The sequence below is a fragment of the Salminus brasiliensis genome, chromosome 4, assembly GCF_030463535.1.
Source record: "Salminus brasiliensis chromosome 4, fSalBra1.hap2, whole genome shotgun sequence".
NCBI lineage: Eukaryota > Metazoa > Chordata > Actinopteri > Characiformes > Bryconidae > Salminus > Salminus brasiliensis.
In genome coordinates, this window is record NC_132881.1 from 29,531,095 (window position 1) to 29,592,042 (window position 60,948).

General features: G+C 40.3%; 3 protein-coding genes across 6 annotated transcripts; 2 read left to right on the plus strand and 1 right to left on the minus strand.

Annotated features, from left to right (window-relative positions):
- Positions 1-2,231: 2,231 nt before the first annotated feature.
- Positions 2,232-15,486, minus strand: mocos (molybdenum cofactor sulfurase). 2 transcript variants are annotated; one of them, XM_072677913.1, is made up of 16 exons: positions 15,316-15,486; positions 14,874-14,963; positions 14,329-14,395; positions 13,325-13,975; positions 13,113-13,189; positions 12,804-13,003; positions 12,329-12,445; positions 11,801-12,184; positions 10,515-10,677; positions 10,062-10,146; positions 7,794-7,918; positions 6,599-6,695; positions 6,327-6,468; positions 6,014-6,118; positions 3,901-5,587; positions 2,232-2,532 (listed from the first exon to the last, which is right to left on the minus strand). In XM_072677913.1, exons 1-15 carry the CDS (start codon positions 15,440-15,442, stop codon positions 5,471-5,473), a joined length of 2,547 nt encoding a protein of 848 aa, XP_072534014.1. In that variant the 5' UTR covers positions 15,443-15,486; the 3' UTR covers positions 2,232-2,532; positions 3,901-5,470. The 2 variants fall into 2 exon arrangements, with proteins under 2 accessions (XP_072534014.1, XP_072534015.1); XM_072677914.1 differs by lacking the exons at positions 2,232-2,532; positions 3,901-5,587; positions 6,014-6,118 and having other exon boundaries at positions 6,370-6,490.
- Positions 15,487-18,657: 3,171 nt separating this feature from the next.
- LOC140554091 (poly(rC)-binding protein 3) lies at positions 18,658-32,551 on the plus strand. 2 transcript variants are annotated; one of them, XM_072676903.1, is made up of 14 exons: positions 18,658-18,730; positions 19,827-19,899; positions 20,715-20,844; positions 22,554-22,577; positions 22,712-22,744; positions 22,978-23,094; positions 23,473-23,604; positions 24,476-24,604; positions 24,990-25,079; positions 27,602-27,643; positions 28,184-28,259; positions 29,233-29,285; positions 30,425-30,594; positions 31,613-32,551. In XM_072676903.1, exons 3-14 carry the CDS (start codon positions 20,761-20,763, stop codon positions 31,959-31,961), a joined length of 1,299 nt encoding a protein of 432 aa, XP_072533004.1. In that variant the 5' UTR covers positions 18,658-18,730; positions 19,827-19,899; positions 20,715-20,760; the 3' UTR covers positions 31,962-32,551. The 2 variants fall into 2 exon arrangements, with proteins under 2 accessions (XP_072533004.1, XP_072533003.1); XM_072676902.1 differs by lacking the exons at positions 28,184-28,259; positions 31,613-32,551 and having other exon boundaries at positions 30,425-30,476.
- A 9,191-nt stretch (positions 32,552-41,742) lies between these two features.
- On the plus strand, positions 41,743-60,712 carry vwc2 (von Willebrand factor C domain containing 2). 2 transcript variants are annotated; one of them, XM_072677916.1, is made up of 4 exons: positions 41,743-41,969; positions 43,435-44,101; positions 47,248-47,377; positions 59,677-60,712. In XM_072677916.1, the coding sequence occupies exons 2-4, from the start codon at positions 43,451-43,453 to the stop codon at positions 59,826-59,828; spliced, it is 933 nt and encodes a 310-aa protein (XP_072534017.1). In that variant the 5' UTR covers positions 41,743-41,969; positions 43,435-43,450; the 3' UTR covers positions 59,829-60,712. The 2 variants fall into 2 exon arrangements, with proteins under 2 accessions (XP_072534017.1, XP_072534016.1); XM_072677915.1 differs by having other exon boundaries at positions 41,744-41,969; positions 43,368-44,101; positions 59,677-60,711.
- The last annotated feature ends 236 nt before the right edge of the window (positions 60,713-60,948 follow it).

Here is a 60,948-nt window from a genome sequence, read left to right on the forward strand (position 1 = left end):
TAGAAATCAATCAAACAAGAACAATTCACACTTTTAATGACTACTGCAGTCTCAGAATGAACAACCCTCTGAACAGAATCCCCCCATAAGAGCACACACTGGCAAATCAGGTGGCAAATCAAGGGCCTTTTTAGATGAATCAGGTGTGCTTGAGATAAAACACATTAAATACCTGGACTGGTTAGGGGTTTGTCATAGTGTGACATTTGATTGCATGTCAGAAACAAGTCCGGAAATTGTCCACAAACGTTCAGAGAAGGGATCACTGCCCTGCACAAATCAGGAAAAAGATACAAAAAGAGAGCGTAGGCCCTGGATGTTCCTACAGATACAGCTGGAAGCAGAGTTCACAAGTTCAGAGTTAAAGGAACACCAAGGAAGCCATCACCGGCTGCCACCAGATTCCTGAGGAGGCAGGAGGTCAAAAACCCTTGAGTGACTGCAAAAGACCTGCAGCAGGATTTGGTGGCAGCAGGCACTGAGGTTTCAGTTTGCACAGTGAGGCGCATACTAAACGCTGAAGGTCTGTGGGCCCGTGCACCTCTACTGATCCAAAAGCGTGAGCAAAGTCCATACCAATCTGCTCAAAACCACATAAATAAGCCACAGAAGTTTTGGAATTGTGTTCTGTGGAGCGACGAGACAAAGCTGGAACTTTTCGGGCCTGGTGACTGGGATTTTTGCCACTTCTGGCAGACCTGTTGGACAGTATGCTTCAATACACCTGCAAATTCAGTTACTTCCTCACCCCAAATATAATCTCTCCTTTTTGCCAATTAACAACATCTGCTTTGTGGCCCGATTTTCACACATCAGAGACATTTAAACCCACTGTACCAACTCTTCGCAATCTATGAATGCTGTCGCACACCCCACAGATGTTTACAGCCTGAAAGATGAATATATAAATGATCTTATACAGTATATTCATATGTTTTGTGAGGACAGTTGCTGTTGCTGCTTTGTTTTTTAGCACAGATGTCAACAATTCTGAAGAACACAATGTATGTCCCATCTTGTTTTGCTTGTACCATTTGTCTAACAGACTTGGTTGAAACTTTACATAATCCAGTCTCCAAATAATAATTGATTCCAGGTTCCACACACAGCCAACCTATCCTTCTAAAACGGCCTGACATTGTTGCATGTTTTATTTACTATGCTGTTTTCCTTTGGGTCTGATATTCTAGAGCCAATGTACCTACTGAGTCTTATTTATCCTTTTTTAAATCTGCACTGGACTGTTTATGCAGATTCTACATAATGAAAAACCCAAATACAAACACCAGCGTTCAAACCAGACCCATTAGCCTCCTCATATGTTTTTTCTTGTATTCACCCTGTTTGAACAGGTGTGTTAACAAATGGCATCTGCATGTTTCAGGCAAATTAAGCAGCACAAATTCATTATTCATTAAAATTCTCCACAGATTTGCATAATGTCCCAAGTAGAAACTCTACTGGACAGCTAATGGCTGTTGGCTTTGGGCATTTCAGTGTCGAGGAAATGACAACGTCCATATCAGCAGAACACCTGGCACTCAGTGTGTCTGAGCTGTAACAGTCAGCGTTCTGCTGTGCCTTTGAGACACAGTTAGCTCAACTTTATGTTTATGTGCATTGTGGGTCATTACTCACACGCAAGCGAGTGCAGTTGAGAAGAAAGTAGGATACTGTAGCAGACGTCCACCTTTTTATACTCAAATAACTTCATAACCTCTCCTAAGTCCTATGGATCCTATGGATGTTTTTACTGCCATTGGAGACGGATGCGTTTACACTGCTATAACTTGGCTCAAATCTGTCTCACACCTTCTCCTGAAGTGGTCCGGGTCGGTTTTAAATGAGTCTTGGGTGTTTTTTATGTGGCTTGACCTTATCCAGATAAAATCCTGATACTCAAGGCACATGGTCATTCTTATCTTGCTGAAGATTCACTCACTCTTTCCTGCAGAAAGCTTCTACTTCTGTGATAGTCATGGGTCATCTCGCTGAGTAGCATGTGTAATATCCATCTTCATTCCACATCAGCAAAGCCGACCTAACTGATTCACCACTGGATTTTAAAAATCCTCTCAGTTTAATTGTCCACTTTAGTAAAGTGGACAATTTCTTGGCCCAACTCTGGATTAAATAGTCTAGTAGGACCAACTTAATATTTCACACTGGTTCCCTGTTGTTCATTTAGTTACTAAAGTACTTGCAAGTTTACAGAATTGGAAAAAAAAATGTTAAAATAAAACAGAACAACCGTATTTATTTCTTGGCTTCAATAAATTTCATAACCGCTTCCAGTTATCAAGAAATACCATCAAACAAGGAATACTACAACAAAATTCTGACCCTACATCACCTGATTTTATGCTGCCACAGATTGGCTGATTAGAAAACTGCATGAAGAAGTAGATGTACATGTAGGTGTAGATGCATGGCAGAGAAGCGTTTCTGGTATAGTGCCAGTGTTCCAGACGATAGGGCTTCAGGAAAAGATCGAACAATCTGCAGAAGTCGACACAGCAATAAAAGACACACCTAAAAAAAAAAAACCAAAGTACTTCACAGAGCAGAAAGTCAACATGACCAAGGGTCCATCACTTAACGTCTAACCTCTCACAACACCATGGCTAAAAACAGTCGTTTTATATCAGGTGTGCTGCCATTACATATTACAAACCAAACAGAAACGTTACTTACTCAGGATCTCTACTCAGACTAACATCACTAAGGAATCAATAGAAATGATTCAAATAGGTCAGATTCAATTAAATAAATTAATAAATAAACACAAAAAAACAAACAAACAAAATAACAAAATAAAAATCCGCTGCGTTTCTAGTATATTTCAAACAATTACATATGTGACGTTATCACACACAATGACAATCAAAGAACAGATCAAAGAACAACACCAAAAAATTATATAATGTGGGGAAAAAAAAAATCATTTGAAGTACCGATCCTTAAGTACAGTAACAAACAATATAATTCACCTACATCATATGCACTTCTTACTCACTGCATTTTCAAAACATGCTTTCCATGTTTAATGTATTTGTTTAATTACGGCATTTTATTATCCACCTTGTTAAATCAGAAGTAAAACAACCCTGCAGGGGTGTATCTAATAATGCAATGGCAGATACAGAGAAGCTAAACTCAATGTTTGTCCATACAGTAAAACTATAACAGAGCTGATGGAAACGGGTTCTGCTAAATTTGACAGGCTTAAACTGCATGGAGTAAGTAAAGAAAAATAAATAATAATTTCAGATCCAGTAGTAGACTGCAGACATTTACTTGTGCAACAATATGTTTTTTTTCTATTAAAGATGTAGAAAAAAGAACAGTTCAAAGAAATCATTAAAAACTTCATTCAATTACATTTCTGTCCATGATGAGTCTATGCCTATTTAATACCTGCAAGTACCATTATTTCATTAAACAATAAACTCTTTTTTGAATTATTTGAATGTTTCTATTGAAAAATAAAATAAAAAAAGATAAAGAAACCACATTTTTTTGTGAAACAAGTACATGAACGCAAAACAACTCAAATCCGTATGGAAAAGGACTGAACCGACTCATGAACCGACTCATGAACCGACTCATGAACCGACTCATGAACCGACTCATGAACCGACTCATGAACCGACTCATGAACCGACTCATGAACCGACCCCATACTGATTTGGTTTCTTTTACCGTTGAACATTGAACTAGCTAGCTAGCTACACTGTTTACACCAATGGAAATGAGGGCTCTTCCACCACTGAAATCTCTACGAGTTATAAAGCATAATTTTAAAATAAAAAAATGTAATGTAATGCCTTTGCACTAAAATACTCAAAGTAAAATGACAAACCTTTACTCACATCTAGCTAACAGTTCATTTAATCTTACCTTGCTGAGTGAGTGAATTATCCACGCTGAAATGATTACATTTGCCTTAGCAAGAGCCTCACATTTAGAACAGAAGACGATATTTGAGTCCGACATTGACTCGTTACACCATTATTTACAGTCTTCAGCTAGCTAACCTGCTAACTTGCTAGCGACTAACTTAGCTAACTAGCACTAGCAAAGTTCCTGGTTTTACAAGGTCATCGCTAACTAGACAGTGTCTGATATTTTCAAAATAAAAAATATTAAAACCTTGCACCTGAAGGCAACTATTCTGCTAGCTAAGTCAAACAATTCACTTACAGCGAGTTTCTCTGTGCTCCTTCATATTTCCTCTTTCGTTCACGCACCTAAAACAAACCATGTGGTTGAGACTCGTCTTCCGGTGTCGATTCTTCGACTACAACACTTCTGGGACTCGAGGTCGACTTTTCGCGAACGAGAGTCGACTCTTCATGTTACTTCTATTTGGATTGGGGGGTTTAAAGGAGGAGTGTGTAGAACCTCCGTGAACCTGAAGACCACTTTGGAGGTGGGGGCGTGGTCACCAGTGAGGGGCTGCGTGACGTCACCCAGTAAACAACTGACGACCTGGCGAAGGATTTGGCCGCTGATGGGGGGCTGCGTTACATAACAGGTGATGATCATATGAGAGGGCAGCTTCACAGAGGTGTATGTCGAGCAGTATAGAGTGGTGGGTTTGTGTAATTACCAAACTTTATGCCAACACTGCTCATCCAAATGTCTGTCTCTACACTGAACTGCTCTGCATCCAAAATCAAACCACAGAACATGAGGTTCTTCATTTTGTTTATGTTTAGGGTATCAATAAACAACGATTACAAAGAAAACTGTTTACACATTTTTGTGGGAAAGAATGGGTAAGTTTAACATTTAAGTTTTAAATTGACCAAAGTTTCAGCCCTAGCTAGGTGGATTTTTACATTGCATGGTTGTTGAGTGTTAGCAGGTTTGCAGCATCAGAGAATGCACTATGCTTCGGATTTAAAAGCAATCAAATGTGTCTGAACAAAAGTGACAACATTTTGCATTTAACATACTGACACATATACTCATTTTGTCACATACAATGCATAACTATGCAACACACTGTTAAACGTAAAACATAATTTAGGACCAACTGATTTGACAACTGCATTATCGTGAGAGATGTTTTTGTAGATTCAGTTATGAATTGGGTGCTAATCTGCCTCTGTTCTACATTATACAATTGGAAATTGCAATAGTAAAATTGAAAAACACTGGTTTCAGCCGTTTCTATTTTAAGAAGCAATGATTGGTGACATAAACTCACATATATAAAAAAAAATTAACATGCACCAGTTCTATTCATAATTCACAGTAATGTTCGAAATATCATTGCCATAGCATGTGAAGAACGAAGGGCCTTGATTGCAGGTTAAATAAGAATGAGGGTCAGCAAACTCTGCATGCTTCCATAGGTGGTAGTGGAAATGTGATGGGAGATGGGTATGTGCATAGTTTTTCAGGCACAGATCACAGCTTTAATGAACCTGCTTTAAGAACGTATTCCAGTGTTACAGTGGATTTAAAACTTGCTTGTTGATTTTTCTGCTTCTGCAATCACATTGGATCCAACAGATAAGGTAGGATATGCATTAGAGTTTCTTTGAGGTAGGTGAAGCAGGTATACTCCGAAGGCAACCTGTGAACAAATACATTAGCTAAATGAATCAAATCAGAATGTAAGTTTTTTTTTATATATATATATATATATATATATATATATATATAATTAGTGAATGAGTACAATATATAAACAATAATAAAAAATAACCAACAAATACAGTTATAGGTGCTTGTTATGAACATATGTATTTTCACTGATTAATAATAAGCAGCAAGTCATTGTTATAACCTGCTTACAGGTTTGGGAGCTATTAAACTGAGATAACTGATATTCATCATCTTAAATGAAAATCTAATTAAGATCCCTGGGCAGGTCCACAGCTCCATTCTTAATTTTCAAAATGACATAAATGAGTTGCTGGACAATATGCCTTGTATTTAATAACGGAATAGAAAGTCTAGATGTTCCGGGCGTTAAATAAAGCTATTAGCTTTCACTTACCTTCCCACTCCGGCATTCAGACAGAGATCTGAGAGGCTCCTGTGTCCTTGTGCCAGAGGCCTGATTTATTCCAATCATCTGGCAACGGCCACAACTTCCTGCCACCTTTACCAAGTACAGGAGCAGCAGTCAATTAGTGGGTACATTTAAATATGTGGTTTACCTCTGATGCTACTATTCTCAGTTCTTCTTCAGTGTCTGTAAAGGCATTTGATTGAAAGGTTGTGATAGACCTTTATACACCAATCTTTTTTTTTCTTTTCATTTTGTCTGTGCTTCAATTCCTGCAACAGTACACATCATTTAAACTCACCTGAAATAGAGCATTTCCTATTTTCACATCAGACCAGTCCTCTTCTTCAAAAGCCTTCAGGCCTGAGATAATGAGATTGGCCCGGAACCGATGAATGAGTTCTATCATGTTGAACGACGTGCCATTATTCGAGCGGTCCTGTCTGAAACAACAAAATAACAAAGCTAAACAAAGGATATTAATAAAGATATGGCCAAATTATGGATCATCTTATATGAAAACATATTCTCATTTTATCTGGGTATGTTTTAATCGTTTGAAGTGGTCATTACTTGTTGGAAATGTGGTCCAGCAGAAGGGCCACACTAGCTCTGTTAATCAACAAAAACTGGGCCTCGTTCACCAGAGAGAGGGTAGCTGGGCAGACCCCTGTAGAACATGGATCATATGATTACACTCAGTAGATTACACTTCATTTTCTCTATCACATTCACACAGTTGTTAAACACACAAAAAGTGATGAGGTTAAAAAAGTGATATGAGAAACTGCTCTTAGGAAGGTAAACAGATCTGGATTAGTCTTCCTTACATCAGCATTGATAGAGGGAAATAACAAAATTACAGCAAAGCAACAGCTTAATGAAAAAATCTATTGACATGATTAATCACTTACCCCAGATGCCGTCAACCAGTCAAACATTTGTGGTATCTGTTTGCTTCTTTTGTTTAACTTAGGAGAAGCTAAGCTTACAGGCAAACACTGAAGTTTTTTTTGTACTTGAGGTTGGTGACAGTCAAAGTCCAGTGGATTTTACCCATGTTTATGTAGCATTTCCCATTTTAAACTAAAAAAAACCAAACAGGTCAGATACCAAACATGCCTTGGCTGATTGACTGCATCTAGGATAAGTGATAAATCATAGTGTTTAGATTTTTCTGGTATTCAGTGGTCAGTACCTACCAAAAGTAGTCCTAGAAAGGGCAACCGGTGAACTGGTGACCGTGTCATGGGCACCTAAGGCTAATTGATGAGATCCATAGAGGCCCCACCTCACAACTTACAGGACTTAAAAGATCTACTATTAATGTCAGATACCACAAGACACTTTCTGAGGTTCTGTGGAGTCAATGCCTTAAAAGGTCGGATCTGTCATGGCAGCAAAAGGGGGACCTACTCAATATTAGGCAAGTGGTAATAATGTTATGGACGATCAGCGTATGTTGTGATATAGTCCATTTTGTTCAGGGTAGTTATTGTGCAAACTAAAATAAAGTGCACACAGCTGCAACCAGAGTATTTAGTTGGACAGGATTTGTTTGAGGTTAGGCCTAGGAAGTGTTTACTACCACTGGAACAAATACTGTATCATCCAGGGAAAAAAAACTTTTAAACAGAACTGTTCGATTGTCCCATGACGTCCATCCGCATGGCATTTATTCTACATTTCTTCTGAAACAGACAGGCTACTAAACACTATGTACTCTGCTGAAAATGTTACTATTGCACACTGGAACGACAGGCTGCACCTTTGTCTTGGCCCATTTTTAGATCCCGGGAGAAATCAGAACTCTGTCTAACGAGACGACAAGGTTTCCCAAGAAAAGTAGAAAGCCAAACTGACACTCTTTCCCCACAGTCCAATGCCTGTACCCTGAAAAAAAGAAAGAAGGAACCATTGATTATTTTATTTTATATCTTGGTAGCAATATTGGCTTTTTAAAGGCTTTCTAAAGTTTTTAAAGGCCGGGGGGAAACTGAAGCAGCTCTGTTATGGTCCCAAGATAAGATAAGATAAACTTCCTTAATCCAGTGTAAAGTAAGTTCCATTAACTACAAAGTTAAAATATGCACCATAAAAATACAGCTCCGGAAAAAATGAAGAGACCATCCTACATGATCAGTCTCTCTGGTTTTACTATTTATAGGCAATGTATTTAGGGACATTAACATTTGGGTTAAATTTAATAAACTATGGACAACATTTTTCTAAATTCCAAATAAAAATATTACTATTTAGAGCATATATTTGCAGAAATGACAACTGCTCAAAAACAACTGCTTAAATAATGCAAATAAATTATCATAATAATTATAGTGCAAAGTAGTTATTATTCAAATTTAAACACAGTACTAATATTTGAACTTTGAGAGCATTAAAAAATCACTATGGTGAATTAACCTTGACTGACAATCACAGCTTTCATGTCTTGGCAGGCTCTCCACTAGTTTTTCACATGGCCGTTGGGTGACTTTATGTCATTCATAGTATGCAAGGTAACTATGAATCTGGTAACTCAGCTTTGTTTAATGAAATGCCTGAAATAAAATGGCTGCTATAAACGTAGAGATGCAAATTTAAGAAAGTGGTCTCTTAAATTTCCCAGAGCTGTATGTAAGTTTTTTTTTGCATTTGCATCTCTCCTTGCCAAAATGACTGCAGCAATCCTGTCAATTAGGGATTACTTCACTCTCTTAAATTCTGTCAGTTTTTTTTTTACTAAATATGTTTATTTATACTGTATAATAATGATTTGATGATGAAAGAATTAGGACACCCCATTGAAACATTGTAATATACTGAAACATCTGGACATTTCATTTTCACAAAATTGAGAAGTGAAGGTAATATAAAATAAATAAAGCTACACAAATGTCTGTATACACTTCTCTTGTGAGTAAAGCACAGTTATTACCACAGTTATTATAACCTAAAATGCCTGAAATAAGAATTAAGTGTAGCACATCAGCTCCAAAAACAGCTCTTAAAGATAATAGGAATTCATGCCCTAATAACACAGAGGTGTGCAAAATTACACACTGCAGTATGTTTAGAAAACCCAGGGACGATACCAATAAACAATAATGACTGTTCAAAATGGCGTTTGAACTCTGCAGTATTGCACTGCTTGTTTTTAGTGATAGACCAATAGTGGTGCTTTTGAACTGCATGAACTCTCCAGTTTAATTTATCCCTCATCCTCCTTTCTCTCAAGGCCTCTGGAGAGTCCAGGCTTCGCCTCACAACAGACTCTGCTTCCCTAACAAGTTCTTTTTAGTTTGTTCAGATCTTTTTTCTTTTTTTTTAATGTTACTGCCTGGCATGAAACAGCAAAGAACTGCACAGTAGCACAGCAGGGGTTCAAACTGGTCTTTCTACAAAGTGCTCCTTTTAGAGGTTGCAGTTATGTGTCTTTTGAAAGTCTCACTTATTGCAAACCTGCCCATTACAGTGTCAATGTGGAATGTTTAAATAAGCAGAAATAAATCTCCCACATATACACCCATCAGCCATAACATTAAAACCACCTGCCTATCTGGCACCAAGACCTTAGAAGTAGATCCTTTAAATTCTATAGGTTCTGATGTGGGGCCTCCATAGATCTTATCAATGAGCCTTGTGTGCCCAATGACCCTCTCACTTGTCCTTCCTTGGTCTAATTTTGGTAGGTAGTGACCACTTCATACTGAGAACACCCCATATACGACTTGCTCTGACCCAGTCTTCTAGCCATCACAATTTGGCCCTTGTACAATTGGCTCAGATCCTTATGCATACACATTTTCCTGCTTTTAACACAGGACTAACTTCTAACTTCAAGAACTGACTGGTCACTTGCTGCCTAATATATCCCACTCCTTGACAGGTGCCATTTTAACCAGATCACCTGTAAGTGAAATGTGTCTCTATGTATGAGTCAGAGGGATCGATCAGTAGATTGAACAAGACTACATCCCAAATCAGAAAAAAACTCAACTGAAAAAGCAATTTCTGTAAAACCGTGTTTTCCACTTACCTGTCACCACAAACCTTGCTTTGACATTTTCTTAGATTGAGGTTTTCTTCAGTGGCCTCCAGGGGAAGAGTGATGGGATCCATACCTGAAAAAGCAAAAGTGCTCTTTCACTTTTCTTTCAGTTCAACACACCTGAACACACTCTGATGTGTGAAAAACATGTCTACTCTAAACAAATCCTAGCCGTCATACGTTCTGCAATTACATCTAGATTTGCTGCACATTCACTGTAAAACTAAGCAGAGCTGAAATGTGATTTCCACACACTTCACATTAAAGAAGAAGGCAGAAAATCCCACCTTATCTGGACTGTAGTTATTTGATTTGTTAGAAGAGAATGCATTGAAAACACACTCCCCTGACCTAAATGAAATGCCTGATTCTATAACCATCACTAACAGCTTTCTGTAGGTGGTAATGTTGCCTGGAAATCAAGGCTAAGACATGTCTGACCTGAGGCATGCAGACGCAGAGCGCTGGAGGCTAGACAGATGTGTGGGTGGATGAGACACAGTTTTGTCTCTCTCTTCTGGCTTAGACACACACCATTCTCATTCACTACCATCCATGTGCGGTCATACAACAGCCCCTGTGGCCCCAAGGGCCACTCAGTCACCTGTGAACACAAAAGTATAAAGCAGTAATATTCAACCGTAATCAAAAGTGATACTTTTTCCGACAAAGATATTTAATATAGGATTATTTTACTTTTCTTTAATTGGTTTCTCTTTATCTAGTCTTAGTACTTTACACACAAATAATAGAAAGTTGTAAAGGGTTACAAACTTTCTAGCAGCGTTCTAGGGCTGTGTTTCAGCAAGAACCTTGCGATACAATATGTACCACAATACAGGGTCTGCGATTCAGTATATTGTAATATATTGCAATTAGGGCTGGGTTATATGTAAAAAAAAAAATCACAATATTTAATTACATTTTCATGATATTTGTTGTGATACGCAGACATACTTGCAGGTGATTTTATTTATAGAAAACAAGGCACAACAGGTAACAAGAAACAAGAATGAGGTGATAACCAGAACATAAACTGAACAGGCAAAACCATTGACTGACATGAACACTCCAAAGTCAGGAACACAAACGTGCACTATGTGCAAGGACAGACAAAGGCAAGCTTGAAACACAGGGGTATAAATACAAGAAAGGACTAGGGCCACCTTGAGGGAACGAGAAGGTGAATGAGGTACAGGTGTAAACACTGAACAGGAGGAGCTAGGACAGATAAAAAAACAAACAAGGCCATGTGCTCGAAAGCACATAGTCAGGTAAAACTAAAATGGGCATGACAGGGATCTTGGACAGGTTAGAGTGACTCTAAAACAGACATAGCAAGACTGGAACAGACATGGCAAAACTAGAACAGATAAGACAGAAACGTGACAAAAACTGGAACAAACGTGACAAAAATAGGACAGGCATGACATAGTAGCAATTCTTAAAAACTACTATTTAAATAATATCCTTTACTAGTGCAGTGATTTTTATTTAGTGATTTTTTTATGCCAAAAATTGAGATACCAGGCTTTTGCATGACACTAATAATACACACTTTTGCACAAATATGTTGTTACTCTACACACAATACTATCAAATCATGAAACTTATTTTCATAGACCTGCTATTTTAAAGGAGCTCTTGCTCGGGAGTGTGTGGAGTGTGGGGTGACATAACTGCATGGTTTAAGTTACTAAACAAAAAAGCAGTAATTTATATTGTACCTCAAATGCAGCACAGGATTTAATGGGATATATAAAGATATTAGTCAGGGTGTGGTCCTTCCCTCTGTTCCTCTTTGTCTTTAAAACAGCCTCGGTTGTTGAGGCCTGGCTGACTGAAGCATCAGAGGCATTCAGGTATTTTCCCTCAGATACAGTTCTCCCATTGGACACTGAGGTCAGCTCATCTGAAGCCTCTGCAACTGATCTTAACTTCACCAGTCTTTCTTTGTCTAGTCGTAGCGGCTTATCCACAAAGCAGTTAATGATGAACTTTAAAAAACTCTGGCAGTCCTCGAAAGTTGACATGTATCCAAAGGATATGCGGACAGACCCAGTGGGACGCCCCTCAACCAGGTCAATGTTGTCTCCACAGACATGACCAGCCTTAAAAAACAGTACAGAGGTAAGAGGTATTTTTTTGCAAACAGCAACCACTTATTGTTTCACAACAACAATAATAATGATGATAATGATAATAGTGCTTTTCATATAATGATTAGAATTGTGAGTTTTGATGCTCCCACTGACCTGTAGGTTCTTCCTCACTTCTTGGTTGCTGATACTTAAATAGGCCTGACAGGCCCCTGTGTTACAGAAACATCCCGTGCGCATGTGGATATTGAACAGACAGGCCATTTTGTCTACCTGATGAAAAGCAAAAGTGGATATTTGCAAAATCACAGCACTGTCTAGTGGAAGAAAATCTAGAAAATAGTATTTTCTAACCCCTTAAACTCTGTGCATAAGCCCATGCTTCAGTTTTTTTTACTCTCATAACTACATTACTGCCACAATTAGCATTAACTTCATAAACTCTAAAACAGAGCCCTGCGGGACACCACAACATAAGCTAAAATAAACAGCAACCAAATATTCCATAATGGTATCTGGATTACAACTGATAACTGGGGGTTCAGTGTGTTAATATACAAAAACACCCAGAACATCCCTAGAAAGCTAAAAGAATGCACAGGGGACACACCATTTCCTACTAATACATTACCTGCGAATATCCCACCACTTGTCCATGACAGTCCAGCAGGTTGAAGTTGAGGACAGCTCCTTGCTCAGCTGCATCCTTAAACTCATTATCACAGTAGATCTGCGCCACAGGCTGTCCATTGTTATGGCGCAGGCAAGAAAGCATTATGTAGCTGTAACGAGCTAAACCAAATGTATGCAGCTGAATGTTTACCATGTTACCTGAGGACAGAATAGAGCTACTGTTTATGGAGTTTGCTGCAATCAGAAAGAATAGTTAACATAAAAATGTTTAGAAAATCAGAGTAAAGGGAAATGATGACTTTCACACCAGTAAGTTTGTGAAGAACGTCAAAGCCATGATGGAGGGAAATAATGTCAAGGAATGATATGGTGCCATCTTCAAATCTAATGATTTATGGTAGTACAAAAAAGGAAAAGAACAAAAACATTATTTAACACAGAGGATTTGTGGGATTTATTCAATAACAATTTTATATTGTAGAAATAGAGAAATATGGTTTGCATTGTACAGTCCTTTACCTGCTAACTACGTTTGACTTTGGTACAAAATAGTCCTCTTCCACCAGATATGCCGCTGCCGTCCCTCCCCCAAAATAGCTCTTTCTTAGCAGCTCAGCTGCATTATTTCTGACCAGCAGGGCCCCAAGTCCAGTGGGGAAGCCAAACATTTTATAGAAAGAGATGGGCACAAAGTCAGCAGGGTGCTGCTTCAGGTCCAGTGGCGAGCAGCCAACGAAAGAGGCAGCATCCAGCAGAACAAACCATTGGCCCCTGTGCTCACATGCTGGGTAAAGCAGCTGAGACTGGACCCCTCTCACATAGCTCAGTGGATACTTCCGCCCAGAGAAGTTGCTCTGGGCAGGGTAACAGAAAAGATGGGGCACTGAGCATTCATGCCCTGAATGGACAGCCGCATGATTTTTACTGGCCCTCGCTTCTACTTCCTGAGGTGAGACAGGCACTGTTTGGACTCCTTTAGGGCCAGTCACCCCACGGATACCCACCACGGAGGTGTGGTTGTCAGTGAGGTAGCAGAACTGACTTCCTGAGCGTTCACCAGAGGCAGACACCCAGGGGAAGGAATCAGCCACCAGTTTAAGTGCAGCAGTGCAACTAGCGGTGAAGATTACAGAGTACTCCTCAGGGGTGGTGTTAAAGTGCTCCAGTATCCTACAGGGCAAAAGAACTCAGTGTTGAAGAACAAGAATCTTAAAAGGAGGACATTATGAGCAGTCAACTCAAGTTCTAAAGGGTCTCGACACAGCGTAGCTTATTGCTTTCTCTGCTTTAACATTTCAGTTTATTAGAATTCACATTAGATCACTAAATAAAATAGAGCTGTGCCTCCAGGAGTAGACTTTTTGGTTTCAGAGTTTTAAAGGGTGGTTAGGCGTGACCACTCTTACTGCAGAGACAAATGCTTTTAAATAACATACTTAGGTGCAAAAACTCTATCACAGTGCTGTACTTTACCAAAATACAGGACCTAGATACAGTAATATGCAGCAGTGTAAAATCCATACCTGTACCGGACACTTTCCACTGTGTCATGCGTCAGCCTGCTGCTGGGATTGTGACTGTGAGGGTTGCCTAAGAAAAAGACACAGTTAGAAACACATGTAGCTCGACTGAAATGAACAACAGATATTACTGCTGGTATCAGGGGTGCAGTAGCCTACATACATCAATTTACACTTAACACACAAGCAATAATGACCATATTCCCATGATATATGATGCTTTATATGTTTGTAATTATAACAGTAAACCACAACAACAACCAATATTACTATCAGGACTAATAACATAATGAGTCAATATGTTCTCATATTTATTCAGTATAGGGATTACATTAGAGATGTTATATGCTTAATGGTAGTTTCTCCATCATGTCACTGGAACTCATGGTATAACCTGCACATTTGTTCCCAACATTTTAACAAAATATCTCAATACCAATACCATCTTTTTTTCTTTTCTTTTCTTTTTTTTTTTACATGAAACTACAGATGATGTACTACAGAGGCCTAATGATCATACAGTCTACTACTATATGCCAGCGACTAACCATACACATTCCTGGATATGTCCTCGTAAAATCTCTTGATTTGGGATTCAGGGAACAGCGTCGTACCCGCATGATCAAGGTATGTAATATCTGCAAAAAAAAAAAAAAAAAAAAAAAAGATTAAAAAAAAATAACATTACATAAAATATTAAATCTGACACCGTCTCTCTAACAGCGTGTGATAGCCAGCAGAGGGCGCCTCACACCACACAAACTGCCTGAACACAACCCAGGGAGTCCGCAGTCAGCAGGCTGTTAGGACGTACGTTAGCCTACAGGCTAGTGAGCTAAATCAGGCATAGTGTTACAAGTAAGTTAGGCAGTACTCGTGATTTTCGCGTAAGTAGCCTATGCAGACTAGCTGCTATATCTACGATGCGCTTTCAAAAGCATTACTAAGAAATCGTTTGTAGCCTGACACCAGAGAAGGCCAGAAGTTTACCTTTTATCCTGCTAAACTCGCGCTGTATCAGTTCTCTCTGGTCAGTACCAAAACCGTAATGCGGCCAAATTCCCTCAAAACTCTCAAACGTGCACAGTCCACTCAGTTCTCTCGAATACGACTCCATTATTTCAAAATGTCAAACTGGCTGACGAACACACACACACCAGGGCTGACATTTTCAGGGCTAAACTTTTCATTTCCTCTTATGACAGCCTACAGTATCCGAGTCCCAAGTCCAGGCAGCAGCGGCAGCAGCAGCGGCAGCAGTAGTAGAACTGGGAACTGGCGACTGTCGTCAGTAAGAGCATGTCTTACAAAATGCAGAGGGAATGACTCGCTTTAGCTTCGCTGGAAAACCTTGCCCTGTCTCTCCTTTAGCTTGTCCCACCGATTTTACCCTGAAATGATTTATTAGGGAAATCAGGCATGAGGCTATTCAAAGCTGTTGAAATGGAAGAACAGTGCTGTGGCCTATGTGATTAAATGATCACATGGGGAAAGTGTTCTGACACGCCAAATCTACTTAGATAAGGCTTCAGTGTTCATTTTGTCCCCCTAAAATTTATTTTTCTAGATGTGGGATTTGATTGGGAGTCTATGCAGTGCATGAGTCTGCTGAGAGAAAATGGCAAAAACAACTGTGCTGCAGAGAGTCAAGGAAATAGTAGTAGTAGTAGAGAAGGTGCATGTATTTGTCACTGTACAGTGTACAGTGTAAATGTGTCCTCTGCATTTAACCCATCTGGTAGTGAACACACACTCACACTCACATGTGTTAGGGGCAGTGAGTACACACACCCAGAGCGGTGGGCAGCCAACTCCAGTGCCTGGGGAGCAGAGAGGGCAGTGGCAGCTTGCCGAGCCCGGGAATCGAACCCACAACCCTGTTATTGATATCCCGGCACTCTAACCGCTGAGCCACCACTGCCCCAACAGTGGAGGAGGACAGCAGTTATTTGGGATCACAGATGCACACCCTAACCCTGTGATGCACTGGTACTTTATCCAGGGGGTATTCCTGTCCTGCGCCCAGTGATTCTGGGTAGGCTCCGAACCCACCACATCCCTGACCAGGATGAAGCCAATAGAAGATGAATGAATGAATAAAATGAGCGTACACTAGCCTAAACCCATAGTCAGACATTATTACTTCACTATAATTATAATACTCAAGTATTATTACTTATGAATTAATGATTCAGATAGAAGTAAAATAACCAGATGTTGTGTAACGTACCTAATAGAATATTTTACTAATTGTTAAAATGTAGACATATTCACAGTGTTATGATGATATGCTCCTTTCTACAGAAACTTTCTCAGTCAGAATTATTCACTATGATGGTGATACTTCAATCAGACATCTAAAAAGTTCCATACCTGTAAAAAAAAGCTATTACAATACAGTAGTCAAATGTTTCTAGATGCTCTGTCTAATGAATGAATTGCACACAGATGTCCAGTCACTGTAGAGAAGAATTGCCAATAGAATAAGACTCTCTTGAGCAGATAAACATGAACCTGTCAGCACCATGCCAATGACTAGAGGGGTATAAAGCCTCCCAGCATTGAGATCTGGAATGATGGATGGTGCTCCATCCAATTCTTTTGGGATGAGTTGGTGTGGTGATCATCCAACATCCTGACCTCACTAACGTCTTAGTGAATCCTCAGAGCAGAGCTCCAAAATCTAGTAGAGAACCTTCTCTGGACTGTGAAGACAATTACTCCAACAAAAACAGGATATACTCTCTTTTAATACTTTTGATTTTGATAGAGAAAATATAAGTAATTCCAAATACTGGTCCATATAGTGTATGCTCCTGCCTTGTTTTACTATAGTTAATAAAACTGTTTAAAGATATAGATAGTATTGCCCTTTTTTATGAAATTCATTTGTGGTGGAGAGGTACATAGAGGGTGTTGTAAGACGCATTAGTCCCCAAAGATTTATCACTATTTTATCAATATTTCATATAAATCTCAGAAGACGCTTAAATGTTCACAGGTCTTTGTAGATGGTAAATGACATAGGTATATCATGTTGTAGACATGGTGACGCTTTATTCATATCACCTCTTCAGTAAAGACATTTTCTCTAAAGTTGTACACTGTGAGACTGTTGAGACAGATGTTTAAGGGTATTCTTGTCCATCATGCATCTAAGTGAAAGATAGATAGATGGAAAGTATTTTCTCTGGATGTTAAGAAAAGTACAAATTGACCCAAACGTTGCTTGAGTGAAGTTAATAGTCTGTGCAACTTAGACAGAGTTGTGTCACAGGATATCTTAGAGCAGGGTGTACAATTAAAGCTGGTAGAGACAAATCTTCTACTTAGTTCACCTCAGTTGCTTTATGATTGATATGTGCTAAATTATTTGAGAGAGAGAGAGAGAAAGAGAGATTTGAGGCTTTTGGAAATGGTAGGCTTGAGCCAGGCCATGATTCTAATACAGAGCTTTTTAAAACATATCCAGATTAGCATTTCATTAAACACTCATTTTATGCAATGGACTTAAGAGTTTAAAGTGAGAGGGAGGCAGTTTAAGAGTGACCACTGTTTATAGCCATCCCAAACAGCAGGCAGTAATTAAATATGCCACTTCTGCTCCACTGATTCGCTCACTTCATAATTTGGCTGCCGAACTGAATGCATCTCTTTCTGTTAAAGGCCCACATTGTTTTCACAGAGCTTTGGCCTCATTAGCAGAAGTAGATGCTGGGGTTTTGGGGGAGGGGGTGTCAGACTGCTGAAGCTGGAGCAGTGTGTCTTCCCATCCATAATGATGTGACACAATCAGTTTGGAAATGACCATGACTATTGGAGAAAATGCTGGTATTTTTTTCCCAGTCCTAAACTGTTAAATATCTTCCCATCATTTCCAGAACAGTGATTTAGTGTGTCTGCATGATGGGCCTATTTTAGAGTAGTCATCTGTTTCTATCTCTGCTTTATGTGGTGCTGGCACATGAGAAGCTCAGCCATTAATTTTTTGCTATGGGATCTATCTATGCGAGTATACCTTTTGGACTCAACAACTTTTTCTTGCTCTCTTTACCGCTATACAGAAGTCTCATGATGAACCTCATGATGAACCTCTACTGTCACAGTGCTAACTGTGGGGGCATTAGGCAAAGTGAGGGACTCCAGGCTCACTTACCCTGCTGTATGGGCTTATCAGAGGCTAAGCCAGAGGGGAAAAAAACAGTAAAGCTAGTCGGGCAGAGCTACGGGCACAAGGCCATCTGTCCATTCTCTGAATACAACTGACAACAAAGGAGGGCAATTCTTCATTACTAGGACCATACAGCCACTGGAGACTCACACACTCATGCACATTGTTGGAGCGACAAGGAGGACAAGAGGGACTGACACCAACCTACTGTCTCAACCTCTATCAACCCAGCAGGTCAGTTTGCTAACTTGTACCAAAGCTACTTGTCACGCTTTCAGGCTGGACGAAAATAGGCTTATATACGCATTTAACCTGTCTAGACTCTGCTCTGATGGGAATATACTACACAGAAAATAACTTTAAGTTGTTTCAAGGTGGAAAAAAATGCTCTTTTAGTCTATTGTTAAGGTTAATTCATGTGTACACTATACACATTTAAAGTAAATGTGCATACACAGAATCTTGTACTTGTTTTTCCCTCTCAGTCCTTTGTTATTTGTTTTTGGACATGGAGGGATTACGGATTACATGTATTCAGTGTTACTTGCACCCACCATCTGCATCGTATTCACTTTAATAATAATTGGGGGCAGCAACATTTCTAAAAGGAAGTCACAAGCTTCAGCAAGTATGTAAATTGAATGTAAACCCACAAATGATTTACGCTTATGTCTGCTCTGGAATTCACTGAATATATCTGAATAAACACTACATTGTAAATTCTGGCTTGATTTGGTTGCCTAGACTTGCTCAAAGTTTACTTCAAAGTTTAAAACAGTGACAATTAGCCCACATATTGCCCATATATTTCGTCTGATGTGTGAGTAAACAAAACCAGTGCATATGTGACCTGAGCTTGTTAGTGTTGTGTTGGAACATGACAGAGTGGTTCTAAGGACCTGGGGGCCTGCTGACAAGCTTGAGGAGACAGAAATGGGTCAAAAGGGTTTTAGCATTAGCCAAATAAATCCTGGCCTATAGGATTAGGCAAAGGCAGTTGCTGTTTGTTTGATGCATTTACCTGATGAAACAACAGCGAACAGAAGACCAATAAAAGACCAGACATTTTACTTGCAGACGTCTAGCTCTATTGTTAGCCCCATTGATCTTTTTTTATTGATCGGGTTTATATTAACATTAATAAGCATCGTTGTAGAAACTCACAGTATGACACTACACAGTGGAGCCAATTTAAAAATGGAAATATAGAAATGTTGTTTTTAAATTTTTTTTGTTTTGTTTTGATGTTCAGATCCCATAATTGTTTAAGGAAATTAAATTTTTATTGAATCTTCATCCAGTTTTTCTGTCTCCTTGTCTTCTTAATCAGTGTGTATCATCAGTGCTGCAGTGTTTGTGTGCAATGGCGACAGAGAGAGCTGTTTCTGCTCTTCAAACCTTATGTGAGTATCTGAAAAACAGAGAAATAGAGGTGAGATATTGCTAAAAGAAGAGTGCAGGGACTAAATACAGTGGAATTATTATTCTGTGCCACCTAGAATTCCTAATGAAACTCATTGTGTGAGCTGCAGGGCCTCATTAGGCAAAGATCAGGCACAGTACCCATTATCAGAGCAAAACTGCACAATAACTACAACTGCATAAGATATTCACAGAAGACCTTCAAAGGATCAGACGCGTCTGGAGAGCTAACATGAGTCCTTTTTCATTTTCACCCCATGACCTCGCCACGCTTATCACTGAGTCTCAGAAATAGAAAATGTGAATTCTCATCCGAATATAGGCTACACAGAGAAACGGAGGAATGTGGGAAACAGGCCAGCATTGTGCTTACTTACTGATAAATTAACAAGATCTTGTTAGACATGGTCACACAGACATCACTTGATCCTTAGTGCCAGCAGAGAACAAGTGACTCCTGTTGCGTCTTATCAAGTGCTGTCACATCAGTTACATTAAAGTGGAACCAATAGAAGGCACCTATGTGTGGCTCCAATTGGTGACAGTGCTGAACTCTCACATCCTCACCCACTTCCAGCGGGAACAAAAAATGACATAACGGACAGAGCAAAATTGGAAATGAGTATCTTTGTGAGAACTAAATGAATATTTTTAGAGATACAGTTATTGTGGCTGTGGGTTATTGAAGTAATCAAGTATGTAGAGCTTGGAATGACCGAGACCCCTTATTGAATTGCATTTGGTACTGTGTGTTCTGTACTGAATTGCTAACATCCTTATCTGTTTGTCCGTGCAGAGCCTGTCTGTCTGAAAAGTGTGAAGTGTCCGGATCATCAAGGAGTATGAATATGAATGAGAAGGAGGGCGGCTTGTCTGAGGGAGGGCTAAATGTCACCCTCACCATCCGCCTGCTAATGCATGGAAAGGTGAGACTGGTAAACCCTTATGTTATAAATGTTTATGAGCTGCTTCAATAAATTGTAAATACTGAGCTGAAAGTATAAATCATTTTACACAGACTTTTGACATGCCCTAGCTTGGAAATAAGTCAGTGTTTTGTAGTATGGAAACACTATAGCAATACAGTATGCAAACTTTGAATGGGTTATATCTAAGCACTGGAATTGGCATGATGCTAGTATTTTGATATTGCTATCACAATAATCAGTATCAGTTCTATGTCAAAAACACAGTGAACTGTGCCAGTGGACAGAGAAAACACTAATTTTACAGCTTAAATAACATGTTTGCTGTTTATTATTCCATCCTTATCTATGTAAAAACTCTTTAAACATAGGAGAATCCAATGTCAATGTGTTGTTTGGCTTATTTAAATAACGCATGAAAAGTATTAAGTATTTCAGTATTGGAAGGGTTCCAACTCTTTGTGCAACTCAGTAACTTTTTAGTTTATATGACCTACTAATTAAAAGCAAAACACACCTTTTGAACTTTTGATCTCCACTAAATCAAAGATGAATTTAAGACCTATTTTATACCTGCTCACTTCATGCGTCTTGAGATATCAGGATTGTATCTGGATAAGGCCAAGACACAAAAAAAATTCAGAATCAGAATCAGATTTATTGGCCAAGTATGCTCTAGTGTAACAATATACAGCTACTCTACATTTAATTTGAAGACAATGCACAATACACAATATACTGAGAAAAACAGTACAATAGTGTACACAGTATACATAGACTATACAAGGAAATTTTACAGTATGCTTTACAGTGTTATTCATAGAATAGCAGAATGCAACACTATACAGATTAAATATTGTGTAACCACAGTAGTGAACACATTAAATGAATAATGGTGCAGTAATGCAGTAACTGTAGGATAAGAGTGATAAGAGTTTATCAGTAGTATCTATGGCCTTTAGCTGATGATGGTGATCAGCTGTTGATAAAGGTGATGGCCTGACCATAAAAACTTGTGTCTGACAGTCTTAGTGGACATAGTTTTGTAGTGTCTGCCAGACGGGAGCAGGTGAAAGAGGTTGTGACCAGAGTGCGAGGAGTCTGTGTTTTCTGGTTCTTGAGCAGTACTGAATGTCCTCAAGTCCTGAATGGAGGACAAGCAAGTATAATGCACCCAAGACTCATTTAAAAAAGCATACAAATCTGATCACTCAAACAACCATCTGTCTTTCATTCGACAATCAAAACCCCTCCCAGTACAACCGAAACTGTAGTAATAATTGCAGTGCAACGAGCGAATTTACATATTTTGTCCCACACAGCATCGGATTTCAGTCTGACTAATCGAAGACGCATTTGACTACCCAAGTGTAAATGCATGTGGCTAAAATCTTATCAAGATCCAATCCAGATACTAGTCACATGAAGTGACCAGGTGTAAACGGGGTCCGTGTTCAGTTCCTTGTGTTCTGAAACACATAAAAAAAATTGCAGTACACAGTAATCAGAATGGACTGTTTTTTACCTTGTTGGTTCTTGTTCCTGGGCATATTAAGCATAATTCATTAGAAAAGCAAAGCTTTGTGTACACTGTTCAGTGGATCGGGAAACATAATATTAAATATCACATTGCATCTCCAACTCCTTCAACTCCCCACCTACCATTGAGAAAAAATGTCTAATGTATTATCTGCTCATTTCTTTTGTAGGAAGTGGGCAGCATCATTGGGAAGGTATGTATACTAAAAATAAAGTTAGCCTCACTTTAATACCATTCAGTGGTGTATCTGCTGTGTCATTACCACAGTGTTACTCTGTATTGATGTGTATTTTTAGTTTTTAATAACTACATCTGCTTGGTTCTCAGAAAGGGGAAACGGTCAAGAAAATGAGAGAGGAAGTAAGTAGTACAGAAATATGCTCATGCTAGATTACTACAATTTGTTAAGTGGCTGGAAATGGTATTGTTGTAGATTACATAAGAAAAATGAATAAACAAGGTTAAGCATGCGGTGGCTGAAATGAATACCTGTTAGGCACGAGTGCTGCTTTCACTGCTTTGAATAAAGCCCTCATGCTCACTGCTAGAATGAAGCCTGTAACTCATTTATGTTCTTTTCTTTATTATTTCAGAGCGGAGCTCGTATTAATATTTCTGATGGCTCCAGCCCGGAGCGTATCGTCACCATCACTGGCCCCTCTGAGGTCATCTTCAAAGCTTTCGCCATGATTGCAGAGAAGTTTGAGGAGGTTTGTCATATTATGCTGAAAAACATCATTATGTGCAATTAACTTCATTCTGCTGTAATGCTTTGGTAATCATTGCACCAAGGATGAAAACCTTTTTGAAAGAGGAACTTATTAAGACTTATTGAAATTAAAAAGGAAGAATTCTCCAATGTGCCGTTTGAATATACTGTGGAATGCTTGGCGTGCTGGCCTCAGTGGGTTTGTGCTGTAATTTAATTTTCTTCCTCAGTCACCTCACACAGTTCCCCAGTCATTTTAAAATGAGTATCAGTCTTAATTAGAATATTTTTCTGTAATACTAGATACTATCTCATTGTGCAAAGTGAAGCAAATGACTTCTAATGAAGGCCATGTGACATTGTTGCTTCTCTATTGCAGGATATCCTGGCGTCCATGGTGAACAGCACAGTGACAAGTAGACCCCCTGTAACACTGCGCCTTGTGTTCCCTGCCAGTCAGTGTGGCTCACTTATCGGCAAAGGAGGCTCCAAAATTAAAGAGATCAGAGAGGTAGATATGAGCTTTAATCTGGTAGCAAACAGATTAAAGAGAATGAGAGTTATGAAGGTCTGTGGGAGTCCCAAATGATTCATAGCATGGTGATTTGTTTTAACACTTGGAGTTCTTTGTTTGCATGCCCAGCATAAACGCTCTGGCTCAGTGTGATTAATTGTTCTCATCAACACAGAACTTTTGTATTCATGAGCTGAGAGCTGCTCCATTTAGTCTCCAGCACAGCCATTCGCCGTCCCCTTTGGCTTCTCTCCCAAACACCGGGCATAGCTTCTTTGCAATTAAATGACCACCGTGTTCTTGACTATGAATAAAAAAGCCATACCGCCGTCACATTAACTCAGGAAGCAGCATCATTTTCTTCACTTTGTTAGCGTTGGACAGAATGACAGTGGACATTGTTAGAAGAATTCTCCCTCTGCTCATGGATTTCACTGAGTAAATATAGCTGTCCTCTCTATTCAGGGCTGTGGCGGCTGAACTGGTTGGTTGAATTCCCGGTTGCTTTGAATGTCTAGGACAGGATGACCCTCCAAGGCCCAAATAGATTCATATTTATATACAGTATCCAAATAGGTTGGCCTAAATAGCTTCTCGCGTCATAACATTGTCAATTGAAAACTTCTTCAGAGCTGCTGTTTTCAATGTCATTATGCAGTGCTCTGACTAATGAAAAAGTGTGTGGGTGCATTACTGTTATATTAAAATAATAATAATGTCATGTTACTTGTATTACTGGGCTAAGGGGGACACAGCAAAACATGACATTATTTGTTTTATTTGGTCAGAATGCTAATTATCCAAGTAATTTCCAATCCTTGGCCCCCTCTGAGGCTCATTTGCATTAGCAATTTTATGTGTGTGTCAGACCACAGGTGCACAGGTGCAGGTGGCTGGAGACTTACTGCCGGAGTCTACGGAGAGAGCAGTCACCATCTCCGGAACTCCTCATGCCATTACACAGTGTGTGAGACACATCTGTACTGTAATGCTGGAGGTGCGTGTTTTTGTGCGTGTGTGTGATGTGTGGAATTTAATTACAATAGCTCACAGCTGAATATGGATGATTTCCCCTGTGCTTCAGCATTATCACAGTGTGGGATGTATGTAATATATTGTAATTCTTCACCTACTACATGCTCAATTTGAATTCCATTTGATTAGATTCAGCCTATTTCTAAGGTTTCTGCCTTACCTAATTCATCTACTGGCGCTCTGGGGCCTCCTACCAGCTTAGTCACTTTTCAGTCTTCTGAGCTTCTGTGCTTTGTTCTGTAAATGTTGACATGAGAGCAGGAGCACATACTGTGCATAGAAAAAATGTTCTCTCTTTTGCTTGCTGAAAGAACGCTTGACTTCTTTATCTTGTCCTCTGTGTGTAGTCACCACCTAAGGGAGCGACGATTCCTTATCGGCCTAAACCTTCCTCTGCTGGCAACCCTACAATCTTATCCCAGCCACATACAGCTCCTGTGAGTACTTCAGCCATCTCGCAGTCTTCACATCGACTTCTTTAGAGCTGCAGTCGTGTTAAGTTAGGAAAAGCAGCATGTTATGGATTCAGTGACTCCACTTAAACATTAATGATTGCATAGCCGCGCTCCCACTGGGGAGCTACGAGTGTGGATATTTAGGCTAATGATTGCATTGAGATCAGTGTGACTGAATAAATCTTGCCTTCAGATCTCATCAGTAATATAGTCACCACACAGGCCAGAGGAGTGCTTCAGTGCTCTCACACATGCAGATAAGAGTTGCTCTGTGTGGCTCGGCTGAATTACTGATCCAGGACTGTCTGGTTTAATCGGAGTGGTAAAGAGTGTCGGCTGTGTTTTTGAGAGTCAGAGACCCTCAGCATTCCTTTCTGTTCTGTTCTGGGCAACAATGTATTTGAATAATAGATTTTAGATGATTTGTAGGTACTTACTTTTATTCAGCTAAATATGTTTTAAATTCTTAGGATTCAAATCCTGGTCCTAAACCTTACACTACACTTTTACAAAATGCTTCAAAAGGATCTTTGAGCCATGCTATAGAAGAGCCCCTTTTGGTTGTAATAGAGAAGTGCGAGTGTGAAAAACCCACCTGAAGACACTTCACCTGATATAATGGTGATTTCCTAGTTCAAAGATTATTCACACTCAAGTTGCCTTCCAAAGCCTAGGCTGCATTTCTTGGCCACAGCGTTGACAGCCCAGAGGTGCAGACTACGTTGGGTGGGGATTTGGAGAATGCAACTGATGTATCCTTTCCGGCATTGGTTACCCACAGTTTCAGCACATACAACACAGGAAAAAAGGAAAAAACAGCACCACAGCAATAGCAGAAAACAAAGCCTCCAGGGTAGAGTTTGTTTACAAATGTTAGTTTTCTTAATTATAATTAATTTCCATGAAAAAATGAAAATCCACACAAGATTTTGGACCTTTACAGTGATGTCACCATGCAGCCTGGTTAGACTGTTCCAGACTCTTCCATCTGTGTGACCAATAGACTTCTTAGAAGATGTTTTCATAAGACAGTCCTAGTGAGGACCCACCCTACCTTAGCCAAGGCTTTGATACGCAGCTAGTACTACTTTATTGATACTGTCTCCATGTTATCCATTGTTTTAACTCAGCATCTATATATAACCATTCAGTATCAACTGAATCCTTTCAGTATCAACAGTGTTTTACATTTACATTTTACATTTACATTTACGGCATTTAGCAGACGCTCTTATCCAGAGCGACTTACAAAGTGCTTTGCTATTTACCCAAGAAAGAAACCTTAGCTAGTTAGAATAGACTAATAATTCAAAGATACCTCTAAGCTTAGACATTACTAAACACAATACAATAAGGCGACCATAGTACTCTATTCGCCCAAGTACTCTCGGAAGAGGTGGGTCTTCAGTCTGCATTTAAAGACAGCGAGCGACTCGGCCGTTCGGACACCCAGGGGAAGCTCGTTCCACCACTTTGGTGCCAGGACAGAAAAAAGCCTGGACGCTTGTCTTCCGTGGATTTTGAGGGATGGCGGGTCGAGCCGAGTCGTACTTGAAGCTCGAAGGGCTCTTGGTGCAGACCGGCTTTTGACCATTGCCATCAAGTACGGAGGGGCTGGTCCAGTCTTGGCTTTGTAGGCCAGCGTCAGGGTTTTGAATCTGATGCGGGCAGCTACGGGAAGCCAGTGGAGAGAACGCAGCAGTGGAGTGACATTTTACCAGACTTTACCAGATTGTTAACAATTTGAAAGAGCTTGGGTAATCTATCTAGCTCTATAGAGAGCTAAAGTGTACTATCCAAATAAAGTGAGACCTATTTTATTCTATTCTATTCTATTCTTTTGTGTTATTACTGTCTTGCCATTCTTTAAAATTCCAGCTGTCATGTGCATTGTGTAATTATTTTATATCAAACAGACCCATTAGAAATAGTCAGAAATTACTTAAATAAAATCTTGTTCCATTAACATACATTGCAATTAAGATCCTTGGTTAAGCATGATTTTTTACAAAGGGAATTAATTTAGTGCATTCCCTATATAAAATAAGATGATATGTGTTTATTCATCATGCTTCAGTTTGGAACATCTTTACTGGTTGTGGTTTGTTTAAAAGGCTACATGTGTGATTAAGCAATAATGACCTTTAGATGCACTCAGCTGTCTGAAATGTTGAGATGATTGTACTCTCTAAATACTTAGCATTTTAGATTGGAGACTCAGAGGTGCTTCTGGGCCACACATTCTAAACCTTCAAAATGTAGCAGGCCCTGTTTTTTTCCCCAAAATTGAATGGGTCAGTAGGCTGGGCCTAGTGTTTGTCTGATATATTCATACAGTGACCCCTTGTGGTTAGACTGTGAAGTGTGGTTGGTCATCTTACTCTCCAATTTCAGTGCTTTAATGCTTATATGTGAAAAAGCATTAAAACCCAAGAGTCGTAATTCGGTATATGTTTGTAATTCATTCAGTTCCAACCAGCCTGAAGGTGTTTTCCTTTCCACAGGCTTTTGCTATTCCGGGACAGTACGCCATTCCACCTCAAGACGTGAGTGCCAATGCTGCTGCCTTATCAGAGCTGTTGGTCATCTCTTCCATACGGTCACTACCTCACTCCCTCCAGCCACCTCCTGCCTTCTCCACCACCACCATCACCACCACCACACCTCCCCCACCGTATCCCACCACACATGTCAATGCCCTTCTCCTTAAAACACATGCACCGGAGCCAATACCGATACAGCAGCTTTGTATGCGAATACACATATACATCAGTGGTGAAACACTGGTTTTTCATTCAGGACCATTCATTGCATTTGAATGACTAATGCTTAGTGTTTACTAACACCTTTTCCTCCTTTGTTTCTTCATACCCTCCCCCGAGTGTATCATAAACAAATGTGTTAATAGAATCAGATATGAGTACTGTCATTATGTCAGCTTATAATGGGGTGAGTCCTAATGATCCCCGATAACAGATCTAATTGTGAGTCTGAAAGATTGGCTGTGTATTGTCTGTAGATGTCAGTTTTCCTCTGAATTAATTCCATTTGATTGGCTAGTTCTAACCTCCCTTCCTGCCCCGCAGTTGACCAAGCTTCACCAGTTGGCTATGCAGCATATCCCCTTTACCTCCCTTGGGCAGAGCAACCCTACCTTCCCTGGTACGTACCCGAAAAACTCCCCAGGGAAGTCTGTCTCTACCCTCCATCGCTCTGTCTGTGTCTACATCTTTGTGTCTGTCTATTGCTCTCTCTCTCTCTCTCTCTCTCTCTCTCTCTCTCTCTGTCCATCAATCTCTTTCTCTCTCCTCTCTGTCTCTCTCCCAATTTCCATTCTGTCCTATCCTCTCTCTCCTCATGTGTTCACCATCACTGAGTTCTACTTATGCACTCTGAGGAAAGGGAAGGAAAATCAATGTCATGGTAAGGCTACCGAAGTCACAATACTGTATGTGTCAGAAAGCCTACCTTATGCTGCACACTCTGCGGTCTGACACTGGCTGACAACTCAGGTGACTTTATGCTCATTGTCATCTGTCGCAAGGACTTATCAGGTGAATGACAGCATTGTGGAGGCTTTGTGATGTATACGTGCCACCCCTGTCCTCGTATGTTAACTCAGCATCAAGACAGGTGTTCCACCTTACCTTTCGTTCGTTCATTTGTTTTCTTATCTTCTCCCGTGTTGCTCCATTACGTACCTCCACACCACCCCCTAACCTGTTCAGTTCCACCAGCATGCCCTCCAGCCCACAACCCTTTCACACCACTGCACACATGCTCTCAGCAGTGAATCCGCACACACTGCTGTAGGCCATGCACGATTACCGCTATGGAAAAAAGGCACTACACTGTGACAAGCTGTCACAGAGTAGACGCTCGAGATGCTTTTTTTACTCCAAAGGCGCAGTGCGCTCACAATTTAATCAGAACTCATTCATGACTCATCTAGCATGGCTCTGCTGCCTTTACATGTTAAATCAGTTTGGGGTCATCATCTTATTTTTAATAGATTCTCTGGTAGAGTAGAGAATTTAGACCACTTGCTGAATCAAAAGTTCTGCAGTCCTTCGGTCAGTTGATGTAAACTTGATCAGTGTTACATTAAGTTGTTTCCCCAAATTTTCCTGCATAGGTCTGGATGCCTCTGTTGCGACAAGTTCTCAAGAGCTGACCATTCCTAATGATGTAAGTGTTCTTAATGCAGTTACCTGAAATACATGGATTTCTCTTTAAAGCAATTATTATGTTGCAGTTGTACTTTAAAAACAGTGTGATGGTACACTGGCTTGTAATAGGTAGAATGGCATCTCTGTCATTACCACTCCGGGCCCAGAACGCTGCTACTGCACTATGGAAACTTTGGTGGAGCTGGATGAGACCTCTCATTCATGATGTGACGCTGTGTAACCCAAATCACATTTCTGTGAAATCCTGCAATTTTACTCTACCATGTCAGTCCACATGCTTCTTTGACTTTTTAGGATAGTTCTGTATCTCTCAGCTTGTGAACAAATGCACATAACAACTGTCCATGAGAGGGCGCTTAAATTGCAATTTGTATTAATGAATGTGATGCAAAAAAAATAAATCCACTTCTCAACTGTAGGAGCAACCCAGGAGCAAAGAATACAAATTCTCACACAATGAAATGTGCCAGAGACATAAAGCAGTATTGTGCAAGATTTGGCATTGGCCCAACAGTTGGGAAGTGGAATTTGCGCTTTTAGCCCCCCCTTAAAAAAGGTGAGAGACTGCTGTCTCTACTGTCCCTGTAGAGAAATGTTACTGGAAAGTTAAACAAATATGGTACGAAGACTCATTACACAGTGCAGAAACTGGCATGCTGAGCAAGGAGTGAAAAAAATATTCTCTCTATTACAAGTCAGTGGAGCATTAACACGATTTTGAGTTTTTAATGTAAAATGCTACATACTGTGATTTAATGTAATTGATGACATTAATGGCAGCTCAAGTTACGTTAATGACATCAGTCATGTGCAAGAAGTTGCTGTGAAAAAGCAGTTTGAGCAGTTGTTAAAGCTTCCAACTTTGTCCACTTTTACTGATACTGCCATCATCATCAGTGCATCTTTTATCACTCGTTCGAAATTAACATACATTGTCATAGACATTATTGGACAACAGTGATAGTGTTAAGACTATAATGTAGCTGGAGTGATTGTATTAAAACAGATATGTTTTTATCTATAGGGATATTCTGTTAATCCTTAATTAAGATTGCATTTCAGCCTTTTTTAGAACTGCGACATGCCCACTAAATCATACAGATGCTGTCTGCTGCTCACCCTGTCATCTCCTCTCAGCTCATAGGCTGCATTATTGGCAGACAGGGCACTAAGATCAATGAGATACGCCAGATGTCTGGAGCCCAGATCAAGATAGCTGGGGCCACAGATGGTTCGGCTGTGCGCCACGTCACCATCAGCGGCTCCCCGGCTAGCATCAGCCTAGCCCAGTACCTCATCAGTGCCAGGTAAGAGATCCCCCTGACAGGCCATACACAACCTTGTGACTTTTACACATGTAGATGATATAATGGGCTAGACCTAGCATAACAGGAGGCTGACTGTTTACACATGTAGCTGGTATAATTGGCTAGACTTAGCATAATCAGAGATTGACTTTTCACACATGTAGCTGGTTTAATGAGCCAGGAGGTTGACTTTCTACACATGTAACTGGTCCAAATGTTCAAATGCACAGCTTCTAATGAAGGCACCCATTGCTGACACAGATGTGCAGATACATCCACAGCTTTTTTAGTTCCTGTAGAAAAGTAGTGCCAATAGAATAGGACTCTAGGAGCAGGTGAACATGAACCTATTGGCACCATGGATATTGGGAGGCGAGGGTAAAGGGTTGTAAAGCCCCTCAGCATTGAGCTGTGGTGCAGTGGAACTGTGTTCTCTGCAATGATACTTCTCTATCCAATACTTTTAAGATGAGTTATGTGAGATGTTATGAGATGTTGTAAGAAGTTGAGGTGAGGTGAAGATCACCCTGAGCAGTAGATACAGGGTGATACAGTTAGTCTAACAAAATCTCTTTTAATTTGATTTTTGGAAGAAACTAAGTAATGAATGAGCAGGTGTTCCAATACTTTTATCCATATAGTGTGTAATGAGTCAGGCTTTGCATAACAGCAGATTATGACCTTACACATGTAGCTGGTATAATAAGACAGATTTAGCATATTAGAAAAAAATCATGCTGTGTCCTTTTTGTTCAATCCCATCCATTTTTGGCACTCCTCAGCTTTATTAATACTCATTGAGTCATGTGAAACCCATTTTAATGGTTTGTTCCTTGTAACACATAACATTTCCCTTTATTGATTCTTCTTTTTTTTCATTTCTCTCACTTCCCTGTTCCACATGCTCCTCTTTTGACCCCCCCCCTTCACCCCCACTACTCTATTAAAACATCTCCCTAACTCCCTTTTCTCTTCCTTGTGGTGTTGTGTGTGTGTGTGTTTGTGAATGTGTCTGCAGTTTAGAGATGGCTAAACTCAGCATCCAGGCTGCCTCCTCCTCTTCCGGCAACCCTGTTGACTTCGGCCTGAGTTTCCCACAATCCGCCACTCCCACCTCCGCCTCCACCCCTTCCTCCATGGCCATGCTGGCCGCTCCCCCCTCCGCCATTAACGTTCACTCCCCCCATGCTGTGCCCTCCATCCCCAGCACCCACTACGCTCTCCCGGTCTCCAGTCTGCTTGGCATGAAAACCGTGCCCCTGCTGGCCGTGCACACTGCAGCATCGGGCCTCGCCCCCTACACTGCAAAGATCCCGACTTCGGCCACCATCAAAAAATCAGAGCGCCAGAAGTTCGCCCCCTACTGACCAGACTCGACAGCCTCTTTAATCTCTCCCTCCTGTCTGTGCTGTGTGTGCTGTTTGTGTTTTGCATCTCTGAAGACTTTGAAGGTTGAGTTTTTTTTTTTTTTTGCTCTCTTTTTTTTGGTACATCTCCATGCAGTATTATGCAAACGGATAGTGACAGAGTGACAAGATGAATTGCTCCTCAAATCATCCTCCATTTTCTTTGGCATCTCATTCGGAAATGTTTGAGATAGCAATCTCAAGCCATATATTTTATCTGACACGCCATTCTTTTCTCTTTTCAAATCCCCAGCCAATGAGACTATTGGGCATTGTATTGCTGAAGCGCTTTATTTGCTTCTTATGACTTCTGTCAGGTTTCAGGTTTATGCATATATATGATAATTAGTTTAGTACATAATGCACAACTCTAATCTTCATTTTGTCTCCTTTACTTTGCTGCATTTCTCTGAATTAGTCACTTTTGACTTTTATTCTGCTAATTATGTCTCTTGTGCTTATTTTCATCTTTCATCTTTATGGCACTAAAGCAGGGAAATGGAATTTGCTGTAGTTCACGCTCGGGACAAAAAAATACAAATCTTGGCATAAATGTTACACTAACTAATCATCCTGCTGTGCAGTTCCGTGTATGCTGTGATGTCAAATGTGTTTTCAGCCATCAATGCAGAACGAAAGTCAGATTGTGTGGGATTGTGTTGTTTTTTTGTTTTTCTTTTTGTTCTTCCATTAAATTGAGTGAGTCGTGAGTCGTGAACAGGTGCACTATGCTCCGCTGGTAGAAGAGGAGTTATATCTGTGTCATGACTGTTATGCACTGTAGCAATGTGTTTTTGTCCTGTGGAGCTGATGATGTGCTTCTTTCCTAGGCTGTCTGCAGTGCTAGCTGGCCTGGGGCCTCTTTAGCCACGCAGCCTCTCATTAAAACTCTGACTGGATTACCCCAAAGCCATATGGGATTCTTAAGAACTCAGTGTTATTCAGGAGAGCCAGGCTGCATGATATGCAAATTCACAAAATGTCTCACTAAACTTTTTAACAACAAAAATTGTAAAGTGAAGTGTTGTAACTAGTATTGACCTCTTTTATGTGCTCTTTTTTAAATTCACTATTTGGTGTCTGTTCTGTATATGAAATGTTCTTGTGTTTGTACTTGTAGGCTGTTGTTTTGAAGTCCCTGTCCATGTATTCTTTTTGATGAATGATAAATGAATGCTCTTTTGCTCCTAATAGTAGAACTTACATCTTCTTGAATTAAAATGTGGCAGCTTTTTATTAGAATACAGTGTTCCAGTTTTCATTTGACTTTTGATTAAAAACATGGTATATCCTCCAAAGATTAATTAGACAATTGTGTGTGAAGAGAATGAGTTATTGTATGTATAGCTTAGCAATATTGCACAGCTTATGTTTCATATATTCAGAGCGTTCTACAGTACGTGCATGGGCTTCTGCTGATGCTGCAGTTGCATTTCTACATCACGGTAGCCCTTTTCAATAATACATGGGGTGCTAAAGTATGGGTTATTTTGGTTGAAGGAAGCATGTGCTTTCAGGAATCAAAGCTCCAGGAGTAGGCCAATGCACTCATTTTGGAGAAGACATTTCTGTGCAGATTCAAATACAATTGCACTTATTTGAAAAGGTCTCTCTGTTGATTTACAGTTTCTAATTAGCTGCGAGGAGCAGTGACTTTTTGATATGCTAGGGGAAAATTTGAATCTAATTCACTTCCACAAGGCAATTCACCCCTGGGAAGCGCAGCATTCATCCACTTGTCCTCAGCGTTCATTTATTTGGCGCACCCTAAGTACTGATCCTCGTGTGAAACAGAATATGTAATGATAACAGCTGCAAACGCTAAAAGAAATGTTAACGGTTCGGACAACATTCAAAGCGCTAACATGTCTTTTAGTATTTTCCAATCCAATTACAGTGTATGTAAATGATGACTGTACAGTTAGTGTACTATTCAAATGCAGTGCAGAGTGTTTTATAGGTGGCATTGCTTTAAAGGCCTTTTGACAAATTTCTCTGCCCTGTCAGGGATGAACTTTACTTCACCTCCTCCCCTACCTGGACGTGAAGCAGCAGCCTTTTCACAGCTACTGCAAGAACAGATTTCCTCGACGGTTGCTCATTCGGGCATGTGCCCTGAGCTGAACATTACCACGCTGTCACTCAATGACTTTAGGCCCCTTGTCCTCTTCTCAACGAGCAGCGACCCCATTCAACATTGATGAAACAACTTCAGCTTTGAGCGAGAGACACACACACACATACACACATCAGCGATTCGCAGCCAAGTAGCCGGGACACAGCCCTAACCCAGAGTGCTGCTATTTCGGCATCACGCCTGCATGCAAGTCCTGTACATTGTTGAACCAGATCAATAGTTCTAATAGGCGTGTGTTAGAAGAAGAGGCCATTCCCTTTTGAGAGGGTGAAGTCAGAGCCGGCAGCCTGAGCTGCACTGGAATGTGGTGGGCATCTCTGCCTACCTTTTTTTTGTTAATGCTGAATTAATGATTTTCCCCTCTCACCCCATCAAAGCGGCCCTGATGGAAATGGCTGCGCCCGACTCTGAATAATCAATTATATTAATGCAGGCCTGTGCTGGATATGAAGAGCATTTCTTTAAAGCATGTAATCACCTCGCCCCAGGCATGGCAGTCTTACTGTGTGAAAGAGTGTGTGACATCCAGCTTCACCGCACATTCGCAACTTTGGACACATACCCTCTCCCTAGTGTTAAAAATCAACAGATGCTATCTATAGCGCCACAATCAAGGCTTTGTCAGGGCTTTTCAGTTCCAGTAATCATATCTATACTGGATCTTGTGTATCTCCTACCAGGTTGTTTGGCTCACGCATTTCTTCTTCATGTCACTGGTCCTGGAAAGCATCCATTTTCTCCTTCAGTGCATGCCAGACATTTTTAAATTTGCATGTTGTTGATCTCAGAATGGTTCTAGATGCCAGTCTGAAATACACTGTTCTTAATAACATTCATAATTAAAACAACACAAAGCAGAACTTTCACACCATTGCTCAGCTGAAGCTTATTCACTGTTATGGATTATGATAGAATGCAGGAACAAACTGCTGTGACCTGTTTCATTCTAGCTGGTGGGAGTGAGATGGCAGAACCATTCCTCATGAATCTGTCGGGTGGGAGGTGACAGTGTTCCTATCAAATCAATCAAATCTGGGTTCATTGTCACTTTCTTTTTCTTTTTCAGAGGACTTTTAGAAGACTTTTTTTCATTCATTTTTATGGGGGGAGGGGGATTATAAGCGCTCTACTAGACAATGATTATAGCTGTCTAATCACAGGGAAAAGAACAGAAGGATAGGAAGAAGAAACATGATGTAGTAAATATTACCAATATTAAGAGCTGGTTATTATAATTCTATGAAATAAGTGTCTAATAGATTTGCATTACACCAGACCAACAAGACCAAATTTTAAGTTTTTAATGACCACTGCAGAGTCCCTGAGAAGTCTCCTATCAATCCTATCAAAGTTTTTTTTTATGGGGATAAGGAAAGCAACTGTGATGTTCACTCCAGTGTCTTCCAGGACTTCTGTTGTGGACTTTGAGGTATGCCCTATGGGGTCATTGACCTGTTGGAAGGTCAAATAATGCCCGAGCCTCCTCACAGAAGGCATGAGGTTTTATCCTAGTGTTTTCTGATGCTTAATTGAATCCATCTTGCCCTGCACATGCAGCAGGTGTCCAGTGCCAGAAGAAGCAAATCAGCCCTAGAGCATCACTGAGCCACCTCCATGCTTCACTGTTAGCAAATGTGTCTTTCTTACTCATCCAGACATACTGCTGATCCATAGACCTGAGAAGGTCCAGTTTTGTTTAATCACTCCACAGACCATTCTGTGGCTTATTGATGAGGTTTAGTATGCACCTTATTGTACAACCTAAAACCTAAAAACCCAAATCATGCTGTATATCTTTTGCAATCACTCAAGTGTTCCTGACCACCTGCCGGTGATAGCTTCCTTTTCCTGCCACATCCAGGTACCAAACTTTCTTCTTAGAACATTTGGGAACTCTAATCTCTCATGACTTAGCCATGCTTCTGACATGCAGTCAAACATCACAGTCAACAAACCCCTAGCCAGTCCAGCTATTAGATGTGTTTATCTCCTTATGCGACTAATGAAGCACTTAATTTGCCACCAGATTTGTGAATGTGTGCTGTTTTGAGGCATTCTGTGCAGGGGGTTGAATAATTCTATGTTATTTTGCATTGAATTTGTAGAAACCATCTGTCATATTAATTGTGTTGAGCTAGTTGTTGTTCTTGTTTGATTGGTTTGTATATTTTGCTTATAAACCTAATTTGAAATTGGGGGAGGGGTGGTTCTGGAGATTAGATCTTGTGCTTGGTGATTATATAGTAAGGTTCATTGCTGATCACTGTAGGAGTTTAATGAGAGGTGTCTAAATCATTTTTTTTTCCAATTGGTGATGATTGATGTTTTTATTTGGATTTCCAGTTAATGAGGATAGTTTTCTTGGCAAGGATTATTGCTGTGAAAAAAGACTTTCTTTGTCAAATTAGTTGCTGATATGTCTCAGCAGGCAGAATGATGGTGATACATGGATATGACTCTTTAAAGCATGAGATAACTGATAATCCTGATCATTTAGGATGATCTTATATATTACCAATTGTAGATGAATTACAATTATTAATTATTTATAGAATATTCTGTCATTGTTGATTTCATAAATCAGGAATTAGTGATAGTTCTTGCTCCCACTGTCACTCCCTAATGCCATGTTTCTGGCTGAGTTATGGATATAGGGGTGTTCTTGTGAAACATATGCTAAAGATGTATGTTGTCTTTTTCTGTCCAGTTTGGGATTTTTTTTTATGAGAAAGTCCAGGTTGTACCAGATGGCAGTGTGAGTAGTTGATGAGAGTGAAGAATTTGTTATCTTCAAAGTGGCTGTGATTGAGTGATAAGTGGTAAGTCTGGAATTTGAATATCTTTGCATTAAAGATGCAACAATATTGAAATGCCATGCTGGGTTTCATCCATTAACAAAATATGTTTAAATAATTATACAATAATAAATATAAATAAAAACATCTAAACCCTAATGGGTCTTGGAGTTCTGCGACAATGTTAGTTTTACTATGCCTGGCTTGATTTCCTAGTGGAATATATACCCTTATACACAGTGCTTCAAAAGGGTTTTTGAGCAATGTCATAGAAGAACCACTTTTTGAACTGTTTGCTAAAGCCTTGCTTATCATTTTTGTGTCAGTGATAAAAGGTCAATAGCTGGAGTGTAAAGTGGGTAATGTTTGGTTTGAGGTGAAGGAAGATAGTATTCACCAGTATTCATATTTGTGAGTAGTCTCATATTTTGTTTGATTTCTGTTGTTATCCAAAAAAAGAGTGGTGGTAGTTTGGGCCAAGTGTGTTAAACTCAGTGGGGAAGCCATCTGGTCCTGGAGCCGTGTTGTCGGGCATATGATTTAGGGCACTGTGAAATTCCTCTAGTGTAATTGGTTCTTCGAGTGTCTGTTCTGTTTTTGTAGGTTATACAGAAAGGCGTCAGTGTTGTCTAGCTCTGGGTCATGGTCTGATGAGTTTGACCTTTGTAAACAAATTTTAAACATGTCATCAATTTCGTCGGGTGTCTCTATGGTATTCCACATGAAGCTCTGGATCACTGCTGCATTCTTAATACATCTTACAGACTCTCCCACCTTGCTGATATAGTTTATGAAGAATAATTCACTTCTGTAAAGAATGTACATTCTCTTTAAAGGTGAGTATTAAAACCAGGGCTATTGTGAATAAACGTATTAAAGCACCATCTAAAGGTAGATTTTTCTTGTTGATTGACATTCCAGATGACTGAGATAGAAGCATGGACACTGGTTGTAATGGGATGGCATATTGTGTATAAGATGTTTGGAATCACTGAGCGATTAATTAATTAATAGGTAGTTAGTGCATGAGTAGGAGTTGTGATCTAAATAGAATGTAGTGTATAGTTTCTGTGGAGCTCCAATTGCATGTAGTGTGAAACTCATCTGTGCATGAACGAGTCAGTGACTGTGTTGACTTCACCACCAAATGTCTGGACAGTAAGAAAGGTTGGAAAGTTGCACACAAACTTTGTAAAATAGATACTTGCAGTGGTTAGTGCATTATTGCTAATAGTGATATGTATTATAATGCATCACCCTGATCACTTTCAGAAAGAAGAGCATCACTACATAACATTAATAACATTTTACTGATCACAGAACAGTTTTATTGACTCACATCTGACATAAACCATTCTTAAATAGGTACTTATCCTATATTGTCCATGCCTAAGCTATACTTATAATATTTGTATGGAGTATAGTATTAGTGGACCTGACTATTTTCCAATCTCTCTCGATCCCTCAAAATAAAACAGGCTGTTTTTGCCATTGCACCTTTAAGATTGATATGCACTGATCAGCCATAACATCAGCACCACTGACAGGTGACAGGTGAGAGCCATGGTTATCTTCTTCTACAGTGGCATCTATCAAGGAGTAGGATATATTACACAGCAAGTGAACAGCCAGTTCTTGAAGGCTATGTGTTCAAAGCAGGAAAAATAGTCAAGCATAAGGATCTGAGACACTTTGACAAGAGCCAGATTGTGATGGCTAGATAATAAAAGCATCTCCAAAACATCAGGCAGGTGTTTTTTTTTCTGGTGTGCAGAGAAAGAACAATCAGTGAATCAGTGACAGGGTCATGGGCACCCTAATGTTCGCTGATGCGATCTATGGAGGCCCCATCTCACAACGTACAGGTCTTAAATGATCTGCTTCTAATGTATTGGTGCCAGATACCACAGGAAATCCTCACAATTTCTATGTGCAACTTTCCAACCTTTCTTACTGTCCAGACATAATTGTTGGTGAGGTCAACACAGTCACTGACCCATTCAAGCACAGATGAGCCTCACACTACATGTAATTGGAGCTCCACAGAAACTATACCCTACATTCTATTAGTTAGATCACCACTCTTTCTCATGCACTAACTACCTATTAATTAATTACTCAGTGACTCCAAACATCTTATACACAATAAGCCATCCTATTACAACCAGTGTCCATGCCCCTATTTCAGTCATCTGGAATGTAAATCTACAGTACAGGACTTAAATTATATGCTTCGAATGTCTGGGTGCCAGATACCACAGGGTGCCTTCAGAGGTCTTGTGGAGTCCATACCTTGACAGGTCAGACCAGGGGCAACTTGGAGCTGCTGTAGACTGTGTAGGTGGATATACAACAATAACAATGCATTTAATGCTGTTTTTGCAGCTTCGTTTCCACATATTGAATGAATAGACTAGAAAGTGAACAGGAGACTTTGAAACTTTAACAGTGTTTACACTGTTTTTCATTGAAAAAGCTTTACAATAACAAAAATATATTTAATTTGAAACAAAATGATCAGAATAAGTAACTCCATCCAAGCTCCTCCAGCGATACATAGTCTAATGGCAGTACGCCAGAGTGAGTGCTGAAAACTCGTTCAGTCTAGCAGGTGGCAGTGAGATGATAGAGCTGTTCCTCATAGATCTACCACTTCCGAACTGTCTGGTGGGAGGTGTCAGTGTTCATATCAGATCAGTGGGTGTACTGGATTCATCATCACTTTCTGAAGAAACTTCTTTCCATCATTTCTTAAAACAATAGTTCTGTTGAAGATATACAGTATAAGCAACAAGCAGAGTAATGGAGTTGTACAAACGATCATGTAACAGCCTTACTATCTAAAGTGTCGCCTGAACATTGCAAGTTGTTAAAATACTATATTTTTGAAATGATTTTTTAATTGTTTTTTTTTTTTTTAATGCTGTGGATTATGAACCTGTGGCCGCTTTTTTGGATCACAATGATTTCTGAACGAAGAAATCTTATTCTCATATTGATCCAGTCTCTAGCTGCCCCTCCAGTGGGTGATTGCAAAAACACTTAAGTTGATATAGTATGGAATGGTCTATAAAATGGTAAAATGGTGATGGGGATTCCTCTAAAATGAAGTCAACTCCACATGTCTACTGTGCTTAACTGTATTGAAACTGAAGTCTCTTGAAACAGATGGCAAACGGGTTCTGCAGGGCTCTAAGCAAAACGATTTGTTTTCAATTTTATTTAACGTTGTTTGAAGAAAAAGTAAGGCTGCACCCCGATTGCAAACTAGTTAGCAATGTTAACAAATTTTTGGGCATGTAATATGTAGTATAGATAAAAATGCCAAAGTTAAGTATACGCAAATATCCACAATGTACACTTGTAAAATTTGTTGGTTTTTGAGTGTGGTTTCAAAAGATACTATGGCCTGAAAAATACAACGGCCTACTACACAGTAGTACTATAAGGTAATGCAGGTTTGACAGATTAATACACTAAATATGAATATACTAACCTGTTTTTTTTTTTTTTTTACCAACATCAATTAAATTCAATTCAACTGTGTCATTACACTAATACATGGTTGTCCAGTACAACAAAACTGTTAGGCTAAATCTCTGGTGCAGAAAAAAAACAGACCAGTTTTGAGTGCGTATCTTGGATACTAATTTATCTATACTACATACTCAAAAACTAGTTAGTATTTGTGATTATGCAATTGGGACACACCCTAAAAGCCCACAATGCAATGCAAAATGGAAAGGGAGGAGCTACATCTGGAAAGATTTGAAAAACAAACAAATGAAAAACGGCATATAACCTGCAGTGGTGTATATTAGCATAGACATATTTGAACCCTGAAGCTACTCTTTACATTGTGTGAAAATGTCTGGATGAACAGACTAACAGAAATGCTCTAAAATGACTTGGATTCAAATATTGGAAGTTAAGCAGGGTTTTTGACTCCTCCAGTAAAGTTACCATTTTAAAGATACATGTTTTTCATTGGACAGCGACGATGTACAGGGACACTCTGCCAGGGATTTTGGGCAACCAATTTTGCCAAAATACTGAATTAATACATTTTAGGGCCTCTCTGTCAGTCGCAGTCCCATTCCCCCCAACCCCCCACATGCAGCGCCCCCCTAAAATAATATACCTTAGCATTAGTGTGTGGTACACAACTGGGATATAGTCTTTCTTTTTTTTCTTTGATCTAAACAGTTACATTTGTGCTATTTTTCCACTCTTACGTTGCTTTATGGTGGTCTAATCCCGGGTTAGCTGGATACCGAGCAAAACACAACACGCTGATTGTTGCTTAAGCCCTGCTGATCTATGTCGTTTTTAAGGATATGACTGTAACCTCATTGTGCACTGCGGACCTTTACTGGCTCTTCAGCTTCAGTCTCTGACTGTCGTTCAGAGCCTCGCTGCGGCTTTAAGAGGCTCTTTATGAACAGGTCTTGTCACGGAGCTTCGTGGGGAACCAAAACAAAACGCTCCCAAGTTTCCCTTTTAGCGCTTGAGGTAAGAGACTGCGCCCCCTGACGGTCGATGTGAGAGCTTTCTCTCTCTCTCTCTCTCTCTCTCTCTCTCTCTCTCTCTCTCTCTCTCTCTCGCTCTCTCTCTCTCTCTCTCTCTCTCTCTCTCTCGCTCTCTCTCTCTCTCTCTCTCTCTCCGCTCTCTCTCTCTCTCTCTCTCTCTCTCTCGCTCTCTCTCTCTCTCTCTCTCTCTCTCTCTCTCTCTCTCTCTGATGTCTCTTTCCTCCAACTCCCCGCTATGTGACGTCAGCGCGCTGAAGTCTTTTTTTTTTGGCACCGAAGCAAAAGTGAGCGCTCTCGGCCACCCGGCCACTCCTCTCCGCTCAGCTCAGCAGGGCAGTAGCGGGCAGCCGTGACGGCTAGGAGGATATGGAGAGCTTTCACAAACAGCTGATCTCCAGAGTGTCCGTCTAAGCCTCGCCTCGCTCTCTCTCTCCCTTCTCTCTCTGCTTTCACCTGGGTGGTCTTCAGGAAATAAGGAGAACTTTGAGACCGCGGCGAGAACACACAGGTATGGCTGTGAAATCCAAATGTGCTGCTGCTGCTGCTGCGGGTTCTGGGGAAGAATTTCAACGCGTTTCTTAAAGACATGATAAAGTTGAATGTATCGGCGGGAGCTGCATAAGTAAAAGACACAGGGTCGATTGAGGAACACAGGGGAGTCTGAAAAGCGAAGATTACATCGATTTTCGCGGTTAAAAGCTTTAGTTTCGACAAAGTCTTAATATTCTTTCGCGCCTGCTGACGAACGGCTGGATACAGATGCAGATGAAAGAGAGCTGTAGCGCCGTTTGAGCCTTTCCCAAACACTATACGGCAGAATTAACACCAGTATAGTGGTCTGTTACTCCGTAGATTTAAAGACTATTGGCAAGCTTCCCAAAGTACATTGGCAGGAGACCAGGGTTTTGATTTAAAGCCATTTTTCCACACTGCAGTCTCTTAAGTGTGTTACTGGCATGAGCATTGTCTGATGTTTTATGCAGAAGACGCTGTTCTATGCTGCTCCGATGGGCTGGAAGTGCTTAGGCAGTGCTCTGGAGCCCATCTGCACCTGTATGCTGCATCAACAGGCTCTACATAAGAGTCTCATTCCCTTCATTTATCTAGAAACTTTCATTAAGATCTAAATTTATCATTTGCCATTAGAGAGAGAGAGAGGGAGAGAGAGAGAGCATCTTTTGTGCACACTATCAGTTAATGTCTTATCTAACCCACCTGTCAGAAACCACTATTTCTTTTTTTTTCTTCTTCTTCTTTTTTCGTCACCTTTGGCTGAGCTTGATTCAGATCCATTTCTCGATTAACCTCTCTGCTCAGCGTTTAACCGATTTTAATTTAATGGATTGCCTGTGCATGACTGACCAGGGAAGAGGAGAGATAATTGGTGCGAGGGTTTTTGAGGCTCAGATGATTCGACCCTCAATCCTTGAAGCAATTTGCCTTTGTGTCCATCACTGCTGTGTAGAGGTGTGACTGGAAGATTGCTGTCTGTATTGCTTTCGCCATGTGCGAATGCACGCAATGCAGGGGGCTTCACACGTTTCCAGCTGCTCCCAAGTTTTGTGTGCCTTCAGAAAAGGAAATAGGCAGAAACAAGCTTAGGTAGCGCGAGCACAATCATTCTAAAGGGGACAGTAAAATCAATAAAAGGTGTGTTTCTGAACGAGGGCAGTGTATTACTTCTGGAGAGCTCCCTAAAGTTTAGTAATGCTTCAGTCTTTATGCATTTACTGTGTTATTGATTTTGGCTGAATGTTTTTGCTAGTCTTGCTGAACAGTGTTTCTGTGGCAGACCTGTTGGAATTCCATTAGTGTGGGCACTGTCCGTGGTGCTGGATCCCTCCATGCCTCGTTTTGAATGATTGTTTTAAAATGGAGACTAGCTGAAGTCTTTATCTTGCTACAGATGGGCCCGGCCTTTGCTTGTCATGTGAGGAGTGTTATGTGAGCCCAGGTGTCGTCCCACCGTGCAGGTGGTGGGAAGGAGAGATGCTGCGCTCCATTGCCATGACAACAGGTCTGGTGTTCATAACTTGGCTCCTACTGACGAGCGTGCGGGGCAGTCCCATCGTGCCGGTGCCCGAGGCTGCGGAGAGGGAGCGTCTGGAGCGGGTGCTGACCCACGCCAAGGAGGGCATGCCAAACCCCAGTGCCCAACAGCGCCTCGAGGAGATCAATAACCTGGGACTTGATGGGGTGAGGGGAGGCAACAGGACCAGCAGCGGCAAAGCGAGACCCAGCTGGAGCCCCCTGCGGCGAGGAGGCACCAAACCTCAGGGAAAGACACAGGAGGTCTGGGGTGAGCAGGACTCAATGAAGCAGACTGATGAAGGCCCCACGGGAGAGGCCAATGCCTCGCTGGACACTGTTGATGAGTACGCATACCCCGATTACAGGGGCAAGGGCTGCATGGATGAGACAGGGTTTGTGTTTGCCATCGGGGAGAAGTTCACCCCTGGACCCTCTACATGCCCCTGCCTGTGCACAGATGAGGGGCCGCTGTGCGACCAGCCTGAGTGTCCGAAAGTGCACCCACGCTGCCTGCGTGTGGACACCAGCCAGTGCTGCCCTCGGTGTAAGGAGAAGAAGAACTACTGTGAATTCCGAGGGAAGACATATGCCTCGCTGGAGGAGTTTAAGGTTAGGCCATAATAACTGCTATAATGAACATTAGAATGATATATATATATATATATATATATATATATATATATATATATATATATATATATATATATATATATATATATGTATATATATATATATATATATATTATTCTGATTAGGGGTAGGCAATATGGCAAACATGTTATATCATGATACTTAATACATTTTCACAATACACATCTAGACAGAATATAAGCAGGGTGCAAACATTTTCAAAATTTGCTGCACATATTAGTTTGTCAGTGATTTTTATGACGATATTCACTGATAGTACACAGAAAATGAATGATTTATTAAGAGAATATTTTTTTCTGTGATTATAAAATGTTGGTACAAAAAGGTGCCCATAAGTACCTCTTTTTTAATCCATACCGACTCTCGTAGTGGTTTTAGTTTGTAAATCAGATGTAGGTGTGAGGAACAATGTGAAGTTTAAAGAACCTCCACATAATATGAAAGTTCTGTACCCGCAATAGCTTCAGCTTCTTCTCTAGAGCTGTACCGTAAGAATTAGCACTAGAGAAACATAACATTTATTGGTATAAGGTTACAAATAGGAAAATGAATAAAGTGCAGACATGTTAATGCAGTAGTGCAGCATCACCTAAACCATCTGCTTCTCTGGGCTACAATAAATAAACACAAATAAACAATAAATCACATTTCAGTTTGTAAATATCTGTGAAATCAACACTGTCTGATGATTTTTTGAAATATATTTTTTTAGTTATCTGCTGATGCTGATATTCTGATATCATTGTGCATCTCCCTTGTCTGTCATTAATATGCAGTCAGTTATGTAGTGTTGCCATTAGCTCATGGCTTTATTTTGTGGCAGAGAAAATGCAGTTATGCTTACCATTCAGTTCGGACCTCTGTTCCCTGAGCCTCTGTTCATCATACAGTTGAATTGAATTTTTGTGCTCTGGTGGACTCTTCTGTCAAGTCGAAATAATCTAATATGTGCACATCATATCTTGATTCTCTATTGATTGCATGATTGCAGTAGACCAAAAAATGAGTTGCATTCTTTTTTTTCTTTTTTTTCCTTCTTGCTCTGACCGTTCTCGGTCTCAATCTCAGCATCCATGATAGTCTCAGAGCCTGCTCCCGTCCACTGGGAGTAGCTCAACAGCCAGATATCCTCTTTGTATTGCTTGGTGTTCTGTGATCTAAATGTGCTTGGCCTGTGATCCTAAGCAGTGCTTAGATGAAAATAACACCCATTTGTGGTGTTGATCATTTTAAACATGCTTGTTGATTGGACACAAGCCACCATCCGATGCATTTAAGTCATCCAGCATGTATCAGCAGCAGGTTTACAAAAAATTCTGTACTACTCTATCACAGAGCGGTTTGTTGTTTTTTTTTTACCTATTGTAATTCCACTGCTTTTTTTGTGCTTCTGTTTTGCAAGCACGTCTCCGCTTTCTCTTTGTCATTGGAGACCTCCACACCACCACGGTTCTGCGGCAAGTGGAGACATTTATTATCGCTAAAGTCAGCATTTGTGCTATTTGCTAAGAGTGGTAATGACTAGAGGCTGGATTTAGTGTTCCAGCTCAGCTGAACCTAATGCATATGCAGAAGGCAACCTTAACAATTAGAGTCTTGGCAGAGGGGACTAAGTCCAGCATAATGTCTATTTAGACCCTGCGGGGCTGGCTTCTGAGAGAAGCGGGCTAGGCTGGATAATGTGTGTTTTATGACTGGAGAGGTTGTGATGATAGCTGTTCACACCTCTACGCCTATTTATGAAGTTTGCATCGTAGACGAGAGCCCAGACTCCTCTTCAGCTCTTGCCCAAACGTTCCAATGAATAAATGTTGTTTATTTAGGCAGAAACAGAGTGGTGTTCTGCACTCTGTTCTGAGAGATACTCTCCTGAGAGCTCTCACGGCAGGGCACTGCAAGAATTCAGTCCTTTTTTCACAAATGCTGCGAGCTTACGAGCCTAGTGTGTTTTGCGCCCGGAGACTCTGAAGAGGCAGTGAGCGTAACCTTACAGTATGCGTGCTCCCTGCTTTCTGGGGCATTAAGTCGCGGCACCGTGCCACACGAACGCATCAGCAAACCTCTGCATGACAGGGAGCCTCCGGATCTGCCATGCTGGCAGAATTAGGTTCTTTGTCATGGAAGACCGTTTGCAAGGCATGTTTACTGCAAAGGTGCATATACAGTCATAAACGCTAAGTTAACAAAAAGGGCTCTTCTAAGTGAGGCCACTTCTAATTTTCTAAAGAACCTTTCAGTGATCCAGTTTTGTAATTGAGACGAGGGTGCAAAACCTTTTAAAAGTTAAAAAATGATTGTCCAGATCATATAAAGGTCCTAGGCCAATTGCAGGTGTCTGCACTTTCTTCATATATACTCTTGTTAAACAAGAATCCAATTTATTTTTCAGAATTCCTTCATAATTAAATAGTTTAGACATAAACAGGGTGTTCTCATACAGGGGGTTCTCAGAATAGTTCTCAGTGGTGGTAATAGCAACTAGATGTTGTACTGCCTCTAAAAGCTCCACCACCAAAATTTAAGCATTGACCTTATGACTTGAAAGCTGCAGGTTCAGTTAGCTATGAGCATAGAGTCATCTGTTGCCAAGAGTCCCAGAGAACATAACTGGCCTTACTCTGAATCTGAATGGTAGATGGCCCTCCCTCTTCCTTCATCACTCAGCATAATCTTAGCCAGTGCTGGCTCCTGTTAGCTGGCGTAATACAATTAGCAGTTAGTGTTCTCCTCCAAGCATGTTCAGCTGTCCAGTAATGTTGGGCTGGTAGTATCATGTGGTAGCATTGAGGGAGTTCTAGCTTGTGGGTGGGAAAAATATTACTAAAGTATTACTAAATTGGGAAAAATAAAAATAAATAAACAAGCAAAAAATACCCAAACATGCTGTCTTAAACATGTTTTATTATGTTTTATGATAGATTTGCAGAAGTGTTTGGTCTAAAATATATGTTATTAATAATCCATTATGCCACTGTAAAGAAATCAGAAACCTGAAAAAAATATACAGTGGATTTCCCTTTTAATTTTGCACCATTTTACAGTGTTCAGTTCACTATGTAATCATTTTACTGTGTTCATTTGTGTGCATGTGTGTGTTTGTCTAGGTGTCTCCATGTGAGAAGTGTCGGTGTGAACCCAGTGGGGAGGTTTTGTGTTCTGTCTCAGCTTGCCCACAGACAGAGTGTGTGGATCCAGAATATGAGCCTGACCAATGCTGCCCAGTGTGCAAGAGTGGTGAGTCACATCTCTCCTTTTGTCTCTGTATGTCTCTCTCTCTCTCTCTCTCTCTGTGTATTACTCTTTCTATCTCTTTCTCTTTTTATTCCTTTTTTATTTTCTCAGCACTCTAAATAGTGTGTTTCTAAATAGGTCTTTGCTTGGACATTTGGTTCTGGTTATGATATATCGAACATTTACATTATATTATTCTTCTATATTTATTCTTCAGGGATCCAAACATGGGTCCTTTTTGGAATTACTCAAAAAAAAAACTATATATTTAAAAGCCTTAGCCCCCCCCCCCCCCCCCCCTGTCTCTTTCTAAATTTCCTTGTTTTTCTTTCTGAAACCCCTCCGAGTCACCCCCTCTCCTATAAGCAAACTGAAAAATCAGTTCTCAGAAATGACTGCAGTGACTTGCCTGCAGTATGTTCAATTACCTCTCCCTCCCAGTTCTCCAGAAAGTCAGCAGGATAGAAGTGTCTCTGTGTGCCACGTGTGAGCTTTGCATGTGTTTCCACCTCACTCGCCCACTGACAGCCTGAAATGTCAAATTAAATTTGCATGGCTTAAGAGATAACGATTTTCCATCAATAAAATATTTTTAGTGAACTATCATAATGTCATCATTGCGTTGCTAACACTGCACTCAGTTAGTCTGACTAGATCTTCTACCAGTGAAGATTAGCAAATGTCAGTATGTTGGTCCATTCAAAGTCAAATACTTAATTTACATATAGATAGATTACATATGCAGCATGTATATACCTGAGAATAAAGAAAAAGGAGCCCAGAATTTGAACACTATAACTGGGGTGATCAACATAAGTATTTAATTCACTGTAAGTGCATATTTTGTGCAAAATGTTATACTGTCATACACACACTGCTGTTACCATATACAGTGTTTGGGTGCATTTTAACCTCTGAGATTATGAAAATTATGAAATTATGAAGATTATGAAATTATGCTGATCAAATTTAGGGATGCGCTGATATAGGAATGAAGCATCAATGCCGATATCCATATTCGCCACATCCATATCTGCCATACATGTAATCGTATAAGCTTGAGCATAAATATTTATAGAATGGAGAAATGGACTAAGTGTATCTGGATTAGCATTCCTGAGAAATATAGCATGTTTCTCAAATGCAGTAAAATGAGTAAAATATAGATATTTTATAGTAGATGTGTCACCTAAACACTAATTACATCATCAAATATTGTTTTCTTTTTTTAAACTGATTTCACCATGCATCTCAGTAAAATTAGTTTTATTCTCAGTTTTATTTATTGGAAATCTGTTATTTATAAAATATTTACTCCTGTTAAACTAATATTAAAACTTGAATAACTTTGAAGACATGGATTTAAGCTGCATAATAAGTTTCTTACTACCATGAATTTTCCATTAGTCTTTTTCAGTTTCCACATAGATGGCTTAGATGGAAAGATAGATTGTGTCAAATACTCCATGTTCTGACCTCTCTAAGGCCAGTCTCTTTTTCAGCATCCGTAGAATATTTTTGGATAAAACTGATCCAACCTCCAAGCTTTAGTTCTGCTGCTTCTGCCATTCTTCAGTGTTTGATTGTCGATATACTTGAGGTCTGGGCCAAACTTTGAAAGCAAGGGTGCAGTTATATCCATAAACTCTGAAAATCCCTTTGAAAACACCATACTCATAACTGTCACCTGTAACCTGCCAGTGCTCAGAACTGTGATGGAAAGTCAGTTTGCTGCATGGTAAAGAATAACCCAAATATGGGCACTGTTTGCAGATGCATTAAGCGTCATAGTCGCCTGATACAGTTTTCCATTAGCAACACTGACAGGAGGATGGAGACATTATTCAGTCAGCACTTGTACTAATGAACCGGCAAAGTTTCTCTGCCTGATTTGTGGGGGTGAGATGAGGTGATTAACACAAGCAGGTGTTTCAGTGCCTGCTTTCACCAAGCTCAAGGGCACTGATGATTAAACATTTCCACAAAAAAACAATGTTCTCACTTCATTCGCCTGTGAAAACAGTAGAGTGGGCTGCTGAAAAGCTCTCGATCAGCTAACTGCTCTGAATAGAGAGATGGCGCCTGGTGAGTGCTAATGAAAAATTCTAGTTCGCACTTTCACATTTTTTCTTTCTGCTCGGACCACTAATGAAATGTGCTGTTAAGCAAAAAAAAGCCTGGACCTTGGATAAGACTGTGTGTGTATGGATCGTATGATTGGAACACATTACAGTGTCTTGGGAGAAGTTTGCTGGATCAGGGTGGATTATAGGGAGCTGTCTGAGATCATTTCAGACAGCACGTCCTAGACTATGGCTCCTTGTGCTTCTTCATTGATCTTAATCTAACATGGCACCGTCAGCTACGTTGCCTCCTTCAGCAAAAAGGAACGATGACTCGGGATATGGATCTCAGACTTGGCAGCTAAAGTTCCTCACTGTGTTGACAATAACGGAAAGGAGGCAATTATTTTCAAAATAAAAAGACTTCTAAATGAAATGTACAGGCATTTTTTGTCAGGCCTGCCCAGCATGATCATAGTGAATAGCTCATGGAGTGAAACCTGACGTAAAGCCCACGAAAACGGATGAAGTTGGCACCAGGAAGAGTAGGGTCCGCATTAAGCCTACAGCGTGGAAAGCAGCATGCGGATTTAAGAATATGTAATAAATGCGTGTGTGCACTCAAGCAGTCAGGCTTTCTGCTTTTTAAGATGGATTGGAAGCACTTATACTTGCCGCAAAAGATTACAATTGCTGGTGTTTCACAATATTCCACATTGCTTCTTGATTCCGAAGCTCGAGCAGTTCATGCGCTTGCCAGGTGGTGCTTGAGTCTGATTGTGTTCGTAAATTGCTGTTTGTCTGTTTGCATTGAGCTTCCTGCAATTTTCCCTGTATTTTTCCCCTTGCCGTCCGACTTTAGCGACTTGTTTTTGTTTCCTTGTGTGTGGAGCGCGTTGTGAGCCGGTTTTGAATAGCGAGGGTGAGTGAGGTAAGTGCAGTGGCACCTCTGCGGCTCTTGCTGCAGGTGTCTGAGGTACAAAGGCTCCGGCGCAGATGCGGTGGGAGAGGCAGGCAGATGCTCGGACCCCCTGAGATTTGTACACATCAGAAGTAAGACTTCAAAGCCTCTGCTCAGTGACACCACAGGATGGGTGCCGGGTAAGCCTGCTCAAACTTAGTCTGCGCTCCTGATAATGATCACCTGGGCTCAAACTATTTGCCAGCCCAACTTCAATATGTTCAAAAGAGCGCCTGCTGAAACTTCACTGATCTTTGCAACTTTCCCTGTCTGATACAGTCCTCAGACAAGGCAGAGTGCGAATGATTGTTTAATTGAGACCATTAAGAGTCCATTATGACTTGATTGACTGGGTCGTTTTTTCCCTTCAGTTACATGAAAGGGAGCCCTTGGCCTGGCGCTTTTAGAAAAATGTGGTGCCTTCTCAATGAAATGATAATAGCTGTTGAAGAAAAGAAGAAATTGGAGGTGTCATCTTCATTTTGGATTGTAGGGTTGACGCAAAAATGGGAAGGCAGTGTGGAGAATCGATGTATAAATAGGATGCTAGCAGTTCTCTCATAATCATAATCATACACTCAGTCGATGCTGAGCACACTGTGCCCAGTGGGAGCTACAGTCTGCATGGCTTATCTCAGGTCTCACAGAAAGCCTGCAACTCAAAAGAGGCACATATCTATAATTTGTCCAAAGTCATTAGGCCATTTTATCATTTCTTTGGATTCGCTCATGGCCGGCGCCGACTAATCTGGGAGAAAGAGAGTTGGGCTGCTGAACGCAGTTCAGGCCTGCCGAAGAGCCTTCATCACGTTTCATCCTATTAGCCTAAATGCCATTAATTTTAAGTGGGTGTTAGGACATGAAAAGCACAAAGATTTCTCAAAGCAGTCTGGGGGATTGATGTCTCCATTTGTTGCCGATGAAGAGGCGAGGTTTAGGCCTTTTTCAGGGCTGCTGAATGGAGCATTATGTTCCTGCGCCGTGCGCTGCCTGGGATCTGTTGTTGGAGCGGTATGCCAGGAGACACTTGAGGAAGTGCCATGGGGGGGAGATGAAAGTGAGTGCTATTGCTAACATCCACCACAGGCAGTTGTTCATGAATATCAAAGAACATCTGCGAGCGGCAGCGTCGTTGGGAATCGAAACGAAGGAGGAAAAACACACTCACACATTCATTTCTTACATACAGGCCATGCTTTCAGTCAGTCAGGGGCTGTCAATAAATAAGAGACATGGCGTTCAGCATTCTTTCCTTCGGTTTTGCTTATTTATGCCACAACAGTGCCAGAAATGTCATTCAGCGTTTGAAAAAAGTGAAAACATTTGTTTTTTTTTGTTTTTTTTCCAGCAGCAAGGTGTGTCTTCTTGTCGAATATACAGCAAGTTTACCAGTGTCACACAGGCTCAAACAGGATTATTTCAAATCGGCTGCCGCCACACTTCTCGCCCCAGCGGCCACACAGACAGAACATGCCTTTATCCTGTAGCATAACTGGGACTCGCAGCATGATGCTTCAGGAGCTTTTTAAAAGCAAAGACTTGCTGCTTATTTCCCCGCTGTGCGCTCTGTCTTGGCGACCCTGCCTCGTGCAGGCCATCGCCTTGGCAACACACGGATAAAAAAACTGCCGCTCTTCTTGAAGGGCTTAGACACCGGGGTCGCCACTAATCTAGGAGGTTGCAGTAAACAGTCTGAACGAGAGCCGAAAGCACTTCAAACTGCAGAATGACGGCCGGAGAGTGTGTGCGGTGCTTGGGGGGTGGTGGGTGGGGGGAGTACTTTAACGTTTCCAAATAGGGAAAATGATCAGGGGGAATATTCATGGAAGCTCAAGGGGGACAATTCATGGCTTACTTTAAGAGCTCAATTTAGGCATCTTAAATGCTGTTTCTCACAACACTAGAGAAAGAATACATATATAAGAAGTTATCACATTTATGGTTTTAGCCTTTAGTAATGGGATGTCATTTTCTCTGATTCAGAAGAGGAAATAAATAATGGTTATCAATCTCACATATGCAGCACCTTCAACACCTCTCTTTCTTTCTCTTACAGAGGATTTGCTAAGTTCAATATTCCTTTGAATACTGCACACTCAGCAGTTCACTGAAGCTAGCAAGACAGTTGTGATATCATTTATATCTAACAATATGCTGAAATACATTTTATTTAATAGTTAACCTGACATACCATGAACCTCAAACACTGTTGTGTCCTCCTTCACAAAAAAATCCAGCATAACCAAATAAGGGCTGAAATTTTTTTACACTTTCAAAATTTAGATACAGCCCATACAGCCTACCAGTGAAAGCCCTAGTCAAAACTAGTGAAACAGCAAATCAAGACAACAGTGGGAGAATGTCATGTTGTCAGTATTCCTGTGCTGCACAACACCATCAGCCCTGTACCAGTGTCCACAGAAGGGGAGCTCAAACTCGTCAAGCGACAAAGTGAAAGCCAGGGGAAGTGTATATGGAGCCGCACTAGGCTAAAAGATCATGCCAACACTATCTTTTACAATTTCTTCTCTGCATTGAAAATCGGAACTGAACTGCCTCAGCTGACCACCAAACTGGAGCTAAACACACACCAGAAAGCACAAGCTTTTTCTTTACTGGTGAAACTTGAGAAAGCCAAACCCAGGGAAAAGAGTGAGGCCAAGACTAAAAGCTAACCGTCTACAATCTCATCAGCCTGCTAACAGCACATGGCGCTAAGAGGATAGAACATAACCGGACAGCAACATAGTCTGATAAGATGCAGGAATAATTTCTGTTTTTGTTATAGTGTTAAAATAATAGTGCTCTGTTATGCAGGTTCTGTAAGCCTGCCGTAGTGACATAAACCAGCCAATAAAAGCAAAGTTGATCATTTTTTCCACACACAAGTTTCATTCTGTGTGCTTCAAAATAACAGGGTTGTAAAATAGGCGTGTGACATTACATCTGATGTTGTCCTGAAATATGATGACAGCTATTCTAATCACTAAATCTATTGCTGATAAACATTTTTTATTGCACACACACAGCGTGTATAATCACCACAGAAAAGCATTGCCAGTAGAGCTAGACAGTAGGGCTGCACAACATTGGAATAAAATATATATACAGCAATGTTAAACAATACTGAATTTTTACCTGAAGTCAGTCATCCAACATGTGATAATATTAATAATGCCCTCTGTTTATCCTAGATTGGAGTAAACCAGGTAGATGCGTCATTAAAAATGACAATAGTGCATCAGTAAAAAAAGGATTTAAAAGATTGTATATATTGTGCAGCTCTACTGGACACTATGGAGCAGTTGCATATGAGCCTAAGGTCGCCGTGCCCAATATCAAGCGACAACTAGAAGATCATAATGCCTCCCAGCATTGGGCTGTGGAGCACTGAATCTGTCTCCTGTTGAGTGATGGAGCTCCATTCAATACCTTTGGGATGAGCTGGAGTACGACGATCATCCAACATCAGTACCTGACCTCATTACTGCTCTTGTGGATGAATTCAAAGAAATCCTTGTGGAAATGTTCCATTATAGCGTAAATGCCAAATGCTAAAACTATTATTTTATTTTGTGGGTTCGGATGCTCTATTTAGCCTAGGTATGCTGCTTTCAACTCTGACCTTAACATCTTAAGAATTGAAAGCAACATGTGACTTATAATTATAGTGCTATGATTAATAATTTATGCTTTAGTGAAACAGCGGCTCTTTCCCCCTCTCCTCACACTGAACAAAAATGAAAATCAAGTCCTTTTTCCTCCAGCACTTATACAGAGTGAGGACATTTAGCCACATTTATAATACATATGTGCTGAAGAACTGCATTAGCGAGAGATCTTTTCTTTGATTCTCAGTGCAGCGTCCATTTGCACTGCTTTGGGCTCTCTTTACGAGCATCAGCTCTAATGAGGTATAAAAGATCATGCCGTTCTCAGGACTCGAGCCTTGCTCCTTCTTTACTCTTTATCTCAATTACTGCTGAAGCATAGGGAAGGAAACTCATCCCTGAATGGACCAAAGAGTCTTTAATGGTGCTCTCCTTTGAGTTAGCCTGTACACCACCGCTTTGATACTCAGTGAGGAAAAAGGTTTGCTCGCTGGATGTTGAAAAGGTGATTATGCGTCACTTTCAGTGGGATGAAAAGATGGCACAAGAAGCTATTTTCCTTTTCTTCTTCTTCTGCTTCTGCAAATGTTCATCACCAAGTTTGGTGTGAATATGCAAAAAAAAAAAAAAAGTCTTGTAGTTGCGTAACAACCAAACACACATAGCAGTTGTATTAACTAATATGCAGAGCCAGAGGGCGATCTGGGATTTAAATGTTCTTGATGAATCAGCCGTGACAGTGGCATTTCCATACACAGCCTTGGTATTCAGAGGGGAGACTGGAACACTCAGGCTGAAATCATTATAAATACAACTGCGCCAACGTTTTGACAGCATCAACCAAATATTCATGCAGATTGATGCACCTCTACCTGCCCGAGTGGAGCACTTCAGTCTATAATAACGCCTTTGCAGAGGCTGAATAGGAAACTGGGTTTGTGTTTGGTACAGCCTGCTTGCAGTCTGTGTTGCTCAGGCCCAGTGTCAGAGGCAATTAATATGGCTTTTGCCATTTTGTGAATAATGTGTCATCATTTGCAGTAAGAAAAAAACATCTATTTGAAAAAGGGTTTTTTTCCCCCAACCGAAAAGGTCGAAGTAGCATGCCTCAGAACATGGTGGAGCATGCGCTATTTTCCTTAAAGACTCATTCCAGCCTCTCGATCAGGCTCTGCAGAAAGACGTAGGGGGGTATCAGAGCCAATCTATCTTACACTCAGAGCTGGGCAGGGAAGGCTGACTGCCTTCAAAAATGCCCTTTTTTGTTTCGCTGCTGGCTGGCTGTGCTCTCACAATGTCTAAATGTAAATGCTGGTCATGTGTGTAGATTGCAGAATGATGTCTGTAAGATTTATAATTATCATAGCATTTTAATTTATTATAATGTGGAATGTAGACTGCATAGATTTCACACAGCATTTATTACATTAGTTTATTTTAAATAAGCAAATAAAATGTGTTGGAAACTGATACAGATGGCTCCAATCTGATAAACAGTATCAGTATCAGGATAATACCAACGCTGGATCAGATACTGGCGGAAATGAGAATGAATCCCATCTGATCCTGTAACAAATCTAACCTGAAATGTGACAGAATTGCCAGCAGTGCAACATAATGTAAGGTCCAAAGATATGAACAAAAAGTCACTATTCTAGTGATAAACTGGAGTTAAATTGTTTTTATAATCTAATTTGCAACTATTAAGACTATAAATTAAATTTTAGTTGTTTTTTTGTTTCTTTTTTGTGAAAGAATAGTATTGTTGTTGGCTTGATTGCTTTAAGTACAAATTCCACATATTGTGACACTGAGCATCAGTACACATTGCGGAAAGTTCAACATATGATGTGGAGTATAGATTATATAGATTACATTTTAGATAATGTCACTTATATAAGACAGCATTTTTATACAGTGAATTGAAATTGGCACATTTATTATAAAGGGTATTGTAATATTTGTTACACTACAAAAATATCTTAGCAAGAGATAAATCTAATCAGTAGGCAGTGTTTTAAAAAAGTATTTTACCCCATTAAGCATCAGATTCATCTGGTGTGACGGATGGAAGATATTGCCTTAACGAGGACATAATTGGCTTGCAATTGGCCTCTACCGGTCAAAAATTTACCTTTCCAGGACAAAAGATCCCCTTAATTAAAGCACCATTTGTCAGACTGTGAATTTGAATCAGCTATGAAAAAGACAAGAGCAGAAACTAGAGATAAAGCTATAGACATGCACATGATGCACATGATTACAAAATAATATCCAAGTGTTTGAATTTCCCAGTGTGCAATGATGATCAATTGTAAGGAAATGGAAGCTGCATCATACTGCACCATCAAGACTGTCCCACAAAACTCAAGGCAAGAAGGGAAGAGGCCAACAATCACTTTGAAGGCACCACAGAGACAATATCAAAAGCTTTGCTTACAGCTGTCTTGCTTAGAGGGTGGCTAGAAAGAAGCCATTCCTGGATAAAAAAAAAAAACACACCAACACACATCTGGAGTTTGTCAGTTTTGTGGTCGAATGAGAGTAAATATGAGCTTTCTGGTCAACATTTAAAATGCTATGAGGCACACAGCAGTGGTTGTACACCAAAAAGGTCAATGTTCTACAGTTGCCAAATCAAATTCTAGATCTTAGTCCTGTCAGGATAATGTGGCACTATTTGAGAATTGCCATCCACAAGCCTGAGCAATCTGCCAGGGAAAACATGCATGAAACACACCACCTACTGCAGAAAACTGTGGTTCTATCAACAACCAGTGTGAAAGGAATTGAATAGGCCAGTGAGGAGAAGAGTGAGACCACAGCATAGATCACCATTTCAGCATTTCTAAAACGCACAGCTTAGTGGAATATTGGAATTATAAAATGCCAAAATCCACTGTCAGAGGCCGCCGCCTCCATGACCAGAAGCTTTCTGGAAGAGTTCCACAGATGCATACAATGAAAAGCACCCAAAGATACCCATTCTCAACTGAGGTGATGGATCATTCATGCTTTGGGGCGGTTTTGTTGCTAGCGCTTCAGGGGCACTGGTGAAAATCAATGACATAATGAATTCCATTAAATAACAGGAGATTTACTTAAAAATCTGTATGCTTCTACCATTTGGCCAAGACCTGGTTGTGGACAGATCATTCAGCAAGATAGTGATATTGATATTTGTGCAACACAAAGTGGTGTATATGTGATATCCTCAGTTTCCAGATTTGAGCCTCATTAAAAACCTGTGATGTGTACTGAAGAGTCAATTTACAATTAAAGGCTTTCAAATATCAAGGAACAAGAAATGTTCTGAATGGAGGAGTGGTTCTGCAACACTGTGAAGCAGGGTAGGCTTCATTTATTATTAATAACTGGGTCCCAATGTTTGAAGCCTGAAGTGTTTCAGAAAACAGTATAACAATAAAAATATGCAGCTCAAATAAAACTAAATTAGTACTAATGCATTTAGCTAATTTTCTAGATGGGTTCCAATGATTTAACAGTTGCCATGTTATAATGCATAATGAGAAATATTACACACATTGACATGATTTTAGATGATTTTAATTGGCAAAATTATTTGCATATTGCATATTCTGCATATTAACATGCAGAATCCACCAGTTTCATAATCAATAAATTCATCAATAAATAAACCTACAATGTTCGCATGATTGACAGTGTCTTTAGGGCTCATTTCAGGGCAGTCTCTGAATTAACCTTGAGGCTAGTTTAAAAGTACTGCAAGGAGCATAAATAAGGTGCATTTAAAAATGCATGCAGTGGATGAGTTTTGTATGCAATGAACCATTAATATTTAGATGCAGAAAGAGGTTTGATTAATACATCTACTGTGTGCAATTTAAAGAAGCAGTGAAATAACATAGAGTTGTGTTTTCTTATGCAGAATATACTGTACGTTCTTGATGCTACAACACCAACTCTTTGAAATCTAGATGCTAATTAGTGTTTAGCTCATAAGGCCATACTTCTTGATTGCACTTTTTTGTCCATAGCTGGGCGGTGGTCATTATATTTCATATTCATTAATTCTTTACACCTTGGAGATAATCCCTCTGCCCAGCAATTATCTTTGCCCTGACATTGTAATGTGCTCATGTTTTATGTAAAGCCCGAGGCCGAGGTCTCCACTGTGTGAGCAGAAGGTTTTGTCATGTAATAGTTTCTTATTTGAGACACGCAAGAGCAGCAGCTTCTTGCTGATTTCTGTCTGTCTGGGGTTACACTGAAGTGGAGCACAAAGAGATTGCAGGCAAATGAGATTATTCAGTCTCCATTTACATGTGTACCCCTGCTAATAAGGTACAGCAGATGAAGAGAAAGAATGGACACTGAACTTTAAACCATTTAAATATGTATGACTAAGTCCTGCGTAGTCCATGGTTTGCAGAATGAGAACAGTGAGCATAATTTCCATGAAGTCCATTAACAGCTGTTGCATTTACAGAAAGGGACATTATTTAGTAAGCAGCCCTGTTTGTGAACAGGTGCTGTTTTCTCTAAAGTGTACACTACCTGCCAAAAGTTTGGGGACAACTGTCCGTCTTTTGAAATCTTTTGAGTAATGCTTTCATTGTTACTTTTTAAATTGTGTAAGAAAAATATATCTGCAATAGTTTTGATTACAGTAAACAGCTATTTCTTTGTTAACACATGGAGCATATTTTACATCACTTTGTTCAGCCCTTTTTTTTTTTTTTTTTTTTCTCTCAGCTGTGTGCTTTTCTGCTTTTAGTTTTTACATCTTACATTTTCCTCAATACTTAGTGGATTCTATGTTGGAGAGCTTTCTAGGCTGTACTGCAGATAAGCAGTCCCAAACCATTATTTTCCCACCTCCATGCTTCACAGTTAATATGTTACTGTGTCCAAATAACCCATCTTTAGATTCATTTGTCCAAAGCACATTGTTGATCTAGGTGTTCTCAGAAAAAAATACTTTTGCTCTGGTGTTTGTTTTGACAGCAAGGGCTTTCACACCGTCCATGAAAATCCAACGTGTGTGGTCTCTTTCTGATGGTAGAGCTACCTGTAGATCTTGTGATGACATTTTAGTGTTGTTGAAGACCCATTTGTGGTCTTTTCGAGTTGCTGTTGGACTGAACTTGCTGGGACGGCCTGACCTGGCCATGTTGGCAGTTGTTGCACTTGTAAATTATTTTGCAGACAGTGGATCTTACCATGGTAACAACACTCAGTTTACCAAGAGCAAACCAAGCTAAATGTCTGAGTTTTAAGTAAGACTCATCCAAAATTATGATGTATATCGTGATGATCTGCAGCTAATGTGGTGCAACTGATTCTAATTTTAGGCCTTTGAAGTAGTAATAAATGTCAGGGTGTCTTAACTTTTTCCTCACAGGAAAATAGTATTTTCCTGACTGTATAACATCTGTATGAATAAGCAGAGCTGAACTCCTGTAAACTGAGTAGGCAGATTTGCAGGCTTTTATGTACAGACTCAAAGGACTGAGGAATGAATGGTACATTTTGAAATTTGAATGGTCTTAACATAATAAATCAAAATGGTTTATTTCAAAACATTGAGGAAAAATCTTAATTTTTTTTACATGAAATGGGCATGGTATATTAGCTTTGTCTGAGACCTGAGGCTGACTCTTCTGTTCTCCGCTGCATCTTTAGGACCAAACTGTTACGCGGACACTGCAGTGATTCCAGCTGGCCGTGAGGTAAAGATCGACGAGTGCACCATCTGCTACTGCACGTACGAGGAGGGCACCTGGCGCATCGAACGGCAGGCCACCTGCAGCAGGAACGAGTGTCAGCCCAGCTAGAGCGGCCAAGGGCCGTGTCCAGCGCTCACAATAACCCCCTCCAGCCTTTACCTAGACAGCTTCGTAGCAGCCTAGTGCTGCGACTCTGAGCTCATACAGGCTGCCAGGACTCCAGCATTATGGGGGGATTATATCTGTCGTGGCTGTTTGTGACAGCTCATGACTATATGACCTCAGACTGTCAAATAGCATGTAGCACAGGGGGGTTAGCCAGGCCACATAGTGCTACATTCCTCATGTTGTGGCACAGCCTCTGAGCTGACATAAAGTGTCACGAAAAGTGCCATGTTTATGATAGTGATAAGTACACAGGCCTGAGTTCAAAGGGGCATGGGGATAGATTCAGCTATATTACTACATGAACTTTATATCGAGATTTATAACCAGTAATAAAAGGATATTTATTTATGTATGTATTGATACATTTACGGAGCCAAGGGGAAAATGTCTGGTTTACAGTTTAAATGCTATTTTTTATAGTCACTGTATTTTGATATTTCGTCATGTATGTTACCGGGACTTTAGTCCGACTCATTAGAATGTATGGAGTGTAAACAGTTGTCACCATGGATGAAGGCGAAAAAGAAACAAACAAAAAAAACAAAAAAACAAGTTTGTCAGACATCAGGAAGACAAGCTGTAGTCAGCAATCACTCTCAATGTCAAACACACTTCTCAGTACGTTCCACAGCTCAATGGATGTGTTGAACTGTTTAGGCAAATCAAAGGAGAAAAAAATAGCAGCTTGCAGATGTTTGTATCTTAGGTTTTCTTATTTTATTCTATTTTATTTTTTTGTTGTGTTCCAAACTGAAGTGCATTTTAACAAGACGTGTTTCTGTATTTGTGTTTACATGTTTCAAATAAATCAAGTTACACTGTGCACTAAAGCGTCCGCCTCAAGACACTGATGTCAGGTCAACTAGGGACACCATCCAAGTCCGTTGGCATTTTTAAAAAGACAGAGACATGTTCAAAATGTCAAGTCGAGAAGTTGAAGGAAAAAAAAACCTGTACATTTCATCTGGAGCATCACTTGTCCAACGGGCTGAGCGAGACCCAGCTGTTACTTATGGGATGACAGTGCCACCCTGTAAGTCTCTGAAACTCTTTTCAATCA

Coding starts and splice junctions, on each gene's coding strand:
- mocos (XM_072677913.1), bottom strand. CDS start 15,442: ATGGAGTCGTATTCGAGAGAACTGAGTGGACTGTGCACGTTTGAGAGT. Junction 14,964..15,315: donor CGAGTTTAGCAGGATAAAAG/GTAAACTTCTGG, acceptor TTTTTTTTGCAG/ATATTACATACCTTGATCAT. Junction 6,696..7,793: donor AAAAATGGGCCAAGACAAAG/GTGCAGCCTGTC, acceptor CATGTTCTACAG/GGGTCTGCCCAGCTACCCTC.
- LOC140554091 (XM_072676903.1), top strand. CDS start 20,761: ATGAATATGAATGAGAAGGAGGGCGGCTTGTCTGAGGGAGGGCTAAAT. Junction 20,845..22,553: donor GCCTGCTAATGCATGGAAAG/GTGAGACTGGTA, acceptor TTTCTTTTGTAG/GAAGTGGGCAGCATCATTGG. Junction 22,745..22,977: donor TCAAGAAAATGAGAGAGGAA/GTAAGTAGTACA, acceptor TTATTATTTCAG/AGCGGAGCTCGTATTAATAT.
- vwc2 (XM_072677916.1), top strand. CDS start 43,451: ATGCTGCGCTCCATTGCCATGACAACAGGTCTGGTGTTCATAACTTGG. Junction 44,102..47,247: donor CCTCGCTGGAGGAGTTTAAG/GTTAGGCCATAA, acceptor GTGTTTGTCTAG/GTGTCTCCATGTGAGAAGTG. Junction 47,378..59,676: donor CTGCCCAGTGTGCAAGAGTG/GTGAGTCACATC, acceptor CTGCATCTTTAG/GACCAAACTGTTACGCGGAC.